Source organism: Adiantum capillus-veneris, chromosome 23, assembly GCF_014529385.1.
Source record: "Adiantum capillus-veneris isolate H3 chromosome 23, ASM1452938v2, whole genome shotgun sequence".
NCBI lineage: Eukaryota > Viridiplantae > Streptophyta > Polypodiopsida > Polypodiales > Pteridaceae > Adiantum > Adiantum capillus-veneris.
The window spans coordinates 28,921,053-28,988,975 of record NC_140953.1 but is presented as its reverse complement, the minus strand read 5'-3'; the positions used below and the strand labels follow the sequence as shown (position 1 = coordinate 28,988,975).

Here is a 67,923-nt window from a genome sequence, read left to right as displayed (position 1 = left end):
ATAATCTAATTTTCATTTGTGGATGGAATATCATGCAAGACCTATTCACTAAAGCAACATGCAAAATGTCTTTTTTGGGACTGCCTCAATGAAATGTTGGCCCAAACATAGTTGTGAGCCAACAGATGTTTTTGATTTGTCAGATGAAGCATAGGCAAACTAAAATGTAGTGCACCATGTGCTCAATGGCATCAAGGGCAATGTGATGGAGCATCCCTACCTTTTTCATTGAAGCATGTATCCATGGTCAAATATGTAGTCTCACCCTCGCAAAGCAACCCACAAAGATATACGTGAGAAGTGGAGACAAGCACGATCCAAGGAAGTAGTTGCTGCCAAGGCCTGATTGCTACAACAATGGTGGAGACTAGGTAATTGCATGGACAAAAACCTTGCATAAATGGATTCATGGCTAAGGTAGTGGAAGGTCCACATTGCCCATTGGGGTAGCATCATGACCTAGGTTGAAAACAACACGAACGGTCCCAACACCCTGTGCATAAACCGTGCCAAAAGTAAACACAAAAGCTCATGGGTAAGACGGGGATTCAAGAGGTAGATATCAATATACGATGTGTGTACCATTGACCTAGCAAATGCCCTTCTTCAAAGCACTAAGGCTATTTCTTACTTGCAAGGAAAGAATTTGGGGAAGGGCCCGTCCTTGCAACGACTTATCAAGCGCGTAAAAAGCAATTAACCAACTTATGTCATGCATAATTAATGAAGCCATTGAGGGAACCTCGTGCTACAAGGCACCCTCAACTCTAACAGACGACAAGGAAACTTTTCAACAAAAAAAAGGTGTTGCCAAGAGAGGTGATTAATGTAGAGGATGAGTCAACTCATTGACCGCAATACAATTCAATCACCAAGGATCAGAGGCCAAGTGGACGGCCAAGGAAGATAAACTTTGCAGGTGAAGGGTCCACAAACACAGGTGTTGGAAGGAATGAAGAGAGAGAACTTATAGTAAAGGAGAGAAAAATCACTAAAGCAATGTGGGTTATGTGACGCACCTGCACATGCAGCAAAGTTACTTGTATAGTGGGACGCCTAATGGAGGGTGAACATGTGGCAGTTTCATTGCAAGATCCAGTGTGGGAGTTTCAACTCTCTCTTTTGAAGAATATTGCAATCATCCAAGCGGAGTGGTCTACCAATGGTTTTGGTTCTATTCTTCTCACGTCTTACATTGCCATATTTTAGATAAAAATATTGACACACAACCTGGGATAGTACCAATCGTTTCGCCACTGCAAGTTGGAACAAGCGTTACTTCAGAGGAAATGGAGAACTTGTATGAAGGTGGTACCGAGTAAATAAGTTATAGGGAAGTATGCTTCTACAAATGTGGCAACTCTAGCTACCAAGGAGTACAAACAAAGGAATCACATATTAGCAGTCATTCCAACACATGAGATGGGGTATGAACAAAGTACCAGAGACTAACTTTAGTGGAGGCAACTAGCAAAATTTCTTCAGCTCTATCTTTGAAGGCAAGGGTGATTAAGGAGATTTGTCAAGCCAAAGGGATGGGGAAGTTTTCAAGGTGGAAACATGTGGAGAAGGAAACCATGGCAATGTGTGCGAGGTTCAAATTTGCAAGGGGCCAACTTGCACATGCCTTGATTTTCACGATTGTCTTGCACGCAAGTGACCCTATCTTGCGTGTATACATTTAATTTGTATTCTTGCATGCTTTAGGTTTAAGGAAAAAGGAGAATATGTTTATCCACTAGCCAATGATTGGTGATGTTCAAGTCTTCAATGCACTCCATAGGGAGCGTACTTATCCTACCATATACATTTAAGGGGTTTTAATTCGCTTTTCTCAACAACAAAACATGTTCTTGAATGTATATTTTACCGTTAACTCTCTCTCCTCTAAGCATTTCAAGTTTTGTAATCCCGATGATAAAGGATTATCGGTAGTTCCAATTTCTTGTTATGATTTGGAATGTATCTTTGTTGGCTTGCTGACATTACAATGCAATGTTTTGTGCTATATTACCTTGTGCCATAAGATATGATCTTGGTGGAATGTCACATTAGCCATCTATCCACATTAATATTATAGTAATAGCCTCTCAATTTCTACTAATAACTTATTGCTCTTGAAGACGACTTTATTCACTATCTTGATGATATTGCATCTGCAAAAAGAATGTGGGGCTACTTTAGAAACTATTTTTTGGTGTTTATTAATGCTTCCTAGTGAAAGTGTTGGCAATCTGGTAAACCATCTAAAAAGTATCAAGTCAAAGCTAGTTCAAGTTCAATCACTTGTTCATGATGACAATTTGTTTGTTTTTTTATTGAGGGGTTGACTAGCTCGTTTTAATCATTTTGTAATAGTTTGGAAAGAGAAGGATGTGGTTCCTACTCAAAAAAGTTCCTTGCAAATGATTTTCACATGGTGTTTAAGATGTGATTACAATTCGGACATGAGCTATTGTGTATATGTTGTTGTTACATGAGCTATGCCTACAAAGCAGCAATGTAAAGATGAACAAGCATATGGTATTATACTTACTGCTCTTGAAGATGATTTTATTCACTATCTTGATGATATTGCATCTACAAAGGAATCTGGGACTACTTCAGAAACTATTTTTTGGTGTTCATCAATGCTTCTTGATGAAAGCGTTAGCAATCTAGTAAACCATCTGAAAATTATCAAGTCAAAGCTAGTTCAAGTTCAAGCACTTGTTCGTGTTGATAATTTGATTGTTTTTTATTGAGGGGTTTACTAGCTTGTTTTTTTATATTGAGGGGTTTACTAGCTCGGTTTTTTATTGAGGGGTTTACTAGCTCGTTTTTATCAAATTGCAACAATTTGGAAAGAGAGGGATGGGGTTCCTACTCTGAAAAGTGTTATTAATTCCTTGCATATGACTTTCACGTGGTGTTTCAGATGTGATAACAATATGGACATGAGCTATGGTGTATCTATTGTTGTTACACGAGCTATGTCTACAGAGCAACAATGTAAAGCTGAACAAGCATATGGTATTATACTTATTGCTCTTGAAGATGACTTTATTCACTATATATCTTGATGATATTGCATCTGCAAAGGAATCTAAGATTGCTTTAGAAACTATTTTTGTGGTGTTTACCAACGCTTTTTGGTGAAAGCGTTGGCAATCTGGTAAACCATTTGAATAGTATAAAGTCAAAGTTAGTTCAAGTTCAAGTACTTGTTCGTGATGATGACAATTTGATTTTTTTTCTATTGAGGGGTTTACTAGCTCGTTTTAATCAACTTGTAACAGTTTGGAAAGAGAAGGATGTCGTTCCTACTTTGAAAAGCGTTGTTAATTCCTTGCAAATGACTTTCATGTGGTGTTTCAAATATGATAACAATTCGGACATATCCTGCTAAAGTTACTACAATCACATACTCTACTTCATCTTGTTGTATTTGTGGTCGAAATAATCACCAAACTAAGTATTGTGCTAGACAAGGGGAACTAGAACCTAGGAGTCCACCTCCCAACAACCCACTATATAGCATGGCTCCTAGCCCTTTGCCCTAGTTGGACTCCCTTTCCACACTGCCTAGCCCGCCGGCCTTGCCCTTGTCTAGTCCAGCCTTGCCGTTGTCCTGACATTACTCCCCCCTTAAAGAAGAGTTTTCGTCCTCGAAAACAAAAGTGGGGAACTTCTTGTTAAGAACATTAATGCTTTCCCAAGTAGCACCTTCCTCAGGTCGATCTTTCCACTTGATTAAGGCTTGTTGACATACATGATGACGCGTACGTAACTCATGATAGTCGAGAATATGTTCAGGTTCATGCGGTAAGGTAGGAGATTCAACGAAATCAACCAAAATCTGTTGGTCAATGATATTGTCGTCCCCATGTAACCGCTTACGTAAACGGCTTACATGAAACACCGGATGAATACGAGAATGTGGAGGTAGCAATAATTTGTAGGCACGATCACCTACTCGCTTGAGTATTTTGAAAGGCCCAAAATATCGGGGAGATAATTTAGGTGTTGGCCCAGTTTCCAGACTTTCTGAATGTTTTGGCACACGTAAAAATACTTCCTCCCCTTCCTCGAAGGTAATTTGCCGACGTCCTCATCAACATACTTCTTATACCAATCCTGCGCTTGTTGGACATTTTGACGAGCGAGTTTCAGCATATCCATGTGGTCTTGGAGAAAATCCTTAACATGTTGGAGCTTTTCGGTTGCCAATCCCACCATAAACAGGTGACCTAGGTTGAAACCCATACATGGGCATGAAAGGACTAAATCCAGTTGTGACATGCTTAGCACTATTGTAGGCAAACTCGAGGATAGGTAAGTATTCTTCCCAGTCTGACTGTTTTTTGCTGACGTATGCTCTTAGCATATCCTCTAGCACTTGGTTAACTCTATCAGTCTGACCATCTGTTTCTAGATGATCAACTGTACTGAGGTTTAGTTGTGTACCCAATCGTTTGAACACAGCCCTCCAAAAATGATTGTTAAACTTGGGATCACGATCAATTACAATGTTACTTGGCAAACCATACAAATTGTATAGATTGTCCACTAATAACTTGGCTATTTATGGAGTCTTAACCGTTGATTTGGTTGAAATAAACTTACATAGTTTAGTCAACAAGTCTACGACCACCCATACCGAGTCATGACCTTGTACAGTGGTTGGTAAACCCACAATAAAGTCCATAGAGATACTTTCCCATTTTCCATTGGGAATCTCCAAAGGATGTAAGAGTTCTCCTGCTTTCAAGGGCTCTGCTTTATTAACTTGACATTTTTGGCAATGCAAGACATAAGCTTGAACAAAGCCATGTATACCTGGCCAGTAAAATTGTCGTCGTACGAGAGCATAAGTTTTTCTAATATCGGGTGCCCTGCACTTGGACTATCATGACATTCATAAAGAATTTGACGTTGAATGTCTGTGTCTATCGGTACACAAACTCTCCCCTTATGGAGTAGGTACCCATTGTCGATGGTGAAATGCTTCCATCGTTGTAGTTCATCACTTGATAAAGGAGAACTATGTGTGGAGGTTAACGTTACACTACCATCATTGGAGTGAGAAGGATCCCTCAATTGTACATGGCTCCACCCTTTGGAATATGCTTCATCATGCTCATATTTGCCTTTGAGAGAATCCAAAAATTCACTACGAAGTTCCGTGAACAAGAGAGAATTGATCTCCGGCATACGACGTAGAGAGTCAGCCACCACATTGTATCGACCTTTACGATACCGAAGCTTGGCGTCATATTCCTGAAGAATCTCGGCCCACCTAGCTTTCCGACCCTTCAAATCCGTATGTTGTGTAAACCATTTGATGCTTTCATGGTCAAACACAATCTCAAACTGAGCACCATATAAATAATGCCGCCATGTTTTTAAGGCAGACACTATTGCATAGAGCTCGCGCTCATAAGCAGAGTAGTTCTGCTAAGCTGTATCAAGCTTCTTGCTTTCAAATGCAATTGGCCATCCGTCTTGTAACAGGACTGCTCCAATAGCACGGTCACTGGCATCCGTTTCCAAAACGAATGGTTTCAAAGGATCTACAATAGCTAGTATGGGAGCTGTAGCTAATTCATCCTTGAGCGTATCGAAACTGTGTTGTTGAGCGGGTCCCCACGAAAAAACTTTGCCTTTGCCTTTCAGTTGATCCGTCATGGGAACAGCAATATTAGCATAGTTTTTAACGAACCTTCAATAAAAACCTGCAAATCCTAAAAAAATATGTAACTCTTCCAGATTTTTAGGAGAAGGCCATTGCCTGACTGTATCCACTTTGAATTGATCCATATATAGCCCATTAGCTGAAATAACATGCCCTAGATAGTGAATTTCTTATTTCATAAAATCACACTTAGATTCCTTGGCATATAATTTATTTGTTCGTAACAATTCGAACACCTGCCTTAGATGTTGCAAGTGTTCTTCTTCAGAAGCATTGTAGACTAGAATGTCACCGAGAAAAATGATGACAAATTTGCCCAAGTACGGCTTCAAGACACTATCCATAAGTGTCATGAATGTTGCGGGCGCATTGGTTAACCCAAAGGGCATCACCAAAAACTCGTAGTGTCCAAACCTTGTTCGGAATGCAGTTTTGGGTATATCAGCAAGTCGAATACGGACTTGGTGATAACCTAACCGTGAGTCTATTTTCGTAAAAATACGAGCATGAGTGAGTTTGTTGAAAAACTCATCTACTCGTGGCAATGGGTACTTGTTCTTAACCGTAACCGCATTTAAGCCACGGTAATCTACGCACATGCGCATACTGCCGTCTTTTTTCTTCACTAACAGGATAGGAGAAGCCCATGGTGAAGAACTTGGTTGGATAAACCCTCTACTAAGGTAGTCAGCAAGCTAACGTTCCACCTCAGTAGCTTCAGAGTAACTCATATGGTAGGGCAGTTTACTAACAGGTTTACTGCCTGCAACCACATCGATGCTATGTTGTACCGATCGTGTTGGCGGTAATCCTGGTGGCAAATCATGATGAAAAACATCTTGAAATTCCTTTAATAATTTTTGTAACTCACTGGCAACGTTTGCTTGTTTGGAAGTAGCCATTGGTGAAAAAGATGAGAGAGAAGCATGCAACATTGATGAATGTTCAACAGATTCAATGTTAGAGAGAAAATGAGAGAATGAGTAACACAAGAAAACTTGATCTATTTTATTATCAGAAACGAGCTGCATAAGCTTAGCGTACATATCAATGGTGAAGAAGGTACATTCTTCTCTCCTAACAACAACACATGTGCGCCATGGGATTTGAACATCAAGTTGTTGTGCTCATAGCTATGCTTCAATGATGGTCCTAGGCTATGCAACCATTCCCTACCAAGGACCACGTCTGCCCTCTCCATGTTCATAACCTGAAAATCCAAGGATGTGGAGTAACCTTGTACTTCCAACGGAACAACTCGGAATTGAGTATCTCAGATTTCGGTATCATGTCCATTCATCATTGCTACCTTGTAGCGGTGGGTACTCAGAGGTTGAGGCAATTTGAGTTTTTTCACCAATCCATAATTGATACAATTGTGAGTAGCACCGTCATCTACCAAGATGCCCACCTTGTACCCTTGCAGAGATCCATGCATACGTACTAACTCATGTGGTCCGAAGGTCTGTTGCCACATGGAAGCTGTGAGACAGCATTCATGCACCACCTTCGTGTGTGTTACTTCCACTGTAGAGAATCGTGAGGAAGACTCAAGAGGTAGCAGTTGCACCGTGTGCATTGCTTTCTCCTTGCCATGAGCAGCAGATTTCCCCTTGGAATAATCCTTTTTGCCATGACTGCTTCCTAAACATTGAAAACATAATTTCTCTTTCTTAGCTTTATCAAAGTCCTTAGGAAAGAGAAGACCTCTGGACCCCTTGGGTTTTTTAGATGCTTCTGAATTGGCTACTATAAATTTCCTTTTATTGTGCCCATACTGTGTGCGTGTATTACCATGTGTATTAGCAGGCACGTGAGTATTATGTGCTTTCTTTTCATCTGGATCATCGTGAGAATGTGCTTTCACTATGGCTTCCTCAAGTGTTTTAGGGTCTTGGGTCTTGACGTCCTTCTTAAGTTCTGGTGTCAGACCACGTATAAATCCCCGTACTTGCTGAAAGTTATCTAAGCTTTCCAACTTGAGGATAACACCCTGATAGTGAAATATATATTCAAGTAATGATGGGTATTGGCGCATGGAACACGTGTCCCAAGCCATCCAATTCCGATCTGCCTCATTTGTAGGCAAAAATTCTTTGCGAAACTAGCTTCAAAAGCTGACAGTTTTACATGAAGCCAACAAGGCACTTTTTGGATCTCACGTTTGCAACCATCACTCTCGACGAGGGCTTATCAGTCTGCATGCAAGGCATGCTAGTTGGGTGGATTCAATTCTACCGCCTCATGAATTACGTTTCCGCTATCACGCTTGCAACTCTGTCAAGGACACGATAAGTGATGTATTGTTTAGCATGGTTTTTGGTTAGTGTAAAAACACAACAAAACACTAAACGGAACTTAAAAATACGACTTATTTCACAGGCAAAGTGCCCTATTTAAGTCATCCTCTTCTCGTCACGACCACTACAAGATCGATGGGGCAAGATGTGACTTGTGTTTTTTGTTACCTCTCTCGAGGAGAGCGTTATACAACCAGAATGTTGAATACTTATAGGATAAGTTGCACGCTACACATGAGATGCACACGAGCATGAACACAGTATATACAAGGTAATAACTTAAGGCAAGTTCCTCATCCTCTCATGGTCTCTCTCTTTCCGTCTCTTAATTCTCTCGAAGAATAATAAAAATTTTCTAAGACGCTCTTGCTACATGTTTTGCTTGTCCGTCAGTCGGAGCCAAGGTGCTCTAATCTTCATCGGTTCGTTGGTTGAACACTAATTGACATAAGGGCTATGAGCCACACAAGCTGACTGAGAGCCATTATCAGATCTAGGGTAAGACACAATTGTTGGCATTCCTTGGGTGATTTTTCTCTAGCTTGCACCAATCTACCCAGTGGAGTCCCCATCAATGTAAATGGCCAAGCAAGAGTCTTGCCATTCCAGATCTTTTCGATGTTCTGTAAGCACTACATGTTTTTAGTGCGACGCTCGAGTTGAGTTTCTGATAACCTTCAACTCACGTTAGTTGATCTCTACCACGGAGTATAGATGCAGCAATCAGTTGCAACAGCATGGTTGTCCATAACAGCTAGTCATCTCACTTGTGTGGATCTCTTGTTCTCTCTATAGCACTATGAGTGTCTATGGAAGCACAATTTTGGAGTAAGACCCAGCGGGTGATTACTAAGTCACTCCATAGGCATCAAGGATCACAGTTTGATCCATCACAGTTGTACTTTCAAGGAAAGAAGTCCGCGAACTACCAAGGGGTAATGGAAAAATTCAACTTTTCAAGTTGATTCTCATCATTTGTTGTTGGTTATCGTTACATGCTAGTTGAGCAGTTTCTACAAAGGGTCTGACCAAGTGGTTTGACTACGTAGATTCTACCCAACAGGTTTGGATTGCAAAGGAAACACCCAGAGTTCCCAGTGCAATGTTGCTTGGTTTTTTCAAAGGTAGGAGATGTACTCCCGTGCATTTGAATACGGGTAACTGAACTTTCAGTTCAATCCCCAGGGCCATGCCAAGGGCATGTCGAAACAAGTATTTTGGGCCGTAGTGTCCAATGTACATTATGCTGTTATGAATCCACTTGTAGGATTCGATTTGGCATATGGGATACAACATGGTCTAGGGACTCAAGGAGTTCGGTTTAGCCACTATGGAGCAATGAATGAGGGTCCCTCTCACTCTTGTCGCAGAGTGTTTAGAGTTACCTCCACACACAAGTACGTCTTGTACTTGTAGGATGTTCTTTTTTCAGACATCCTTATTTGAGACATATTCCACATGTGGAGAATACGAGTCTCTGGGGCAAACACCGGCGCCGCTATTTCAATTATGTGTCGCGACGATGTCCCTAGGTGCTGGTCCCATATGTTTTCTAGACCATTTTCAGCACGACGTATCAGGAGCAATTTCAGTGGTTAGAAATTGTCGGATACTTAGACTGACTTGTTAAGGTACAAGTGCTGCTAAACAACATTACAGATGGTTGTTTTACATATAGACAGGCTATGAATGAAAAAGTTTCATTGTTTGTACCTAGAAGTGATCACTATTTCACCTTCTATTATGGTTCAGATGTTTCAACAAGGCTTGCAAATGATTGCAACTAAAAGTATTTCGTTTCTTTTTTGAACTATTTACATTCCTCTTTAATGTGTGCTAGGCGCATCACATTTGCCATAAGTATTTTGGATGATCATCGATATACAGGTTCAAGTCTGTTTTTTGCTAAATGCATGCACACTAGGTGTTATGGCCCCTAGTGTTTAGCAAGCTGATTTGGAACGACATGCGTATTCATTAAGTTGTTGCTTATGAAGCATTTTGCACTCTATGTGCAGTATCTCAATGAGTTTACTTTTCGGTCTACCAATCACCAATAGAGGTCATGGCTCGGTTTGGGTGCTTGTGGATCTTTCAACTTAACCACGATGGTTATTCAGCCAACTGTTGATTCCTCAGCAATGTGGTACGATATTGTGATCCCTGTTTACCAGCCATCTGGAAAGACTGTCTATAAACCGTGGGGGAAACACACCTCAGTACTGTCAGTTATCCAAGGGGATATGCAGATTACAAAGTGTAATCTTGTGCTAAAGGATATGCAAGTGTGTACGTTAGCACCACGCGATCCAATTAGTAAGCATTTATTGCTCTACTTGGAGTTTGCTTACCATAAGTTAAAGCATGTTTGCGATTAGGTGTAGTCTCTTCATGTATAAATCAAGTTCTCAACCTTGAACACTAGTTATGGTGGGGTTGTTTATTGTTGAACTTGGAAAACAAGTCAAGGATTTAGACTTGGCTGATGAGTCATGTTAGCAAGTTACTTTCACGGAAAGTGAAAAGAGGTACTCTTTAGGGTACATCTTTGTGTGATAACTCGTTTTGCATACTCATGTGTTTTCTAAATGGAGTCTACACACTATGATTGGATAGGAATCGGTAACACAAGATGGTTGCAGATGGACAACAATGTGAAAAAATATGTTACTCTTGGTTTCATTGAACCTCCTGCTGAACCGTGTTCCGGTCAACCAAACAGCTGGATCCATGAAGGATGCCACTTGGAAAAACATTAGTGTTCTTAAGAAGAAGTTCCCCACTTTTGTTTTCGAGGACGAAAACTCTTCTTTAAGGGGGGAGTAATGTCAGGACAAGGGCAAGGCCAGCGGACTAGACAAGGGCAAGGCCGGACTAGGCAGTGTGGAAAGGGAGTCCAACTAGGGCAAAGGGCTAGGAGCCATGCTATATAGTGGGTGGCTGGGAGGTGGACTCCTATGTTCTAGTTCCCCTTGTCTTACACTATCGGTGGTTTGGTGTTTTTCAACAACTCATCCACCTCTTTTGCAGTGAGAGTGTGCAAAGTATCAGCAGTTGGACCTTGTCCCGGATTAGAAGGGCCTTGCCCCTGTGTAGCAACGTGCTCATGCATGTGCGTGTCAGTAGGACCCTTGGACTGTTGTTGCATTAATTGGATCACTAACGCGGATAATTTAGTGATGTTTTCATTTAAAGATTTAAAATTTCCTTCCATGACTGATATGCATGTCTGAAGTGCACAAAATTCTTGAACGTCGAGCAGTTCATAGGTGTCGTCACATGCCGTAGTGTCGCGGGCACTCTCCGTGAGAGCATCCGGCCACGAGCCATCATGGGCAGGATCATGCGTATTTTGCTCGAAATCAAAAGTCATATTGATATCTGAATCCATGGCGACACAGTGCAGTGCAAGGTATAGCAAGAAGAATACCTGATGTACCGCAACTAGTAAATATCGATAAAGAATCCCGTTGATACCGGTAATTAGCCTTGCTAATTTCATTCGTGCTCCAATTGCCGTTGAGGATGTAATCTTGCTCTGGCTTTCAAGAAAACAATTCAATAGTGTAGGTGTGTTTGCCTTGAGCACCCGTACTGCACTTGGTTTGTGTATTTTGAATAACTTGCCGATGACTTGAATGAAGGTACAAAACAAGACTATGCAGGATACGCAACAGAAAATAGCACCTTGCCTGTGTATTTCCCGGCCTTGCCCTTGTTTGGCTCTGTCGGTTTGCCTAGCTTCACCCGAAGCTTCACAAGAGGGAGGGGGGGGGTACCCCACTATGGGTACCGTCCCTTAGTTGGTGAAAAAATCGTGACCACTAACCCCCAATGGGTTGGGCGCCTACCGGGTGTGAAAAAAGAATTGCTCACCGGCTATGGCGGCCTGCAGACAACGCGAGGGGGGAGCCTTTGCTCACCCCGCCTTCGATGGTGGTCGAGAGCCTTTGTGTCAGGCACGAGAAACACTCAGTGTGCCCGCGCGATGCCGTCAAGCCCGAGAGCTTGCGATTTGGTGTAGGTCGCTTGTCGACCTCGTCCCCTCGCAAGCGGTGTGGCCCACGCCGTTCACTCTGTCATCCTCCTCACAGTGGGTGAGCTCCACAGCCTCCGTGACCCCGACATGCAAAAGCATGCAAGAAGTTGTGTGGCTCTCCAACACCATGACTGTGCCTTCCCAAAATTAGAAACCTTGCTCTTGATACCAATGTTAGACAAGGGGAACTAGAACCTAGGAGTCCACCTCCCAACCACCCACTATATAGCATGGCTCCTAGGCCTTTGCCCTAGTTGGACTCCCTTTCCACACTGCCTAGCCCGGCCTTGCTCTTGGCTAGTCCGGCCTTGCCGTTGTCCTGACATATTGTTTTTCCCAAAACCCTTGTATTTACCATAGTAAAACAAATCATTATTCCAATAAGTGTTTCAAGAAAACCAAAGACAAAGTACATCTTGTAGACGATGATGATGATCCAAAAGCACCTAATGATGTCACAAATTCTAATAGTTATGCATTATAGTTTATCGTCTTTGTCGTCACAAAAGTTGTAAGGGCATAAAAACTACCCATGCATGTGCATACGATAAGACCACCCTATCTATTTCTACGTATTGTCTATGGTTAAGTCTATGTCCATTGGCCATTTTGATTGTCTTCAAAGTCTGTACACACACACACACACACAATGTTGTCTAGAAAAGAGGGTTTTGGGGGGGGGGGGGGGGGGGGCTTTTGACTTTTGTTTCAGATGGCTTGTGAGACTCCTCTACACGTCCTTTGTTATTGTTAGTAGTCAGTCTTATTGGGGGGGGGGGGGGGGGATGTTGGAATTAGACCTCTTATGATAGTGAGATAAATCTCTTGTAGTAGAGCATGCACCATTATTTTAGTGGCTCAAGTTTGTTGCATGAGCCTCAAAAGATTTATATGGACAATGTATGTTCTTTGTTAAAAATGAAGAATTTTTGTTAGCACGTTGAATTCTTTTGCTCTCGCTCCTACTCATGCTTCCTCCATCTCTCCTCTATGGTTCCCTAACAATCCCTCACTATCCAAGCTACATTATTTATACCCGCTCACAATGACCATCTTGGCACCACCTTTTCTGTAAACTTTAAGGTCATGAATGCCTCCCTATGCTCTATGGATCCAAAAAAACAAGTGACCCTCCAACACTAGAGGAGATAACAAGTAAACAAGGGAAGCACATGTTTCCTACGATTTACAACAATTGGGTGAGGCCGATGCCACCTCCCCGCCATACCAACATATGTTTTTTTAAAGAAAAATGAGCACAACATGCAACCACATAATGCATTCCTCATTACCTTTTCAACACTATATCTGCAAATTATATTACTATCGACATTTGTTAACTCCCAATTTTTCAAATCTTTCGAGGTTTGGACAATCAACGAACTCTACGCAAGCTCTTCATACCAATCTACAACACAAAATCAAGATATGCTACTATCCTTTTATTGGAATAAAGTGCATTCAATCACAAATTGAAAGCACACCTACACTTGCATAACTTATAAACATATCATACCAATAATTTAAGTTGTCTACACTATTCTTACATTACAACCGATCAAAATTGATCTTTTGTCACCCGCAATCAACATTTACAAAATCAAGTGTTCTTCTCTCACAAGCCAATCAAAATTGGACGATGACATCTATGTGTAGTTATGCTATTACTTATACTCCATGCACGCATGTAAATTGTCTGCAAATTGAATTGAACAATTTCCTACCAAGTAATCATGGCCCACGAGTTTGCCACACTGTGTCTTCAACGCCCACTAAGGCAACAAAATGCTAACAAACTTCATTCACTTCTTTAACATCTCTACAGGGATGTGCGCCTACATGGCGTATAACTTTGCTAGTTGGTTGGCATAGCTCATGGTTGGGATTTTTGACGCATGGACGCTGTGGTTGCATTAATCACCTCTATGATTTCTAGCTGCGGAGATCATACGCCAATGTAGCTGATGCTCGAGATGAAGCCTTCATCTGACCAATGAAGCTGTTTGTTTCTTGGCGAACTATTTGTCACCACTCTCTTTGTACTAGATCTATCTCGTTGCGTAGAGTGCCCTTGAGCCTAGTGGGGTAGAGGTATTACCACTCCAAGTACGTGGATGATGGAAATGAGTTAACACATGGACAACTTGCTGAATATCTTGCATCCGCGTAGGATGTAGGTGGGTGCAATTTTAGAATCTGAAATTTGAATAAAAGCAACAGAATCTCAATCTCTTGAACATTTTTCATATGACATTTTATGGGAGCATATCCATTGGAAAGGAAGAGGGGGTTTTGTGGAGAGCAAAAGGCTTCGGGGTTTGAAGCGCGCGTGGCAAGGTAGGAGCCGTCAGATCTCCGATCGGACGGTCCACAAGCTGATGGAGAGCTGGCTTTTACTGAATTATGGTTGTTGAGCGGAGCGTGAAGTAGCAGAGGGCTATGGCGGGAGGGCAAGCAGACGTTTAGAACAGGCTCGACCCACTTCACGAAACGCAGCTCTGAGAGTTGGGTTTGCTCTCCCGTGGCTCATCACTCAAAGGTTGGACAAACTTGCTTTCCTCCAGCTTCTTTTGAGCGTTATTTCGCTCATTTCTTAGTCGGTTCAAAGCAAGGGTTGCTTCCACATTTTTCTAGAACTCACACGCACAGCAGATTATCATCATCATCACTCACAGGAAATACATTCTTTCGCACCCTCTGCTAGCTTTGCAAACGGTTGTGATTATATTTTGCGCCGTTTGCCTCGTCTACTATTTGCTTGAGGTGGACTTCCACCCATGGGATAATGGTGCCTGTTACGTTTCACCATTGCTCTTGTAATATTGTGCAAGGGCGGAACTTGGAGAACAGTGCTTCGTCTCTCGTCAAATGCCCCTCAGCAACAAGGTACTGAAGCTTGTCAAAAGACATTGCGATTTTGATGCTTTGTAAGTACTTTCTGATCACAATGATTGCAATCTGGAACAGGTTGACGTTGTCTTCAACGCAGCCTCGAGGACTTGGGAAATCTGGGCATGGCCTCTGGAGGCGTAGAAGAGCAGTTCGCAGCTTGAGGTGTGAAGCAATGTTAGTGGTTGAACCCAGAATAGGTACTGGTAATGAGGCTGCAGCGGCAGCTTCTGAGGCAGTAGCACGAGCAAGGGCAGCTGAAGCTGATGCTGCAGCTGCTGTAGCATTGGCTAGAGCTGCTGCCCAAGCTGCCAAAGATGCTGCAGCTCTCATAAGCGCAAATGGTTTGCAGAACTCTGCTGAGGATTACTCCTCAGAACTGCGTCTTCAACTAGAGAGATTGCGACTGCGCCTCATGGAGAATAACATTTTTGATACTGCAGAGGAGCGGTCTATTGGAGTCAGGAATCCGATGGAGGATAGGGATAGTTCTAGGTTGGGCACCCAGAATTTAGTGTCATTGCCGGAGGTGGACTCTGCTCATGCCATTCAAGGGGGCTCTCTGATCAATGAAAACAAGGGGCAGGTGAATGTGGGTTTAACAGTACCGGTTGTAGCCAAATCAAAGAAAAAATGTGAGAGGTTAGCAAAGCGGACACGTGCAAACACAAAGGCTAGTAACGCAGTGGCAGCAGTCTCTATGGCTGTGACAACTACACCCACAAGACCAAGCAGATCAAGGAAGAGCAGCCTTCAGAGTGTGTCAACAGATCCCATTAGATCTTTTTTGAATACAAATGGTTCGAGAAGGACTAAGCTGCTTACTGCAGAAGAGGAAGTCGAGTTGGCTCGCAAGATTCAGGTATGTTTTGGATATATCGCACTATGTGCTTGTGGTTTTGTATAAGGGGAATGCAGTTTTTTCATGGTTTACTTCTGTGTTTGCATGTTTTCAGGATCTCCTAGCGCTGGAGGCAATAAAGGTAAATTTGCAGGTACATCTTGGCAGGGAGCCAACATTGGCAGAATGGGCAAAAGCAGTAGACATGGAAGTTGGGCCTTTTTCATCACGTTATACTGATGGTCGGCAGGCAAAAGATAGAATGATAATGAGCAATCTCAGACTGGTGATATCTGTTGCTAAGAAGTACCAGAACAGAGGAATGAGCTTGCCAGACCTCATTCAGGTGTGGACATCTTTTTTTCTCAGGACTGCTGCTTGTTTTGTCAAAGAAACTTTACCAGGCTGAATATGACACTTCCAACTCTGACGGAAGCCAGTTTTTTTAATAAAAAAAATTACTGAAGAGGCTGCTAGGATTTGATTTTGTTTGGTTTGCCTATTACCAGTATGCAATCAAAGTGTAGAATTTCAAAAAACCTCCTAGTTGGTGACTCATTTGAGAGGTTATAGTTGCCTGCATTTGCAAGACTGTTCTTGATGCATTTCTCAGGATTATTGTGCCTTTTGTCGAAGTATCGGTTGTCCAAGATCATCCTTAAGCTTGAGTTGATTGCAAATAGGAAACTGCTTTAGTATGCTTTCTGGCTGGAAGATTGGATTGGTCGTTGATTTTCAAGAGACTTATCATTTCAAGGAAATACGTAGTAATACGTGAGAAGTCTTATTGGATATTGGGGAGATAGCCCATAGATTTAATTGATCCCTTGACCAGATATAGACGTGGTTGATGTTAGAACGGAGAGATTGGTCTAGTTGTTTTGTGAGAGAGATTGTGGAGTTATCATTAAGCCTAGAATTGAGGATTTTAGCTTGAGGAATTGTTTTATTTATGGTCCCTTGTATAGAAATCCAACTCAATATGCTTGCCTTTTAGCGCTGTAGCTAGTTCGTGCAGTCCTGTGATGTATTAGTATTTAGTTATTTTTACTGGTAGGGATGTGCTAGTTTTTAGTCGGTTTTATCGCAAGTATGGTTATCTCATTTTGTGGACGACTACCATGATTCTATCGTTGTATCACATACAGTTCCATTTGAAGGTAAATTTGGACTTTGTGTGGATTTGTCTAACATCAAATCTTGTTAAACATGCAAATTTCATGCTGTGAAGTTTTTGTCCAAGTTGATCCTATTAATAGTGTTTCGATTTCTTCTCATCCTTGCTGGAGCATTTATACTATCTTTTAACTTTTGTTGTATTAATTTTTTCTGGTAATTTTTGAAGCTCATAGTCCAAATGCATCTATGATTGATTATCCATGCTTCTCCACTTTGAATCTTGGCCCTTTGTTTGGGTGGTACCCTTTCATGTCGAGCTTTGCATGTTAAGCTGTTGTATGTATCTTTGCAGATTTAACCTTGCTTTCTGAATATGGTGTGTTTCTCCCTTTCATGTCACTGTCAAGGCATTTTATCTGTTATGTTGTTTATTTTTTTCTGTGTATTAGGAGCCCCCTGTAGGTCATTTTTCATGTTCACCTCGAGTAGTTCGAAACGCATACAGAGCTTGTCACCTCTTTGTACTCGTGCTGTCTTTGTTGTAGCTGTGGAGAGATATGTCATCACCAGATGGTGGCATTCTAGGTTGCACATCATGTTTTCTATGGCAATAGTGTTTCTTCTTAGGACAATAGTAACCAAGCAATCTCATATGGATGGTTCTCACCCAATGGTGGTGCAGTCCATTCAGAACAGAGACTTGTATGCGACTCTCTTCTCGATCTATCTAGCTGCAAGGAGGAGGTCCATCTTGTCCTGCCACAATGCTTGGGGTTGTTGCCGATTTTGAGGCCGAGTAAGATATGCAAGAGTAGATAGTAGTAGCAGTAGTAGTTGTGTGTACTAGGAATCTATCCATTTAGGGCAAGTCATATCTACGCTGGACCACCCTTGGTCATGTGCATGTGCAACTTTGTATCAGCAAGGAGAGCCTTTCCTAGATCTTTCTCTCTCTTTTTTTTGTCATGGAAAAGAAGTGAGGCTTGGTACTCTTTTGTATTATGTAAGCAAAATTATAGGTCCTCAGGCATAACATCTGCGGCTCCGCCCGTAGGCAAACTAGCATATCGGATCTGATAGTGAACCCCCCCCCCCCTCTCTCTCTCTCTCTTTCATTTTCATATGTTTGTCTCTTTCTACCTCATCGATCTCTCTTCTCCACAATTGCCTTGTATATGTATGTGGCATTGTAGGGGTTCTCTAGTGTTTGAGGATCTTGTCAGAGTCTAGCTAGAATGGAGCCGAGGTGTCCACCGGATCGGGGGTTAGTCTATCTCTTCATTACATCTTTTTTGAAGTTCCGTTACCTTTTGTGTCATATCTCCACTTAGATTTAGTGGCCCCTAGGGTAGGTGCCCCTTGGGGTGCTTCTGTATTATTGATCTTTGAACAGAATGAGACAGATCCAACTATTGGGGGTCGCTGTGCAATTTGCAACCATGCAATGTTTTACAGAGTGACCTCCTAGGCCACATATTTAAAGCATAGTTACCCGGAATGGGAAATCGGAACGGGGAACGGCAACATGCATGAAATGCCATTCCCTGCTTTGGATACTCACGTCCGAAACATGGAACCGGAAATTGGGATGGGAATGTGGAACGGAGACTTGAAAATGGCCATTCCCCGTAACTATGATTTAAAGGCATGCACGCAATAAAGCAATTGCTACAAATTGTGGGTGTCCCAAGAGCTCTGCAATCAAAAGCTGATGCCCTATAGTCAACCGCTTTCAGAACTGCACCAAAAGCATCTAGCGTCCATGTTTCCACGGCATCATGCACTATCAGATGCCATGTCAACAGTCCTGCAAAACGCACCACAAATCCCTTGCAAATCTTGTTGAGATTCTCGCATTGCTGGACTCAGATATGGGTCATGCTTGTGGATCCAGCTCTAGCTAGCCTCTTTCCCCTCGTCCAGTCGTGTCCGGTCATGCCCGACTTGCATTTCAGCACAGCTCACAAGACAATACAAAATCATAGCATGCAGTAGCCTGTAACAATCAACAATCACATTCATTTCCTGTCCCTGTGGAGACCATCTACACAACTTGTGATCCCAATGGACTAGTTAGTCATCACATCAAGGCCTCATAGACCTCTTAAGAGATATCGAGTTCATTTTATTGATCATCATTATCGCTCTTACTGATGAATAGAGACAAAATTCTCCAGACATCTCACCTCGCATACTCAAATAAACACACATTTGCAAGAGTATTAACTTTTGTTCAAAAATTTGGCACCTTCTTGGAATTTCAACCACATCATTACGTGTGGTAAACAATTGGTGTACATATCGCATAATAGTTAACATGTAAGGTATTGTCAGCACGTCGGTAGCCCCAAAATTTCAGAGACAAAATGGTTGACTCTACCTCAATTTGTTGCGAATCTCTAGACATAGAAGTGGAGTGGCGCCTCCTATGCAACACGCACTACACTAGACTCAAACCACTAATCGACATGCACTTTTAGAATAGTTACACCAAATCAAAAGCTGCAAGTTTCTGCCAAGTCCTCCTCCATCCACTTTGGAGCAAGAGCAAGGTAGTTTCTTAACTTGAACAAGGTTTTTTGGGCTAGGTTACCCTTCAATTTCCTTTCTCTGTGCGCTAGGATGTGCTTTGATATAAGAATCTCCTGTGTTTCTTCCAACGCAGGTTGGTTTTGTGGCTTCGTGTACTTTGGCTCCTCACCCTTGAAAGGTCGTAGTAGATTCACAAAATGCATTGTGAATCCTCCCAGGTATCTAAAAACTTCAATCTTAAAGATACCTCATTGTTCCTCTTGAAGACTTTGAAAGGGCCCATAGTTTTGGATATCTAGCTTTGGAAAAACCTTTTTTTACCCTTTATATTTCTTTATTGTGCCTTCTCAAACTTAAGAAGCATGCAATCATCTTCCTTCAAGTGCAAGTTGCATTGATGCTCGTTTGTGTAATGAGAGGGCACCACGTTAAAAAGAATAGACTTTTAGCACTTCAAAATGACTTGAAGAGAAAGAGAGAGAGAGAGAACCCACACAAGACAGGGAGTGGTGGAGTTCCACTCCCAAACAGCTCTGGCCCTAAAGCTTGGCGCCCCTTTCGGCATTTCTTTATATTGCTCGAACAAGGTACAACTTTGTGGCTCTGCTCTGCTTCTCTTGCGGATAGAATGCTAGAGAGGACCCACAACACTTATTTAAAGGCCCCAAGCCTCACCAAAAGTACTTACATGAAACGCACTTGACCCAAAAGCAAGCAGGTCCAAAATCTAGCATGAAACGTAGTTACACGAAAAGCACTTGACCCAAAAGCAAGCAGGTCTAGGGTCCATAGGATTGTAGCGTAAAAAGTGCCATGTCATCATGGTGTTTTCGCGAATTGTTAGCCGGTTGCCATGTCATCATGCTCCATGTAAATTGGTGTGTGTGTGTGTGTGTGTGGGATCTGCTTTAGTTGGGGTTTAGGCCCCTCGACTGTTTCTCGTAAGTTGGGCAAGGTTAGGATAAAATCCTAACCCTACTTGAGGCCTCGTTGCCATCTTCAATAAATTGGTCAGGTCTTCATCTTCTTCTTTTGTTGCTTCTTCTGTTAGGGTTTAGGCCCCTTCGCCGAGATCGGCAAGTTGGGTTTATCTATTACACACTTCCGCGCGAAGGTGCAGAGACGTGACGCCGGCGTTGTACTGAGTTGAAGCAATACAAAGAAATATCGAAAGGGGCGCAAGGGTCTGGGGCTAGTGCTCTCTTGGGGTGGAACTTCGCCACTCCCATGTGTCGTGTGTCGTGTCTCTCTCAGTTCAGTTATTGAAGCGTTTAAAAGCTTGTTCTGTCTATTCTTTTCCGTTGGAACGTGGTGCCCTCCCGTTACAGTTGTATTAGAGCTCCAGTTGTGTGCTTTTCTCAAGGCATACCGATCCTACCAAGAACAGATAGCACGATGGTGTCTATGGATTCTGCAGACCTGCCAAAGGATTTCAAAGATGGCGGCTCGACAACAAAAATTTTCAGCTATTTTGTTGAGCAGCAGGATTTCTTTAAAGATAATGCTTGGAGTTCAATCGCGAGACAATTGCATGCTCCAAGGACATGGAAAACTTTCAAGACAATTTTTTGCATGCAGTTATATGACTTCCCTATTTGAAGTCCATATCTTGTTCGAAAAGGGCAACTTGAAAATGCTTGCCAGTGAGACCATGGAAGACTATAATAAGAGGTTTCTAGACGTCTATTTTCCGGTGTGTTTCTTCAAGCTGATTCCCTTGGAGGACCAGTGTGGGCGATACACCATTGGACTTCCCTCACCATTACATGTCCATGCAGGTATCAACCATGCAAGAGCTTATGGGTCATGTAGCGGTCGGCTACAACCTTATGAAAGGGAAGCTAGAGTTTACCACTTAAGTAACTCGAACAAATAATCGGAACTCTCGACATCAGCGCACAAATCCTCAAGTATCCTGCGAAAGTCAACCTCAACGGCCTCGATTGACACAGGTCAATGAGAATCCGTGTTACAAGAAGGTCGATGCTTTGAATGTTTTTAAACTGGGCATACCTTGAATACATGTCCTCAAAGAGCCTTGATGTCCCTCGAGCTCCGACAGTAGATAGATCCCCAAGGCCACCTCTGGCTTAGAGAGCTAGACCTGCTATTGAATTAGTACCCCATTTTTATGGCATAAACCTTGAAAATACAAATGAATTTTGCAGAGCATATGGCAAAGTCAATGGCTTGAAAGCCGTGATTTTCTTTCATCGAGGAGCTATCGAAAATTTCATTCATTCAGAATTCCTAAAGCAGATGGACTTTGACTATGATTCACGAGGTGGCGAACTTGAGGCCGAGCTAGCTACCAGACAAATTGAGAAAGTGGTACTGGACATTGGGGCTCTTCTATTGACTAATCAAGGATACCATGGGAAAGCCAATTTCCACATCATGAAGTTAGGCAATTGCGACGTTCTCCTGGGCATGCCTTGGCACGACAAGAATGACGTGACACTTCAGATCGAGAACCGTACGATTACCTTGATGCAGAAGGACAAGCTAGTCATCCTCAGAATTCATTCGAACAAAAATGCGAATGAATTCTCTAGTTGCTTTGTATTTAGACACTTTTGAACTTTATTTTGTTTGACATTTTTTGGAAATGCATTGTATCTTTTTTACCTGTCTTGATGCGGATTTGAATTGTTTGACTCTGGTTTCAATGATTGGTTATTTACTCTTGGGTGGAGTTGTGAGAAATACTGTTTGATAAGGTCTTAGCCTCGGAACGACGTAGACGGGATGTCTGGGGAGCGTTTCGTCGTATGCTTGAAAACCTCAGAACAATGTAGACGGGATGTTTGGGGAGCGTTTTGTTGTACGTTAGAAAACCTTTGAATGACGCAAACCGGGTGTCTAGGGAGCGTTCAATTGTATGCTTGAAATCTCCAAGTGACGGAGGTTGCAGTCTGGGGAGTGTTTGGTTATATAAGTCCTTTGAGCTTATGGTCCGAACCTTTTTAGGTTGTTTGCGGGGGGAGTGACGAGGTAGTCGTTGAGTAGCTTCATGCCGCAAATCGATTGTCTTGAAGGAGTGCTCAGCGGTGCTGTTGGTTGTGTCTGTATTATGCATATGTGAGCATTTGTGCTGCATTGAGATGTGTGAACCATTGATTATTCCTAATTGGGTGAGATTGCTTAGGTATTTAATGTCACGTGCACATCTAGCCCTATGTGCATGTGGACAAGCTCTCTCACGTCTAGGGTTCAGGTCAGCCTAGGAAGTGTTCTGGCATCCTTGTGAGCCTGTGCGCAGGTCATGCATGTCCAGGCACTTAGATTAGTTGCACATCCTATGGTCGCACACATCATAATCATTAGCATGGCATTCAGTACCCATCATGAGCATTTTACAGAGCATAGAACCCTGTTTCCCAAAATATACATTTTTCACTTATTATTAATAAGCGACTTTTGTTGGAAAAGTAAGTAGGGCAATTTGCTAAGGAAATATAAAAGAAACCTGAGAGTCACTCAGCAGAAGCAGGAGAAACAAATAGAGCACATGCAATCTCTTGCAGCAGGCCCTCTAGCGCTTCTTCCTCAGCAAGCCCCCCCCCCCGCAAGACCTAGCGTTTTCAGCAAGCCTCATCAGCCATTCAACGCAAGCATTTCCAGCCATTCTGTACCAGCGTTTTCAGCCATTCAACGCCAGCGTTTCCAGCCATTCAGCCTCGGTGTTTTCAGCCTGACAGCCCCAACGTTTTCAGCCAGATAGCATCAGCGTTTCAACCAAGAGCACTAGCATTTCAGTCTCAGATTTCAGCCCTAGTCGTCACCGCCGTCAACATCGACTTAGCCTTCCCTTGCATCATAGCATCAAGTTCATTGCATCAACACCATTGTACCAAATTTGTGCAATTAATAGCATAGACCTCTCTCGCCATCGAGAGAGGGGCCCATGGAGGAGGTTTTGTGAACCGCCTGGTGTCATTCTTCCCTCTCTTCTCTCAGTCTCAGCACTTCCACTCACAGTAGCATTCATTTTGTTTGTGATCATTGCACTCTTTCTAAAAAACGGAAGGCGCTCCCTTCCGTAAGTAAAGGGAACCCTTGAGCACAGTTTGGAGCACTTATCTTGAGCAATATCAACATTCACTTCCGCTGCAACTTACATTGGTATCAGAGCTTTGGCATTGTTTTGTATCACTCAAGGAAAGAACCGTGATAAATTTTTTTGCTTGTTGCGGTCGCATGTAACCCAAGTCCACTTGAGCGTGTCGATTCCTAATCGTGTTTTTGAAGAGTGATAGGTAACCAAAGAAGGAAGGGCTTGTCTTGCCTCCCCTTGTTCCTCTTTTCACTCATTGAGAGCAGACCTTGCACTTAGCGGCCGGCCAATCGACGTGAGATGGGAAAAAGCAATTTTGGTGTGAGTGCAAGGCCGCCAAGGGATGCGCCCGCAAGGAAGAGTTGAGCTCGGGTAAGAGAAAAGCCTTCTCAAACACCGATTACAAGCTTGGAACTTAAGAACCTCAAGAACTCAAGAACCTCAAGAACCCAAGTTCCTTGAGAATTTAAGTACCCAAGATCTCAGTGTTTGGTCATCACCCGAAGCGGAATGGATACTTTGCGCGAAGATGATGAGAGTGGAGTTAGTGACGAAGAGTTTTCCCCACTAGGAGGATTTTTTTCCGATCCTCCCCCATCCCCATCTACGCCACAGGTTGCACCAAATCTTACGGAGGCTTTGGTCAAGTCGACGATGGACATGATGCTACAATAAGTGGCGCGTTGGGCGCAACATGCCACCATGGATCGCCGCCCAACGCGCCACCATGGATCGCGAGCGCGAAGAAAGAAGGGCAGCTATGGAGTTGAGCGTGAGCAAGCACGCGAAGCTCAACGCTTAGCGGCCGAAGAAAGGCGAGCGACCTTGGAGTTAGAGCGTGAGACTCAGGGAGACCAACGCATGCAAGAGTTGGTCCTACTAGTACTCACCTCGAAATCCGAGCCGGTCAAAGATGCGGGCAGTTCATCAGGTAGCACAAGGAGAGATGCTGACTCCAACAATCCAGTTAGTGAGAAGTTGATGTTTAGTAAGTATGACGGTAAGATGGATGCTAATGTTATTCATTCTTGGTTGCGTCAATTTAATGCTTATTTTGTGACAACTAATAAAACAGGGAATAGCAAAGTTTTGATGGTAGCATTGTATCTTGCCGGTGATGCCATTTATTGCTATGAAGCGTGGCAAGAGGCACAGTTGGCCGTGCACCTAGAGGAAGCCAAGGAAGGCGTGCCCTTTTCTTTCACTTCCAAGACAAGCTCAAGGCGCGGTTTATGTCACCTCAGTACGTGGCGCGGTTGAAAAAAGATTGACGCAGTCTCAAGCAAAATGGTATGCTAGTTATGTCTTTCTCTAACCGTGTTTTGCAGCTCGGCACCCAATTACGCAAATTGGATGATGAGCGCAAAGAGGCATTCTATTTTGGGTTGGACGAGTGTATCAAGTTTGATGTCGAAGTACTCGACCCCGTGGATCTCAACAAGGCGGTAGCGATTGCTCTCGCATAGGAGATAAAGCACAACAAAGGAAAACCTAAGGAGAACAAGTCTTCTCATAGTACCTCTCAGACTCCTCTGAACCCACAAAACGGTAAGAACGGTGAGAATGGTAAGAATGGTAACTGTTCTAGCCCATCTTTCTCTAATCCTTCGGAAAAGAACTCTCAAAATGAATCTAAGGGTAAAGCGAAAACACCTGCTAAACCTATAAGCTAACCCTATATGAAAAAGCTGCACAAGAAATTATAGGAGGGTACATAACGCCAGAAGAACAAGTCATTTATGCTAAGGAAGGTCGCTGTTATATTATAAAGGCTTGTCCTAAGACAACACCTGCTCTCAATGTTGCGGTGATAGAAGCGCCGTGTCTCATCCTTGCCTCTTCGGATTGACCCCTTCGAGGTATGGACGGATGCGAGCAATGTCGCCATAAGAGCTGTGCTTCAGCAGCATGGCCGTCTAGTTGCATTTCTTAGTCGGAAGTTAAATAGTGCAGAAAAGAACTATTCAGTTTATGACAAAGAACTTTTGTTTGTCATTCACTCTCTCAAGCATTGGAAGTATTTTTTGTATGGTAGAGAGTTCACAATTCGCTCAGATCATGAAGCCCTCAAGTGGTTCCAGTCTATTCCTAGTGCACATTGGAGTGAATCGCCAAGCACGGTGGTCATAATTTTTTGAGCAATTTGGTGGTTTGTTTGATTATGTGCCTGGTAAAGCTAACCTTGTTTCATATGCGTTAAGTCGCAAACGACAGATCCTGGCTCTTGATCAATGAGGTTTCTATGAAATTACATTTGCCTAACTCATGGTCAACGCACAACGTTTTCCATGTTTCTTGGTTGAAAGTGTTTCAGGATACCTCCAAAAGACATTTCCGAAGAAGAAGAGCCCGAGATCATCGATGAAGTTGAAGTCATGGAGCCGGAGTAAGTGTTGTTACATTGGTTTTGCCATGGCTCAAAGAAGCAAGTTCGACAGTACTTTTTGAAGTTCAAGGATCGAGGAACCCACGAGGCAGTGTGGATCCGTGAAGATTTTTTTCGAGATTATCTAGAGTTGTTGGCCGACTACAAGGAAGCCATGGAGCTCGGTACAAGTACCTCACTTTGAAAAGGAGGGGATGTCACGTGTATATCTAAACCGTATGTGCATGTGGACAAGCTATCTTAGGTCTAGGGTTCAGGTAAGCCTAGGAAGCGTTCTGGCATCCTTGTGAGCCTGTGCGTAGGCCATGCATGTCATGGCACTTAGATTAGTTGCATATCCTTTGGTTGCACACATCATAATCATTAGCATGGCACAATTTAACAGGGAACGGATGGAACACAGCCCAAACGATCCGAAACGGCGTTCCGGACGAGTTCCGTTCCCAAAACAGAGTCAGGAATGGAACGCCGTTCCGGAACAGAGTGAAACCAGAACAGTGTTTCGGAACGGGGGGAACATGAGGCGGAACGGCGAAACGCGGGGCGGAACGGGCAAAAGTAGGCATTTGGGGGCAAAAACGTAGGCTTTTGGGGGCAGATTGGGGCTGTTTGGGGAACATATTTGGTGTAGTTTGAGGGCAGGTTTGAAGGCAGATTTGGGGGCAGTTTTGAGTTGTTTAGGAGTTTATTTGAGACTAAGCTGAATGAAGGTAGTTCAAGCCTTACTTTGGTCGACCGTTACAGACCCGTTCCCGTTCCGGTCGCCCCTCCTCCTCCCCGTTCCCGTCCCATTCCTGACCCTCACGTTCCTGTTCCGGGTAACTATGGTGCCATGGCATTCAATACCCATTATGAGCATTTCACATAGCATAGAACCCTTTTTTCCAAAGTATACATTTTTCACTTTTTATTAATAAGTGACTTTTGTTGGAAAAGTAAGTAGGGCAATTCTCTGAGTAAATATAAAAGAAACGTGATTGTCACTTCAGTAGAAGCAAGAGAAACAAAGAGAGCACATGCAATCTCTTGCAGCAGGCCCTCTAGTGCTTCTTCCTCAGCAAGACCCCCCCCCCCCCTCCCGCGTCCTCAGCAAGACCTAGCGTTTCAGCAAGCCTCATCAGCCATTCAGTGCCAGCGTTTCCAGCCTGACGACCTTACCATTTTCAGCCTGACAGCCCTAGCGTTTTCAGCCAGATAGCATCATCAGCGCTTCAGTCAGGAGTACTAGCGTTTCAGTCTCAGATTTCAGCCCTAGTCGTCACCGCCGTCGTCGCCGTCAACATCGACTTGGCCTTCCCTTGCATCATAGCATCAAGTTCATTGCATCAACACCAATGTACCAGATTTGTGCAATCAAAAGCATAGACCTCTCTCGCCATCGAGAGAGTGGCCCTTGGAGGAGGGTTTGAGAACGGCTAGGTGTCGTATTCTTCTCTCTCCTCTTAGCATTCACTTTGTTTGTGATCATTGCACTCTCTCTCTAAAAAACGGAAGGCTCTCCCTTCTGTAAGTAAAAGGAACCCTTGAGCACAGTTTGGAGCACTTATCGTGAGCAATATCAACATTCACTTCCGCTGCACCTTACACTAAGTGCGCATCGAGACACCTATCCAAGATTAGCGTGGTCTGGGTGTGATGGCTAATTTTGTTACATATAAATATCAAGAGCTCCGACTTGGAATGATAAAACTGAATGTTCCTCGGAATGACCCTTGGAATGATGCTCAGATTTTTTTAAAGCTAACTTAGTTGTTTCGTAGATATACGGTAATCGAAACGATTACTCTTCTTTCAAGAAGGGGGGGTGTCACAAACTGCTTTTGTGTAAAGCCACTGAAGACCTGAGCCAACCTCTAGAGCCCCACCGAGGGGCCTAAACCCTGGTAGTAGTAAAAGAATTAGAAGTTCTCACCAACCAACATACTCTCACCAAGTGGGGCTAATTATTAAAAGGGTTTTTACCAACTTATGGGATCCCGTCTGATGGGGGCCCAATGTCACAAACGGGAGCGCATAGCAATATAAAATGCATTCGGATAAATAGGATTTATCACTTATTACTGAAGCCAGAGGATATAGAGAGAAATAGATAGAGAGAGAGAGAGATAGAGAGTGAGAAGATCAACACAGTACTGAGGACTTGAAGATGGGCTGCCCTCCCCCCCCGGGCGGTAATAGTATCTTTATTACTGAGGAGAAGTCTATACAAGCATTTGAACCGAACGTATTACCACGTTCCATCTAGAATAAGACTTGATGGTTCCTGGAAGCCTCGGCTTCCTATTCCTAGGGCAAAACCCTATTCTAAGGAACTTCCGTTCCTTATCCCAAATCCTCGAGAATCAAGGTTCTCACCTCTAGATCTCACCTTCCAGACTCAAGGCATGGCATCCCTGCAACTCTTTTCCAACTCTATTTCCAGAGTCCTCTTCTTGCAGAACAACTCTTGCTTTCTCGGACATAGATTCCTTACTTGGGAATCCCCACTTCCGGATCACAACTTGAGAGAGTACCTCTCTCTGATCAGTGGATCTACTTCCTAAACTTGGGTACGAAACCTTTGGGCTGATTTGGCTCTAGTTCCTCGGAGCGCTTTCTCCTGCTGAGGCTTATGCCTTTCTCTGCTCTTACTCCCTCACTTCAAAGTCTCGACGCTCGAAACGCAACTCAGTTCTCAAAAAGCAATTCCCCGGAAGAGATCTCTACATAGAAAATCCTCTCTTCCAATCCTACACACAAAAGAGGTGCGTTCTCGGGTTCCTTCTCGTAAATCAGCCTCGTCTACGACGTTTATGGGCTGAAAACAGAGAAAAACAGCAACTTGTCGTGATGGAAACACGCTTCGTAGGCACTTCTTCGCAAGGGAACTCGCGCACTGTGTCTTGGCAACATCTGGTACACTTGGGGCAGCCATGGGCGTCACCCCCAACGTCTTCTTTTTCTGCAGCAACATCTTCTTCTTGCAAAAACTAATCTTCTCCTTTGAGTGAGGGCTTGTGATGCTTATATAGCTCCTGGCCACGGCACGAATAGCTGCTCGCGTAGAGATTGGGGGTGTTCTTTTTTTTGGCACTGTTCTGCCAAAAAAAGAGAGAGAAAACGTTGGCTGATCTGTGCTGCCTTATTTATTAGATGTCTGCCCACTTATTAAGTGGGCGCTTGACGTATTTTAAAAATAGTCTGAATCTGCCCAAAAATTGAATAAAACCTTATAAGTTAAAAACAATGCTTTCACAACACTTCCCAGCGTCCCTTGATGCAATCACATGCACAGTTGTGATGCAGACATAGACGTCCTCACGGGAAAGCATCTGCAATGCTTTCACAGCACTTCCCAGGTGTCCCTTGATGCAATCACATGCACAGTTGTGATGCAGACATAGACTTCAAGCATCTGCTTTCTGGAAAAGCAATCCCGCTTTCTCAAAAAGCATCCATTTTTCCTTAAAGTTTTCTTTGAACCCATCTTTATTCAAGTGCTTGCTTTTTCTTTGCACAATTTAACACAGTTCGGAATTTCCTCTCGACTATGGATATTCCCTTTCCGATGCACCCGTCACCCACCTTGTGACGCATCAGGAATACCCATCACCTAGTCGTTTCCTACCGAACTTATGGTACAATCTCCTTCGCGATGCTCTATGTCACCCATCCTATGACGCATCATAGATGTCCATTCCTAGGATGGTCAGATACTTCTACCCGATGCTCCTTGTCACCCATCCGATGTGACACATCAAAAGTACCCGTTCCTGGTGGCCTTACAGATATTCCCGTTCAAAGTGCTCCCGTCATTACTGCGAACGATGCACTAGGAATACTCTGTACTTGGATGTCTCCAGTGAGAAAAACCCTCACTTAAAATTCCAATAATTCATTTAGGATTATTTTTCTTGGTGTCCCAAGCGAGAAAACCCTCTCACTTATAAATCCAACAATTCATTCAGAATTATTTTTATCTCAGATAGCCAATTTAGCAATACCCAAGTTTCTAGGGCATAAAGACTTTCAAATAAAGCAGGACACACCCACACAGAAGGCAGACAATGAGGTGGCACAACTGTACGAATCTTCCGCGTTTTGCGTTGGCAGCGTGACATGCCTCGTGGCACTAGGGCTCTCTTGGTACCTCCGTACGTTTCGTGCGGGACCCGTCCATCTGAAAAAAAGTGAATGTTGCAGGGATTTTTTGACCATTTGAACTCGGAGCGCCGAGCGGGTTGCAATTTATGAACGTTGGGGCCTTGGGGCATCATAGGTCCATAGTGCATTATGCAAATGTGAAGCCTCTCTCTCTCTCTCTCTCTCTTCCCCCCCCCCCCCCCCCCCCCCATGGTCCATTTCTTGTCATTAAAAAGATCAATGAGGTTTCTATGAAATTACAATTGCCTAACTCATGGTCAATGCACAACGTTTTCGATGTTTCTTGGTTGAAAGTGTTTCAGGGTGGTACACCTCCAAAGGACATTCCGACGACGAAGAGCCCGAGATCATCGATGAAGGTGAAGTCATGGAGCCGAAGTAAGTGTTGTTACATTGGTTTCGCCATGGCTTAAAGAAGCAAGTTCGACAGTACTTTTTGAAGTTCAAGGATTCGAGGAATCCACGAGGCAGTGTGGGTCCATGCAGAATTTTTCAGAGATTAGACGAGTTGTTGGCCGACTACAAGGAAGCCATGTAGCTCGGTACGAGTACCTCACTTTGAAAAGGAGGGGATGTCACGTGTATATCTAACTGTATGTGCATGTGGACAAGCTATCTCAGGTCTAGGGTTCAGGTCAGCCTAGGAAGTGTTCTGGCATCCTTGTGAGCCTGTGCGTAGGCCATGCATGTCAAGGCACTTAGATTAGTTGCATATCCTCTGGTTGCACACATCATAATCATTAACATGGCATTCAATATCCATTATGAGCATTTTACAGAGCATAGAACCCTTTTTCCCAAAATATACACTTTTCACTTTTTATCAATAAGTGACTTTCGTTGGAAAAGTAAGTAGGGCAATTTGCTAAGTAAATATAAAAGAAACGTGATTGTCACTCAGTAGAAGCAGGAGAAACAAAGAGAGCACATGCAATCTCAGGAGGCCCTCTAGCGCTTCTTCCTCAGCAAGATCCCCCCCCCCCCCCCCCCTTTCAGCAAGCCTCATCAGCCATTCAGCGCCAGTGTTCTCAGCCATTCTGTACCAGCGTTTTCAGCCATTCAGTGCCAGCGTTTCCAGCCATTCAGCCTCAACTTTTTCAGCCTGACGACATTAGCATTTTCAGCCTGACAGCCCCAATGTTTTCAGCCTGAGGACATCAGCGTTTTCAGCCTGACAGCCCCAGCGTTTTCAGCCAGATAGCATCAGCGTTTCAGCCAGGAGTACTAGTGTTTCATTCTCAGATTTCAGCCCTAGTCGTCACCGCCGTCGTCAGCGTCAACATCGACTTAGCCTTCCTTGCATCATAGCATCAAGTTCATTGCATCAACACCATTGTACCAGATTTGTGCAATCAATAGCATAGACCTCTCTCGCCATCGAGAGAGGGGCCCTTGGAGGAGGGTTTGAGAACCGCCCGGTGTCGTATTCTTCTCTCTCTCTTCTCTTAGTCTCAACACTTCCACTCATAGTAGCATTCGCTTTGTTTGTGTAGCAATATCAACATTCACTTCGGCTACACCTTACACTTAGTGCGCATCGAGACACCTGTCCAAGATTAGTGTAGTCTGGGTGTGATAGCTAATTTTGTTACATCTAAATATCAAGATCTCCGACCTGGAATGAGAAAACTGAATGTCCCTTGGAATGAACCTTGGAATGATGCTCAAATTTTTTTAAAGCTAACTTAAGTTGTTTTGTAGATATACGGTAATCGAAACGATTACTCTTCTTTCAAGAAGGGGTATGTCACAAACTGCTTTTGTGTCAAGCCATTGAAGACCTGAGCCAACCTGTAGAGCCCCACAGAGGGGCCTAAACCCTGGAAGTAGTAAAAGAGTTAGAAGTTCTCACCAACCAACGTACCCTCACCGAGTGGGGCTAATTATTAAAAGGGTTTTTACCAACTTATAGGATCCCGTCTGATGGGGGCCCAAGTTTCTAGGGTATAAAGACTTTCAAATAAAGCAGGACACACCCACACAGAATGCAGATAATGAGGTGGCACAACTGTACGAATCTACCGCGTTTTGCATTGACAGCTTGACATGCCACGTGGCACCAGGGTTGTCTTCGTACCACGCACGGAACGTTTCGTACGTTCCGTACTGTTGCGTGCTGGACCCGTCCTTCTGAAAAAAAATGATTGCTTCAGGGATTTTTTGACCGATTGAGCTTGGAGCGCCGAGCGGGTTGCAGTTTATGAACGTTGGGGCCGTGGGGCATCATAATTATGCATATGCCAAGCCTCTCTCTCTCTCTTCCCCCTTCCCCCCCTTGGAAGGTGCAACGGAAGTGAATGTTGAACTTTGCTCAAGGGTTCCTTTTACTTACGAAAGGGAGAGCCTTCCGTTCCTTTAGTGAGAGAGTGCAATGGACGCAAACAAAGTGGTGAACATTGTGAATGAAGGTACTGAGACTGAGAGATAGAGAGAGAAGAATACGACACTAGAATGTTGTCAAAACCTTCTTTGATGTCGCCTATGCGAGAGTGGTCTACTATTGATTGCACAAATCTCTACAATGCTTGGACTTGCCGACGATGTCGACGACAACGAGGACGACGAAGAGACGGGCTGAAATCTGTAAATGCTAATGGCTGAAATCTGCAAATCTTTATCTGCTGAATTCTGACTCTATGTCGATGAAGAGGGCGATGACGACGATGCTACGATGACGCGCTGAAAATGCAGACACTGAAATCTGCGTTTTCCGGGCTGAAATTGCAAATTGCACGGGATCTGACCGTGCGGCGAGGATCTGCTGCGGGAAGGTGAGATCTGCGAGGTTCAGGACTTCTTCTGCGATGTCTGACGGCTAAAACTGAAAACGTTGGTTTCTATTGTGTTTCTGTCGCAAAGATTTGCAAAAACACTAGGTCTCTAATTGATCCATAAACGCTAGGTTGATTGGGGTTCTGCGGTGGAAATCTGCTAACGCTAGGGCTGATCTGTATTCTGTTGCAAAAACGTTAAGGTTCATGCTGTCTTGCGGTAGCCGAGGTTGATTTGCTGAACAAAACGCCAGGGCTGATCTTGATCCAAAAAACGCTAGGTGTTGCAGTTTGCAAAACGCTAGGTCTTCTGATGGGATTCTGCTTAGAAGTTGTCTGTTGAACCTTGGTTCCTGTTGCCTCTTCTGCCAGAAAGTGCTAGCGCTAGGTTTCTATATATACAAACGTATGGAATTTGCCCTACCCAGTTTCAAACTAAAGTCACTTAAAATAATAAGTGAAAAATGTCAAAAATAGGGAAAATAGGTTTAATGCACTGGAAAATGCTCCTGATGGATTTTGATGGTACTATTGATGATCATGCTGCAAGGTTGGATCAAAACGTACGTATTGATCCGTTCCGTACTGTACGGACGTTATGTACGGATCAGTGCCGTACGGAACGATCCGTACGCCGTTTTTTTTTTTCCCCTTTTCTTTTGGAGGTGTGGGAAGCTCGTACAATGCTGATTTAAAATAAAAATCCAAATCTCTTGCAATAGTTACACAGTACATGGTTGTCTTGTAAAACGTGTCTGTGAATGTCTCTAAGTTGGCTTCTCTCTTGTTTTTTATTGGAAATGTCCTAGAAAGTTTAGTACTTTGCGGTTTTTTTACGAGAGTACGTATTTTTACGTACATAAATTTTTTGCCTGTACGGAACAACGTACAGTACGTACATATACGCCACGTACAGTACGTTTGGTACCACCTTGTCATGCTGTGTGCAACCAGAGGATATGCATCTAATCTAAGTGTCTGGACACAAACTCACAAAAGTGCCATATCACTTCCTATTCTAGACTGGCTTGACTGAACTGAACCCTTGTCATGAAGTAGCTTGTCCACGTGCACATAGGGTTAGATGTGTCGCATGACACCCCTCTCCACCCCCCCCCACCCCCCAAAACACACACACACACACAAAGCCACATGGCCATGGCACATGATCTCTCTCTCTCTCTCTCTCTCTCTCTCTCTCTCTCTCTCTCTCCACATGATATCTCTCTGTTTAACCCTCCTCTCTCTCTCTCTCTCTCTCTCTCTCTCTCTCTCTCTCTCTCTCTCTCTCTCTCTCTCCCCCTTGAAACCTATATAAGGTTGCCCACTCTCTCTTCTTCTCCATATCTCCCTCAAGCTCTCTCATTCATCAAGCCCCTTACTCGAGCTCTGTCAAATTCTCTCCATTCATCAAGGCTTCAAGCCCCACACTCCATCAAGGCTTCAAGCTCCTTTCATCTCCTTCAAGCTCTCCATTATTCCTTCAAGCTCCCTTCATCTCTATTCTCCATCACTCTACCTTCATCTCCTTCAAGCCCACCATCATTGTCACAAGACGGGCACCACGTGCGAATAGAAAAGAACAGACTGTACAGACTTTTAGCACTTCAATAACAACCGAATTGAAAGAGACGACACGCGACACGGAGTGGCGGAATTCCACCTCAAAGAGTATTGGACCCAAACCTTGGCGCCCCTTTCGGTATTTCTTTATATTTCATCAACACAGTACAAGCCGGTACTCCCGACTCTGCACTTTCTCCAGGAAGCATGCCAAAGAATGAGCCCTAACCTCATATTTAAAGGCTCTAGGCCCCAAAAGCAGTTTACATGAAAAGCCTTCAAAACTCAAAAGCTTCTGCCCAAAAGCAATGCCAAAAAGCTGCCAGCGTAATTTACGGAAATCCGTGCAGCTGCCACGTCATCAATCAACGCAAAACGCGGAAATCTGTACAGCCTGCCACGTCATCATGTCAAGGCAATTTTCAGAAATTTGCCGCAAGTCTCTTTTGTGTGTGTGTGTGTGTGTGTGTATGTGAGAGTCTTGCTTTATGTTAATCCTTTATGTCACTTGGGGCCCCATCGGACGGGGTCCCCATAAGTTGGTAGGACTTCTCCTTCTGTTACTTGTTCTTCTTAGGGTTTAGACCCCTCGGTCGGCATCTGTAAGTCGATTCCATCCTTTAAGGCTTTGACACGTCAGCAGTTTGTTACAATCATGATTCACTCTCCTCACTATCCATCTCCTTCAAGCTCTCCATTACTCTCAAGTTCCCTCATCATTCCCCATCCCCTTGAAGCTCTTCATTATTCTCAAGTTCTCTCCCCACTTCCTATCTCCTTCAGAGTTCAAACTCTCCATCACTCTCAACTTCTAAGCTCTCCATAATGCCTCCCGCTCTTCATGAAGCCTTCACGAAGCATTGCCACTACTTTGAAAGGGTGAAGCGTAAGCAAAATGTTTGCAAATGGTATTGCAAATATTGCTCCAATACCATGACTCAAGCGCCACCTGCCTTATCATCCACTTCACCAAGATGGGAGGGCAAGCGAGCCCTCGTCTGAATATCCCCGACGACATCTCCAGGAGTGCAAAGCAATGTATCTCCCATTGAAGACACGCAAGGGGGTTGCAAAGGCATCGAAGGAGGTGGTGCCGCCCAACCATGATGTCTCCGATTCGGAAAAGGATGCTTCTCCATTAATGCTCGTTGCATCCATGAGCTCCACCAATGGAGGTAGCGTCTCAAAGAAGAGCAAAAAAAGTCATGGTGGGTGGTTGCTCGTGGGAGTGGTAGAGCGTTGACACAAACACCTAAGACCTATGTGCGTCGAGGCTAGGGTAGCGGATCCACTATGGCGGACACCACTTTGGAGAATGTGGCCATTTCTAGGCCTGCGGATCCTAGAGAGCCAGAGTTTGATGATGAGGACAATCCTTAGTGAGGGAGATTATGGTCTTGCATCTAGTGGATCTGATTCAAGTAGTGATGAGGATGATGCAACTACCGCAAGCTCAAGCTCAGACTACAACTCCGGTGATGAGAGCGATATGAGCACTTAGGACTCTCTCTTTATGCTTTAAAGTTTGCTCCCATGGGCCATGAGACTATGAGTTGTGTCACTACTTTTTTGTACTACCTTTTGTCACTTGTATCTCTCGAGCCTCGACTCTCTACTTATGTAATGAAATCAAATGCAATCATGATCTTCTTTTTTCGAACATTGCCGTTTCCAATGTCCATGGCCAAATCTTTAATGTTCTAACTTGTAAGACTTAATTTTGAAGTTGTAAGTACTTAATACTAAGTACTAAGGTCTATGTCACAACTCGACTCATAATAGACTATAGGCTCTAAAGATATATGATTTATTTTTTTGCATCGTACATTACGTCAACGTACGCCTAAATTTTTTTAGTTCGATTAGTACTGCACGTCTTCGTATGTGTAATCATCGTACGTGACCGTACGTGTCAACTCTGCGTGGCACTGTACGACAGTCCGCGTTTTGCATTGTAGCTTGGCGATGTGGCAGCTGTATGGATTTCCGCGTTTTACGTGCTCACAACTTTTAGGCCAGAAGCTTTTGGATCAGATGCTTTTAGTTGAAGCTTGTCATCTGCTTTTAAGCCTAGGGTCTTTAAATATGTGGCAAGGACTCACTATTTGGCATGCTTCCACGTGAAGGTGCAGAGACTTGACACCGGCGTTGTAATGAGTTAAGGCACTATAAAGAAATGACCGAAAGGGGTGCCAGGGTTTGGGGCCAGTGCTCCCTTGGGATGGGAGTCCTCCACTCCATATCTCCTTTGTTGTGTCTCTCTCTCAGTTCAATTATTGAAGTGCTTAAAAGTTTATTCTGTCTGTTCTTTTGTGTTGACACGTGGTGCCCTCCCGTTACAACACCCCCCTTAAATTGTTAGACTTACACCACTCTGCTGCTTCACAAGTCTAGGGCATGCATGTACGGCTAGTGTGCCTCTGTGTTGGCCACCCTTTGCATATGCATTTAGACTACATCGCTGTCCGACTGCCCACTGTGGGTCGACCGCCCACTTTTGTGCGGGCGCCCACATATATTTCCATATATCATTTTCTTGTTGGGTTGTGGGGGATTTTTATCAGGCCTTGCCCTACCTCCCCTTGGGCACTTATTTATGGGGCCAGGGGGTACCCACTTCTACATGGGTCTTCTTCTCATGGTAGTCATGGGGTGCTGAGCACCCCCTCTTCACCATATCTTGCGTTTTGTGGTCTGTCTCTCTCTCTCTCTCTCTCTCTCTCTCTCTCTCTCTCTCTCTCTCTCTCTCTCTCTCTCTCTCTCTCTTTTTCGCACACGCGCACTCACATGGTATCAGAGCTTCAAGCTTTGCCAGGCTCTACTTGTTCCAAGGCGCTACATCGCATCATAAACTTCTCCGAAGGTCAGCAACAGCCAACTTTTCTGTAAAAGGAACACAGATCTACCAACGTTTTTGCATGCTCCAGGCAAGCGATGGAAATCTGCGTTTTTCTATCGCGGGGAAACCTCCTCAACTTGTGTTTTTGGCATTTACACGTGGCGTTTTTTGCTTCTAGCTGCCAACGCTATTGTTTTTGAGCAATTTCGTCGCAGAAAACCTCCTCCTTCCCTAAGCGTTTTTGGATGCCATGTGCGTTTTTGCAGTAGCAGGGGCAGCGCTCAGCATTGCCCACCTCGATCTTGCCTACGACACACGTTCTTGCATCCGGTGCATTGCCGGTCAGGTTCCTCCTTAGATCTATAGATTTCAGCCATACATACTTGCTTTTTTTCTCTGTTTTCAGCCCTTGACGGTTGTGCGCACAGAGATAAACTCTCCCCTTACACCCTCTACACCGCTCCAAACCCTGCCGGGAGCGTATGAGCATGCTGAAAATCGCTGGACAGTAGCGTTTTCATGACCTCACAATTGCATTTTTGGGTGGATAGCAGCCACATGGTTTGTGTTTTTCATAGAGGATGAAGTTACCTCTTGCCAGGACACCATCCGATGGTGGTCCGTGCGGTCTATCAGTGACTATTGCAGTACACGGTATCTTTGACATCGGCTTGATCATCTACGGGCGTACGATCCTTGGGAGATCCATTCATTCGAGCCATCATTCGGCGGTTGCGCACTCCAGAGCGGTGGTGACTTGTGGTTTGCTATGGACATACCTATGCACTCATTAGAGGAGTTCACACGAGATATGGCAATGCTCATGGCATAAGGGATCACGACATTCCTAGAGAAGACACCACCATCTTTAGTGGATAGACACTTGCGAGTTGACCTCGACACGTCATATCACTTGCTTACACATGAGCATCTACATGGACTTAGGGAGAGGATCTTGGATCGCTTCTTGGACAGGTTCATTGCTTGGATCTACAAATTGGAGTGGGACTTCAGCTCTTTAGACTCTCTTGGAGAGTTTACTCGCGAGATACGGAAGATCATGCATCATTCCGCGACTACATTCGGAGTCACCCGGAGCTTGGCTTGGCTGGTAGTGCAGTTGCTCTTCTACACTCCTGATCATTTGGATTGCTAGCGTCAGAGTTGCTTACACTCTCCCTCGGTAACCTTACATCAAACTTATCCCGCGACCTGGGCAATAGGCCACTCCCAACTCATTCACATTGAGAGCCACACCGAGATGCGGTTTGGTGGCATTGTTGGCGCGGATTTTGTTTTGGTTGACATCGGAGGATTGGAGGCAGATACAAGCAAGACGGCGCAGACAGACTCGTTTGGCCTTCCTCTTCTTAGAGATTATTCACAGCGCTGACTACTCAGTCTGGCTTCCCTTCTTCATACCGGATGATTACGGTGCAAACAACTTGGTCTGACCACACCTCTTCTGAGAGGCCCTTCACAGCGCAGACTGTTGAGTCTAACTTTCCTCTCATCTTGGATTACCCTACCTATTGACCATCCGGTGGTGGTCCGTGCAGCTTCCCCGTGACTGTTGCTGCAGCTTCCAGTGGCTTCTACAACGCAGACTGTGTAGTCTGGCTTTCCTTGTTTCGGAGGACGTTTATGGCGCAAATTGCTACATTTGGCCTTCCTAGAGTTTTACACAGCTTAGCCACCTGGCCACATAGGGTTGCAAGTTCATGCATTGACAGGCTTCCGGTCATTCTCATGACGGTTCCTGGGCTTTCCCATTTTTTCGAGATGGTTTGACTACGAACACTACAGATCCTATTGGGCAAGACACGTGCAGGTCTATTGTCACTTCTTCTACGACAAGGAGTTGTTTTCACACTCAGTTCGGGACCTTCACGCAGTACTTTCACACTGTATCGGCGGAGTACGATAGTTTGCTACATTGCTCTTGACGGCACTTTACCATTGAGATCTCTCTACGGTTGGGACACCCCAGATTGCTACTACACTCACGGGGATTGTTGAAGTATTGTCCTTCAATGGACATCGCATAAGCCATTCTTCATCATTTGCCTCACATCTTCGACTTCACGCGGTTTGTTCAACATGAGGTGCTGAGAGGGGGTGTTAGACTTACACCACCCTGTTGCTTCACAAGTCTAGGGCATGCGTGTACGGCTATTGTGCCTCCGGGCTGGCCACCCTTTGCATATGCATTTAGACAACATCATTGTCCGGGCGCTCACTCCGGGCTGTTTGTCCACATATATTTCCATATATCTTTTTTTTGTTGGGTTGTGGGGGATTTTTATGAGGCTTTGCTCTACCTCCCCTTGGGCACCTATTTATGGGGCCAGGGGAGTACCCACTTCCACATATATATCTGATATAGTTGACATTATTAAGCACAATTTTTCTCTTTAGCAGTCCTTCCGGAGTCCGAGCCATAGTAAAACACGACTTTTCAATCACAATCTTGAATACTCCTCTCAGGACAGCACGAACCATGAGTGATTCAAAGGTTTTCTCAAAGTTATTGAAACTAGCATGAAACCCAAAATCAAGCAATCTCAATCGGCACCAAAACAAGTTTAAAACATATAAAATCCATTCCAAACAAATTTCAAATATTATTCTCAAACAATTTTTCAAGCAAATGATTCTCCTCGGTGCAAAAGTGTGGATGTCTAGCTCCATGCTCCGAACTACTTCCAGTATGACTTGTTGTTTGCAAAAAAGCACCCAAAACATAATTTTGACCCGTGCTACAAAACCCTAACTTGCTGCTGAAAACCTAATTTTTCAAAAGTTTTGGAATCAAAATCCACACGTCAATGCGTAGGGCTCGTTGAGAGGATCAACTTTGACTTCTGTTGCACATCCGAATTCTCAACCGTCGAAGAGACTTTTAGAGGCCTTTGCAACATAGAAAAGCGTCAAAAAGCTTGTTTTCAGAGTTTTTTAGGGCAAAAACGAACTCTCTTGTCTCTTCATCTCCTCCTTGTCTTGTCGTTTCTTGTGTAGGTTGTTTGTAGGACCGGTTCTCTCCTGGAAAGGTTTTTTTTCTGGTAAAGAAGCCCCATCTTGATTTGTCTGTTCTTGGCGGGACCAATATGTTTTCAGAAAAGCGCACCCCTAAAGCTCTGATACCATTGTGATAGGAGGGCACCACATGCCTACTGAAAAGAACAGACTTTTGGCACTTCAGACAACTTGAACAGAAAGAGAGAGAGAGAGAATTCACACGAGACACGGAGTGGCGGAGTCTCACTCTCAGACGGCACTGGCCCCAAACCTTCACGTCCCTTTCGGTATATCTTTATATTGCTTGAACAGGTACATACAACTCTGTGACTCTGCTCTGCCTCTCTCGCGGGTAGAATGCCATAGAGAAAGTCCACGACACTTATTTAAAGGCCCCAAGCCTCACCAAAAGTAGCTACATGAAAAGCACTTGACCCAAAAACAAGCAGGTCAAAATATAGCACCCATAGGGTGTAGGGTAAGAAGTGCCACATCATCACGCTCTTTCTGCGAATTGCGGATTGGCTGCCGCTCATCATGCTCCACGCAAATTGGGGTGTGTGTGTGTGTGTGAGAGAGAGAGAGAGAGAGAGAGAGAGAGAGAGAGAGAGAGAGAGAGGTTTGCTTTAGTTGGGGTTTAGGTTCCTTGGCCCATGCTTGCAAGCTGGACAGGGTTAGAAAAAATCCTAACTCTACTTAAGTATTAGGTTCCTCGGCCATCTTCAATTAATTGGTCAGGTCTTCATCTTCTTCTTCTTCTATTTCTTCTCTTATAATTTGGGCCCCTCGACAGGATCTGCAAGTTGGGTTCATCTTCAGTGGTTGACACGTCGGCAGTTTGTGACAATCTGCTGCTTCCTTGTGCCGTTCTTAAGACTTCTACAAAGCCTCAACCTTTTCAAGAGCGGTTGCTAGATCCTCTACCAAATGAGTAGCCTGGAAGATCTTGTCATGATGTAACACTGATGTGACTGCGGATGTCGAAGGCTTGCGGAATAACGCATTTGCAACGATGCTCTTCTTGCCCTTCATTTAAAAGTGAAATTGAGGGAGGATATTCACCCATCTCGTCTGTTTCTCCAGAAACTTCTCTTGTGACAAGAAATCGTATACATTGTAAAGTTTGTACCATGCAAGTAATGCTACCACCGAGTCAAAGCATGAATGATTGTTATGAGTTCCTTCCGAGCAATCCTTTTTGCCTTCAAAGGCATCGGACTCTTAGAAAGCTACCACATGGCCGTCCTGCCTGAAGACCGCTTATAAACTGCTACCACAAGTGTTGTAGTAAATCTTGAAAGATTTTTGCAAGTCTAGTAGTATCAACACAGGTCTAGTGGTCAATTTCTTCTTGAATTGCTCAAATGCTGTACTTTGTGTATGTCCCCAAGTGAATGGTACATGTTTTTGAGTAAGGGCATGCTGGGAAGAAATCTCCACAAAATTTCAAATACAGCTGTGATAGTAAGAACACGAGCTCAAGGAGCTGTTCGGCAATAGTGGCCAATTGCGAATAGCTTCAACTTTAGTTGAATCCATGCTAACAACCTTGGGCGAAACATTATGCCCAAAAAAGCGTATAAGTCGCTTTTCTTTCCGCTGATCATCAATCTGTATCCCTGTATTGCTCTCAATTATCTTCTTTGGAGTTGGGGAAAGCAATGGTATCACCAAAAAATGTGGGTCCATCATTCGATGGAACGTTCATGAGCTTTAGGGATTACTGGCATGCTCTTGAAAAATTCGGTCCATTATTCTATGGAACGTGCATGAGCTTAAGGGATCTTAAACTAGTATTATTGATTCTGTGTATTGGAAACCTGTTCTTGAGTGTGATTTTGTTAAGAGCTCCGTCATCAATGAATTCCTCCAAGATTTGTCCGTCTTTTGCACGAGTAGCGTTGGTGAACATAAAGGTGAAGAACTTGGTTGGATCAGTCCCTTTTCCAATAATCCGTCTACTAGACTCACGATTTCTTTAGTTGAGCTCTACTTACTTTGTACGGGGTTTAGTCTTGATGGATATTCCTTTGTATCAAATCAATGGTGTGATCGTCTGCCCGCTTTAGATGTAACTTGCTAAGTAGCCCTCCATGAGACTTGAGGAAGTTTTGATGTTTCGACTCTTAACTTCCACAAATTTGAATCCTTACATAGTTTGACAGTGCAAACAAAGCTTGCCTATTAAGGGTGTCATTGCAACCTCACGCGCTGGGGCTACTGAAAATGTGTCCATCTGTGGCCCTATCTGCTCAAGCTTCACTGTGGATCGAGTCGGGCTGCCAAGGTGGCCTTGACTTTGTTATTAAAGATAATAAGAGCCGCTTGATCATGTATTTTGTTGGACGCTGGTCCTTTGGCATCCCCATGAAATTTGAGATTAGTCATGCCACTGTCTTCCCTTCATTAACTTGTTGCTCTTGAATTGCCTTGTAAGTTTTCTGGTTTGTCTTCGTGAATTTCCTCCTTCAGACACTTTTCTGTAATTGCCTTGGCGTTTCTGCAGCAGAAGCCCTAGCGTTAGCAGATTCGCAAGATCAGCCTGGCGTTTTTGCAACTTGCAGGTCAACAATCAGCGTTTGCAGATTCCCGGTGACAGAATCAGTCCTAGCATTAGCGTTTCCTATTTTCAGCACTTGGACTCCGCAGTAGCAACCCCAAACCTTGCAGATCACCTTCTTGCAATAGATCCTCGCCGCACGGTCAGATCAAACAGCATTTTCAGGTTCAGCCTGCTGTTCACATCTGCGTTTTCAGTGCATCGTCGTCGCTATTGCTGTCTTCACCGACACAGCTGCAGAATTCAGCAGATTTGCAGATTTCAGCCCCTAATGTTTTCAGTTTTCAGCCCGTCTCGTTGCCGTCATCATTGTCGTCGACATCGTCGGCAAGTCCATTGCATCTAGACCATTGTACCAGATTTGTGAAATCAATAGCATAGACCTCTCTCGCCATAGAGAGTGGGGCCCTTGGAGGAGGGTTTGTCAACATTCCGGTGTCGTATTCTTCTCTCTCTCTCTCTCTCTCTCTCTCTCTCTCTCTCTCAGAGTCTCAGCACCTTCATTCACAGTATCATTCACTTTGTTTGTGATCATTTGCAATCTCTCACTAAAGGAACGGGAGGCTCTCCCTTCCGTAAGTAAAAGGAACCCTTGAGCACAGTTCAGAGCACTCATCTTGAGCAAAGTTCAACATTCACTTCCGCTACACCTTACAGCCAGACTGCCAGTGCCTTGCTTGCAACCTCGAGGGCTTGAAAAAGTATCAAATCTGAAGTTTTTGTAAAGTCCTATGATGCCTCCATAGATGTCCAATGGCTGTACATCATCGGCCTAATGATGTGGTTTTGCATTGACTCAAATGACGTGCCAGAATCTCTAGGCATCTTATCCTCGCCCTCATTGACCTTTCTCTTGATTGGGTAGCAATATATCTTTGTATAACCCTAGGCAATACTCTCCGAGGCCGTGGCATCTCTTCTTCCAACATCTCAGAAATGTCAGGTCCACTGGCACGTGTGCCTCAACCATACGATCCTTAAGCACCTCGACCCGGACCATAAGATCCATTTGTCGGCATGTTCACCAAGAGCTGCTTTTGCTGCCGAGTCAGAAAAAGTAGATTTCCTGCTCAAACAGCATGGAAAAGGTGACGTCTCATGGGGCTTGCTTGGCAAATGCTTCAAGCTCAATAACTGCTGTTGGACTTGCTATTGTACCTCGTTCTGGATCAGATGCTGATCATCTTGAGAAGTGGATCCCTTCTTTGTGTTAAATGTCTTCGCTTTTATCTTCATGGGGGGATTGAACTCCACTATCGATAAACTGTATCCATCGGTGACGCCCTTATGTGCTTTGGTATAATGAGGACCCTGAGAATAGTCTAGTAGATGCTGCATAAGAAACTGAACCACTAAGTGCCGTAGGTGAACTTGAACTCTAAGTGATATTTGAAGCAACTCCATCGGAACTGAGCTAACTTCTGTTGGTCTTCTTTTGTTTAGAAGACCTACCGAGCAGATATCAACCCACCCTCGGTAGCATACAACTGACAAAAGATGCACGCATCAATTTGAAACACCATGGTGGTCTTCCAAATGTCATAGGGGCTGCTCTTACTGCTCCACCAAATGGAGATCCCATGGTCGTCTTCAAAAATTCATAGCGGCTGCTCTAACATCGACACCTTATGGTGGTCTTCCAAATACCATAGTGGCTGCTCTAATGCTCCACATAAGGGGACTGGAATCTTGTTAAGTAAGGCGTTAGGGTTACTCTCAATCAGTATCTATAATGTGGGTCCAAATAAATGCAGCCACTTAATTCATGTAGTCCTATTGTTTCTATCGCAAAAGCTCTCGCTGCTAACAGCCGCACACAACTTTAAACTTTACATGCTGTTGGCTGTTCGTGCACGGTGCACCTTGGTTTGAAAGGAAAACTTTTCACATTCAGAGATTGGGCTCCTGTAGAGCTGAACATCTTCGAGAGAGAAGGGTGGCAAGCAATGCCACTTAGAGGGTAAAATTACGAATGGAATTTGTTTGTGATGGTGTTTGGGACGCCCAAAGATAAACTTGGGTGCTACTTGAAATCCTTCGTTCCACTTTTTGTCTTGAGGGTAGTGTGATGTCAGATAAAATGTGTTGTAACGTGTGTGGCAATATGTGCAGGAGGGAAGCATGGGGCTGATTAAAGGCTGTGAGAAATTTGACCCAGAGAAGGGATTCAAGTTTTCCACATATGCTCACTGGTGGATTAGGCAGGCCTTGACAAGGGCAATAACTGAACAGTCTCGGACTGTCCGTCTACCTGTAAGACTTGTTTTGTGATCATGTGGTGTAATATGTGTACACAAGCAGATCTCAACAGTGCTTTGCTTTCCTCTCACCAAAACAGGCTCATCTGTATGAGGTAATGGCACGGATACGGAAAGCTAAGAGACTTCTTTCACAAGAATTTCGACGCCCCCCACGAGAGAGTGATGTGGCAGAGCTAATGGGGATGACTGTGGAAAAATTGAGGTCAATATCCAGGTCTACTAAGGTGTGCAAGTCTTTGGAGAAGCCAGTTGGCAAAGATCTGAACACCACCTTAGGGGTAAGTCTCACAAACTTCTTTTAATGGTACCATACTCTTCTGATTAATGATATCACCAATTAGATAATTAACTCATGGAGATTACCTTACACACTTCATGTGTTTACTGTTAACGTGGTTTTTCCTTTTCTCTGAAGAGAATGTCTTCAATTGTGGACAGCAAGGCTTAAGACGCGGGCATTTCATTCACAATGCTTGTACAAATCCCCTTTGAAGCTGTGAGGTTTTATTGTTTGTTTCGCGAGGCCTGACCTAAACCTGCTTTTGCAGGACTTCATAGCTGATGAGACACTTGAAGATCCAGAATCAAAAATCATGAAGCAGCTGTTAAAGCAGGATGTGAAAAAGGTCTTAAAAACTCTCACAGAAAGAGAAAAAACTGTGATGATATTGAGATATGGGCTTGAAGATGGAAAAATGAGGACCTTAGAAGAGATTGGCAAGTTTTTTGATGTGACCAGGGAGAGAGTCCGTCAGATAGAGGCGAAGGCAATGCGAAAGCTGAAGCAGCCGGAAAGGAACCAAGTACTGAAAGGGTATATGGGTGCTGATCTATGATGCACTTTGTGGAGAGTAACAATTTCCTTTTGTAAATTTGTAATAGCCTTGATAGATTGGATTTTATCCCCATGCTCTTCTACGTTACTCAACACAGTATACCTAAGCCAGATGCTTTTGTAGTGCTCTGTGGATGGCAAATTATTGCTGATTGGCCATCTTCACAAACACATTTACTAGTCAACTGCAGCATTGGCAGTTCAAGATGAATTATGGAAACGTTGCGCAAGCAAACATGTAATTTCTTCTACATCTTTCTTGGAGCTGCTAAATTTGTTTATTCTAGACTACGTGTGTGGGAGGCAATACTTTCAATTGGAGACGCTAAAGCTAGAAACACCGAGCTCTTATACATCAGCTTATTACTGACACTTCTTCTAAAGAATCATTTTACAACCAATAATTGCTGAGGCTTGTAAGTTTTGTGGTCTGTCTCATAAAGCTAGCTAAGGAGAGGAGGCTTATAGCTTCCATTAAGTCAGTGAGAGGGTTGTGCCAAGGAGGTTTAGTGTGAGTGAGGTTCTTTGGTCTATTGTTGATAGTTTGGATGGCTCCACACCCCTCCACAGTATCTCGGACGTGGTCGTTAATTAATGATGTTTCTGTCATGAGATCAACGATGATCAAATCACTGTATGAGTTTCGAGGTGGTGTTGCAGGCCATCTAGTGGGTGGTGTGCAAATTTGAACTCTTAAGGGATCACGTGGGGATGGTGCTTACAGCCTCGAGCACTCTTGTAGGCAATCCATTATCAATTGAAGTTACTCATTAGCTGTGGCTGGCAAGAAGACATTTCTCAGAAAATTACAGATGCATAGAAGCTCTGCCGGAGGGAAAGACCTCCACCGCTAGAGATGGAAAAAGGACGCTTGTTGAAGGCACTTCTTCATCCACATCACAATCCCTTTTTTCCTGAGAAATGTACCCCCTCATACTCTCCAGCATGGCCTCAATGTCAAAGATGAAAAGTAAGATCCTGAAGGCAATTGCACAGCTTTTGAAGTGCAGTGAGTAAAAGAAACTTGATGGTCCTTACAGGTTTTTGATACGATTGGGTAGTTTGCACAAGTAAGAGGACTTGCCCATAGGCTCTCTATCTGGATGGCCAGCCTTTTAAAAATAACACATTCACATAGGAAGCAAGTCATGTTTTGTGTTCAATTTAGGAAAAGGACAATGGGGGAATCTTGCTCAAGTGGTGTAGTCACATGCAAACCAAGTCATTCCTCGAAAAACAGGGCCCTTTTGTATCTAGAGGGTGGTTGAAAGACTCCCTAGCTTAGAGGCGCTTAGAAAAAGCCCCACTTTTCGGAAAAGATTAAGGGTGTATGGGGCTACCTTTCAGGATTTAAAGGGCCCTTCAAAAGCACCTATAGAGGGCCTATTTGTAATTACTAGGCTTCTCTTTATTCAAGCAAAGTTGTCAGGTTTCATGTGTCGGTCACATTTGTGAAACCGTGTACTCATCCTTCGCTACATTCCCATGAGGAAATCATCTCTCTTCTTTTAACGGTGTATGCCTACGTAGTAAATTTTTTATTGCTTGTATCCTTATACATCCCAGATTGCTATTGCACAGAGTGGAGCTTGTCATGGCAATTAAGGTTCCACACTTGGATGTTGTGTATGGTAGGAGCTACCACATGGTGCAAATCTATGAGGTTCAAAATGACACTTGTACATTTTCAGCTTTCAATAGGGTAAGTAGGATACTAAGCTGAAGGAGTGAACAAACTTGGTTACCCTACTCCTATGAAAGTTATAAAATGTACATAATCTCAAATCTCTCGTTTTTAAAATTTGACAAGAGTTCAAATGAGTGTGCCTTAAAGCTCGGTTGTCGCCTCCACATGGGATTGTAGCCTATTTCTCGCTCTTTGCATCCTTTAGAGTTGAATCCCACAATATCTTTAGGAAATCAATAGAATCAATAACTTGAAGTGCTTCCACTATAAATATAGATGTGTATTACTTTCTTTAGCTTGCTCGTCATATAAAGAAAATACCCTTTATTTGTAAATTGACTAGCTTTACAAAGCACGTCTCCTTCGTTTTTCCAATTTCATGTTAGGTCTTGACACTATACTGGTTTTTCTTTTAAAGAAGTTAGGAAAATATTTGCTTCTTCCACTGAATGAGGTATGCTCATTTTTTATGTATATAATTAATCATGTTTTTTCTATTTTGAGCAAGTAAATCTATTTAATGATGTTTTCTCATAAAGCACAAAGACTCAAATAATTTTAGTAGCATACAGCTTTTGAACATTTTCAACTATCAAGGCTCCATAAGCATGCGGATAAGTTGCCACCCAACGGTAAGAGACTATGTACGTATATACGTTGGTTAAAAAGAAAAAAAATTGATGACTTTTGCTAAGCACTAAATTGCAGCTAGATGATCCAACGAGCAATGCAGATGAATTGAAATATTCATATGAGTTGGACACCAAATAAAACATTGATGTAAAAATAGTTTCTGTAACATTTAATGCACTAGTAACTTGTGTGTAGCGGAAATTGATAACATAGTGAGCATTTCATTAAGAACAAGTTCCTTATGAGCATAGAGAGAGAATACTTAGTTTGAGAAAGCAACATAGCAATTTACACCTAGATAGTTTGGCATAGACAATACTTGAAAAGAGAGAGAAATAGAAAAATCGACAACACTTGAGGACCGGATTTACATGGAGCCGGTCCTCCCTCCAAAAAGGCTTTGTACTGTAGCTTCTCCCATCAAAGGAGACTTTTGCACAATACAACCTTTGCGTTCCTTGACAAAACTTGTTGGTGCAATGAAGATGGAAGATTCATGCACCAAATTATGCTTGAAAAACACTTCTAGTGTCCCTAGCCTCAGTCCTAAGACCTCACACACCTTCAAAAATGGTGAGAGCTAGCAAGAAATGAGGAAAGATTGAGAGGAAGAAGATGTATCTTATGAGAAAGAAGAATTCTCCTCACATAATCACTCTAATAGCATAGCTTAGCTTAGTAATTAGCATAGTAGAGGAGATGAGCATGCCATTGAAGCTTGGCTCTTGGTTGGATTTGCATTCCATAGCCAAGACTTGTTGGTGTAGGCCTCTACTTCTCAATGCTTGGAGAAGGAGATGGAGTTCTTGCTCAACACATAAGTTGTGTGTGTGTGTGTGTGTGTGTGTAGCAAGGTGAGTGAGACTAAAAATGCCAACTCTCTCTCTTCTTGGTCGACCCCTCTTCCCTTTTGCTCTTGCTGACTTCCCATTGGTTCCTGCATGCTTAGCGAATAACAATTAGTAAGCATAATTGATAGCCTTGTGACATGTGTCCCCCTTTCTCCTTTTGTGAGAGGTTTAGGTAATTAAATAATTTAATTATACTCTCATTGGACCTTTTAGTCTTCTGACCAATAGGAATCAAGCAAGCCACTGGGTTACTGGATGCTCATTGGACCCCTTCGTAAACTGTCCAATAGTCTTCTAGGGAGCTTAATTTCTATTGGTTCTTTTATCAAGAATTTTTTAAATTAATTAGACTAATTAGGATTTGAGGGAAGATTGGGGGCATGTGTCCATTTTTCCCTTTGGGGAGAGCTTGGAGTGTGTGTGTGTGTGTGTTTCTCTCTCTTCCCCTACCTTTAGGGCTCGCCCCCTCCTTCCTAGGGATGTGGGAAGACTTTGTAGTCTTCCCCATAACCATCCAATTTTCCCACCTTTGCCATTGGACTTTTTAAATAATTTTTGGAATCTTAGTCTATGGAAGTCTTAATGGAGCTGAACCTTACGTCTTTTAAGCTCCATTGATGCACATTGCTCTTTTGCAGACTACCCCCCTTTGGATCCCTATTTTCCCTCCCAGTGGATCTCTGCTGAGACCGGTTTGGCAGCCTTACCAATATTCTAGCTTTTACTACTCTGGTACTTCCCCATATTAAATGATCATTTTAACATGAGAAAATCATTTGGGAGAATTAGATATTAGTTTTTATGACATTATCTCTCTCTTGAAATCATAGTCGTCCTCAATTATGAGGTAGAGGATCCCTATTTTACCCTATGACACCGTTCCAGAATGGATGACTAGTCCATTTGGTGCTTGAGAGCCTTAGCTACCGCCGCAATCATGTTTGCACATTAGTCTGTATCAATCTTCTGTAGTAGAGTGACAAAGTCTACTTGCTGTTCGAGAGACGTCGTCTCCACAAACATGATCCTAAGCATGCATACTTAGTAATATTTGTGCACAATAAAGAAAAAAAGAGTCTTATAAGAAAAAACCTTTATTCATTTATACATATTCATCTGCAACGAAGATCTTCCCATGTACCTTGAGTAGCAGGGGACTTTTTCATCTTCCCTCTATCACCTCAAAAGGTGCTTTTCCCGTGGAAGTATGTACAGTGTTATTGTAAGCATTCTCCAATGAAGGTAAGTACTTCTCCCATTTGGACTTTTGATCTACTTCTGTGACATAAGCTTTTAGGAGATCAAGAATTGGTAGGTTAACTATTTCACTTTGGCCATCCATTTGCGGGTGATAGGCTGAAGAGAAGTTTAGCCTTGTACCTAAATTCTCAAAGAGACCCTTCCAAAAATTACTGGTCATTCTAGGATCTCTATCCGACACAATGGACATTAGCAAGCCGTGGTACTTGAAGATTTGTGATATAAAGAGGGTTGCCATTTGATGGGCCTTGATAGTCTTTTTGATGACAGGTATAAAATGTAATTGTTTGCTAAACCTGTCCACTATCATCCATATTCCTGTATTCCCATGGATAGACTTGGGCAATCCAAAGATAAAATCCATGGATATGCTCTCCCATGGTGAATTAGGGATTGGCAAAGGTTGAAGCAATCCAAGTTAAACTTTGTCTTTTGGCATACCACACATTTTGAAACATACTCTTGTATGTTTGCTTTCATGGCAGGCCAATAGAAGTATGTTTTGATCCCTTTTAGGGTAGACTGAATCCCTCTATGCCCCGCATAAGGAGGAGCATGGATTCATACATTACTTTCTCACGTAGCGAGTTAGTGACACATAGTCTGTTGCCATAGAGAAGATAACCATCTTGTAGGGTAAATGGTTCTTCCTTCTTCCCTAGTGCAAGGGCTGAAATCACATCTCTAAAATCGGGATCGATAGCATACTCATCTATCATAGAAGATAGATAATTGTGAGTATGGATTCACTCTCGGTTGTCTTGAGACTGCATTGGCTACCTGATTATGCTTGCCAGCAATGTAAGCAATATGAAAATGGAATTGCGAAAGAAAATTTGCCCACCTTATTTTTTTTGTCGGAGAGCTTGGTCTGTGTCATGAAGTACTTAAGGATTTGGTGATCCATTTGCAGAATGAAAGGAGTCTTCAATAAATAGTTCTTCCACAAGTCTAGAGCATGTAGAACGTCTAAGAGTTCCTTCTCATATATACCTAGAGCTTGCTCAACAGGGTCGAGCCTTCGACTTTCATTGTTCTCCTTGGTGGACCATATATACCTAACTTTTTTCTTTGTTATATCATGTAATCGTCCCGCGATTTGTGAGAACTTTTGTATGAAGCGTCCATAGTATGCACACATACCTATAAAGCTTCTTAGTTCATGCAGATGCTTTGGATTTAGGCCATCCTTTTATTACCTCTAACTTTGATGGGTCCAGTTGGATGCCATTTTGAGAGATAACGTGACCTAAATACTGAATCTCTTGTGAGAAAAAATTCACTTTTCTTGCAATTAATAGAAAGGTTATTCTCTCGTAAAACTTGAAATTTACCTAGAGGTGGTTCTTGTGTTCGTCTAATGAATTAGAGTAGATGATTATATCATTAAAGAAACTCCAGTAAAGCTTCGGTGAGGCTTGGATAGCTTCTCCATCAAGCGGTTAAATGTGGCTGGTGCATTGGCCAAGCTAAAAGGAGTGACAATGTACTCGTAAAGACCAAACATAGTGCAAAATGCGGTCTTTACAATGTCTTGATCAACTATCCTTATTTGGTGGTAGCCACTTTTTAGGTCAATCCTACTGAAGTAAGTCGACCCCTGTAGCTTATCATATAGGTAGTGTACCTGTGGAACGGGAAACCTATTCTTGATAGTGATCCTATTTAGTGCTCTATAGTCGACACACATACAATATGTGCCATCTTTCTTTTGCACTAATAACACTGGTGAACAAAATGGAGATGAGCTAGGCCTAACCATGCCTTTCTTAACCAACTCATGCACTTGCCACATAATCTCCTCTTGTTAACACTAGTTTGGTACCAAAACAAGACACTTTAAATGTCCCTTTTTAACAAATTTAAATTAAATGCTACTTGCATGAGACAGTTCATTTAAGATAACCCTCTTGATATGCTTAAATATGTTAGGTAGAGGGTCTTTTATGAAAAGGGTAAATGATTGGCTTATAGACTGAAGTTGTCACTTAGTTGACTGAAACTTATGCCTCTTAAGTAAGCCAATGATTTACTTTTATGAAGACACTTATTATTCATAGAATAAACATGATTAGCTTTTAAACATTTTCAACTATCAAGGCTCCATAAGTATGCGGATAAGTTGCCACCCAAAGGTAAGAGACTATGTACGTATATACATTGGTTAAAAAGAAGAAAAATTGATGACTTTTACTAAGCACTAAATTGCAGCTGGATGATCCAATAAGCAATGCAGATGAATTGAAATATTCATATGAGTTGGACACCAAATAAAAAATTGATGTAAAATTAGTTTCCATGAAGCAAAAAATAATTTTTTGCATGTAAGTAGACATGCTCGTGCTGGATTCATTAGGGAAAGTTGGATTCAAATTTGGTTTTCTTGACGCTAGAGATAGAATGCTGTTCAGCAAGCGGAGATCGGGCTAATGTACAATTGCTTCGATTTATCTCATTTATATCTCAAATTCTTACGTGTTTTAAAAATGGTGTTCAATTGCTTAAAAAACATGCAATTAAAGATACGCCGTGATTTGTGCAAATCATCTTTCTGCCAAGACCAAGAGAGAATGAATGTGGTGCAAATCACATGGAATGTAGGCTCACTTTTTGGCTTAGAGTTTTTATGGTTCTCCCCCTCATTCCCTCTACAATCATTTTCAATGTCGATTAAATTCTCATGCTTATCTCTCAGGTACACTATTGCTTACCTGTGATGGGATTGGGCTATTAACTTGAGAGTAGCGGAAATTAGAGAGAGTACTTTTGTGAAATTACTTTGTGAGCATAGTGGGTGAACATAATTGATGATAGAAACATAAACACATCATTTAATTAACTTGGCATGGACAATAATTTTGCAAGAGAGAGAGTTTAAAGAACATGACAATAGTTGAGGACCGGATTTATGTGGAGCCGGCGGTCCCCCCTCCAATAGGCATTTCTATTATAGTTTCTTCCATCAAGAGAGACTTGTTACAATACAATCTTTGTGTTCCTTGTGACCTAGGTGATGCAATGAAGATGGAAGCTTCATGCATCATGAGCATAACATAAACTTTGTGGAAAACATTAACTATCCCAAGCCTCAGTCCCAAGACCTCAAACACCTTTGAGGGTGGAGAGAGCTAGCAGGGAATGAGGGTAGGGAAGAGGAAGAAGAAACATTTCATAGGAGAAAGAACTAGTACCTGACTTATCATCACTCTTCTTGCTAGCATACATAATAGCATAGTATTGAAGATGGAGAAGATGACAAGCTTAAGCATTGAAGCATGGCTCTTCGTTGTATTTGCATTCCATAGCCAAGAGTGTTGGTGTAGGATCTCAACCTATCTACTTGCTTGGAGAAGGAGAGGGAGCTCTTACACTTTGCACTTCACACAATGAGTGTGTGTGTGTGTGTGTGTGTGTGTGTGTGTGTGTATGGGAGAGTATACCCCTCAAGAATTCCCCCTACTCTCTTTGGTTGACCCCTCCTTGTAGCTCATGCTTGAAGCTCATTGGACCCCTCAGGCCTAGCCAATCATAAGCAAGAGTCATACTGAGCAAGCATACTAGTCCTGGAACAAGTGTCCCCCTTTCCCCTTTGAGAGAGAGGACTTGATAAATGCTAAAACAATTAATTAAATTAACTAATTTATTATTGGACCCCTTGGGAGGCCAACCAATAAGCTTTAGGCACACCATGAGGGCAACATGAGGAGGAACTTGACAAGTGTCCCTTTTGATTTCTTTGTATTAAGCATGCTTTGTGTGAGTGTGTGTGTGTTCTCTCTCATCCCCCCTCTTGTAGGGCCCGCCCCCTCCTTGTAGGGATTGATGTTGACTTTTTCACACCTCCTTACCCTCAAGCACCTTAGTCAACAAGCATGACAAAGCACCTCAATCTTGGGTGGTTTTCCCACAAGCACCTCAAGCTCTCTAGAGTTGGCAAGCACGAGAAGCACCTCAAGCACCTTAGTCAACAAGCACAACAAGCACCTTAGTCATCAAGCATGACAAGCACCTTAAGCTTGGGCCGAGTTCCCACCTCAAACACATCCCTAGCTTACCTAAGGTCAAAGGACTTTTAACACTAACTATTGGAGGTCTTCAATGAAGCTAACCCTAAGGTCTTTATGCTCCATTGGTTAGCCTTTCTCTTTGACAAACCATCTCTCATTTGGGCCCCTTTCATATGTCTATATCCTAACCCTCGTTCCTGTTTATTCTCCCACATTAAATGATCAGTTTAATATGAAAAAATCATTTGGGTTGGTTAGATATTAGATTTTATGACATTACCTCTCTCTTGAAATCATAGTCGTCCTCGACTATGAGGTAGAAGAGATAAAGCCTTAGTCATTAGTCAATATTACTTAGCGGGTGGAGGATCCCTTTTTACCCTATGACATCATTCCAAGATGGATGACTAATCCATTTGGTGCTTGGGAGACATAGCTGCCGCGAGCATGTATGCTCTTTAGTCCATTTCATTCTCTCAAAGTAGAGTGACAAATTCTACTTGGTGTTTGAGAGACGTCTTCATCACAAACATGATTCTAAGCATGCATACTATTTAAATTTGTGTACAATGAAAAAGAGAACTAGTATTATAAGACAAAAACATGGGTCATTCGAAAGAAATTTGTACACTTGCTTACTCTAATGTAGCATTGTAAGCATTGACAAGGTTCATACTATCCTTAAGCTGTATTCCTTGCATCCATTTAGCATCTTCAAAACGATAAATTTTGAACTTAATAAGATACCGTCGGATAATCTTGTCTTCATGCCGAAGGATAGCTTCAGGTTGTAGCACCTCTTCTTGGTCTTCAACTTCGGGAGGGTCTTCAATAATTGGTTCACTTGGTGGCTTTCCTTTGTAGGGCTTAAGTAGGCTCACATGAAAAGCATTGTGTATGAGCCAATGGTTGGGAATCTTGAGTTGGTAAGACATATCATTGATGGGCTTCAAGATCTAGAAAGGACCATAGTATCTTTTTGCTAGCTTAGCATAATACTTTTGATGGCCCGTAGGATTTTTGCCCGTCGTTTGCTTCAATCGAGCCTTAGGAAACTTAAGTAAGACCCAATCATTTTCTTTAAACTTAAGGCCCTTTTGTGATTATTAGCAACATCTTTTTTCCTTTGCTGAGAGATGGATATAGCCTCCTTAATGTTTTGAAAAGATTCTTGTAGGTCACGGCTATACTCATTGGCAGTGAAGATCTTCCCATGTACTTTGAGTAGCAAGGGACTTTTAGGTCTTCCCTCAATGATCTCAAAAAGTGAATTTTCTGTAGAAGTATGTACATTATTATTATAGGCATACTCTACAAGAGGTAACTACTTTTCCCATTGTGAGCATTGATCTACTTCTTTAACATAAGTCTTTAGTAGATCGAGTATCGTAAGATTGGATGTCTCACTTTGGCCATCCGTTTGTGGGTGATAGGCCGAAGAAAAATTCAATCTTGTTCTTAGATTCTCCTTCCTAGATTTTTAAAGAGACCTTTCCACCAGAAATTTTTGGTCATTCTAGGATCTCTATCTTACACGATGGATGTTGGTAATCTATGGTGTTTGAAAATGTGTGATATGAAGAGAGTTGCCATTTGGTGTGCTTTAATAGTCTTTTTGATAGGAATAAAGTGTGCTTGCTTGCTAAACCTGTCGACTATTGTCCATATTCCCCTATTCCTATCGATAGACTTGGGTAATCCAAAGATAAAATCCATGGATATACTCTCCCATGGTGACTTTGGGATAGGCAATGGCTGGAGTAGTCAAGGTTGCTTCCCTCTATCATACTTGGTCTTTTGGCATACGACACGAAGTTTTGAAACATACTCTTGTATGTTTACTTTCATGGTAGGCCAACAGAAATACGTCTCTACTCCTCCAAGAGCAGGTTGAATGCCTATATGTCCCACATAGGGAGGAGCATGGGATTCATACATAACTTTCTCACGAAGGGAATGGGTAACACATAGTCTATTTCTGTGGAGAAGATAACCACCCTGTAAGGTGAATGGTTCCTCTTTCTTCCCCAAAAGCAAGGGCTGACATTATGTCTTTAAACTCAGGGTAAGTAGCATACTCATCTATCATAGAAGATAGATCATTGTGAGTAGCTATAGACATTGCATTAACTTTTGGTTATCATAAAAGTGCATCGGCCACTTGATTGTGATTACCAACAATGTGAGCAATATGGAAATTAAATTGCGAAATTTTTTTTGCCCACCTCATTTGTTTGTCGAAAAGCTTGGTTTTTGTCATGAAATACTTGAGACTTTGGTGGTCGGTTTGTAGAATAATTGGGGTCCCCAATAAATAATGCGTCCATGTGTCGAGGGCACGTAGAAAAACTAAACGCTCTTTCTCATAAACTTCTAAGACATGTTCATCGATATTGAGCCTTCGACTCTCATATGCTATGGCATGCCCTTCTTGAAGTAAGACTGATCCAAGGCATTCACCGCAAGCATCACATTGGACCTCAAATGGCTTTGAGAGATCTGGAAGCATGAGGACTCAATGGAAAGCAACTGAAGGTAGGTGGTCTTTTACATCCTTTAGAGATTTCACAAGGTAAGTGGGAGAGTATCTCTATGGAATTTGGAGTAGGACTACCTACTACAAATCATGGCCATGATGCCATATGGGTAATTGTAGACTGTCTCACAAAGATGGGTTGATTCATTTCCACTAATAATACGGTTAAGACATCAAAATTAGCACCATTATTTGTAGAGCATATATATAGACTCTATGGTCTTCCAGCTAGTATCGTTAGTGAGACAGAGATCGAAAGTTTGATAATCACTTCTGGAGAGCTATGTTTCAAAAGTTGGAAACTAAACTTAATCTAAGTACTACTAATCATCCAGAAACAGATGGTCAAACCGAAAGAGTTAATCAAATGCTAGAGGATATGCTACGAGCATATGTCAGCAAGAAGCAAACCAATTGCAAAGACTATTTACCTATATTGGAATTTTCTTTTAATAGTTCAAAACATGTGACTACAGGGTTTAGTCCATATCTATCAAGCAATTGGTTATTATTGAAGCACTCATTTGGATTATGACAAGAATTCAAATGCTTCAAGCGACTAGTGAAGTCTCTGACGAAATCTCCTTCTTCTCGTTGGGCTTTCTGGACCTGAGATGCTACACCCCAAAGGACTCCATCTCATATGTATTCTTTCAAGAACAGTCTCCTAAGAGTAGGATAAATCTTCTTTTCTTCCACCCTTAGGGTTCTATACCAATCCCCAGCCTTCCCACTTAAGGTTAGGCTCAAAGCATTACTCTTATGCATGTCATAGGGAATCACATATTTGTTCAAATACTTCGATATGCTTTCTCACATCCCCGTCTCCACTAAATTTTTGTGTGAGATTGGCTATTTGCACTGCCTTACTTCTAGGCTCTCTATCCGGTGTGTTACGCATATTTTCAACAATGGATTGACCAATGGCTTGAGCAAAGGTTGCCAAATCACCTAAGTGAGCAGGTATAGTGGGGATAGATGCTTTCATGACTACATGTGGAATGGGGGTTGGCATTGGGATTGGCGTATAGGAAGCCCTTGGGTTTTGTTTGGTACGGCGTTGTGCCATGTGGTGGCCCAAAGTTCATATGTGTGGCCCTAGGCATAGTAGACACTGGATGTGACATGCTAATGCTAGGTGGTATGGTCCCATTGAAATAAGAGCTTTGGTGTTGTGGTTGTGGAGCATAAGTTGTTGAAACAATGGGAGGGATAGGAGCTACAAGAGCATGAGGACCCATAGGTGCATATGATTGATACACTTGTAGGTACTGTTGTAGGCATTGGGCTACCATGTAGTGATGCTTTACTACCAAATGAGATCCATGGCGTGTTTTTTGTTATGCCCATCACTGGGGTAGACATGGTAGCCGTGGTGTCATCACGAGAAAGATGAGCTAGACTTGGAAAGGTAAAGCTATCACTTGTGGGCTCAGATTTTACTGTGACCCTAGCGAAACAACATATGGAGGATCCATCGGGCTTACCGAGGAAGTCTCCATTTGCAATAAAGCTGGTTGCTTAGCCTTCCGTGTATCCAAGAATCTCATGAGATCCGTTGAAGGCATGTGGATCCCTTTATTCTGTCTCTCTACCTCCTCTTCTACGTTAGTAGCACCTGATGTTGATTGTAGGACATCTAAACAACCCACGTATAGGTTGGTTAGAGTTTCTATTTGTAGTTGGTACTCCCAGTTCTCATTTAGAAACTCTCCATCTAGGATTGAGGTGCTAGGGGAGTCCTTTGAACTAGATGCAATGTGGCTCTCTATGGGTTGACCCTTAGTGGTCACTAATTTAGGAGCACTCGATTGCTCTCCTAGCATGGATGTTGACATAGGGGCTTTTGTTTTTAACTCTCTTCATTGCTCTGCCCTACATAAGCTCTCAATTTCCATTTCCCAAGCCGCAATGATATACCGCTCAACCTCTTGCACTTCGGCAAGGCTTCTACCCATCAGGTAATATAACCTCGGAGGGGAATAACTCTCAAGAGTTAGGGGGTGCAGTGAATGGAGTATTCACGTCACACTCTCCAGAAGCATGGGATCTATTTTGGTCATGAATGGTGAATTTACTTCTCCACGCCCCTCATTTACATCATTAGCTCCATGTTCGGAGCGAGTGGCTCTACTAAAAGTTTCTTCAAGCGGCTAAGCACGCTCGGCCCGGACCGTGGGCCCATGGCATGCATGTCTTGGCTTGAGTTAGGGGGTGCAGTGAATGGAGTATTCACGTTACACTCTCCAGAAGCATGGGGTCTATGTTGGTCATGAATGGTGAATTTACTTCTCCACGCCCCTCATTTACATCATTAGCTCCATGTTCAGAGCGAGTGGCTCTACTAAAATTTTCTTCAAGTGGCTAAGCACGCTCGGCCCGGACCGTGGGCCCATGGCATGCATGTCTTGGCTTGAGCTATTGAGATTAGGCATCGGGTAACCCTCCATGACATTGTAGTTAGAGGAAGAGTCACTAGACGCAATATATGGGTCCTAAGTGGTACTACCTTGGGTTCCCACTGAGGGCCTAGAGCCTAAGGTGGAGGAATAATGAGTGTCCGTGTAGACGGAGACACTCTCTATGTGCTCATCCTCTAGCACACGACCAGAGCGTAGGTGCATGTGACCTCAACACTCTAGAAGTGTTGGTGAGTGCCCGTGAAGGCCGCTCACCTAGGTTTTTGGGCATTTGCAACCCAAATTTACCCTCAATGTTTTTTATTTTTATGGTCCTTTTTTCAAACCAAGCCACATAATATTGCGTGTGATAGCTCAAAATGAGCATCTTGGTTAGAGGGACGTGCCGTGCTTCCCAGCCCCCGATTTGGTTATGTATAGTCATCGAAATACTAAAACTAGTCTTTTCCTAGGTGGGGAGAGGGCCAGATTTAGTAAGTCCAAAGGGTGAGTGTGAAGGGGATGGTGGAGGACTTGAGGAATGTGGCAGCGTAGACGCAGAGCTCCCACACACACATAGCCGCCCCAAGAGCTCTTTATAACCTCCTTGCAGCTAATTAATATCTAATTAACAACTAATCAACACTAACTACCTCTGCTAACACACTGTCTAACATAGTACACTGCACACTCACAGACAGTCAACTCTATTGCTCATTGTCTACTATACTTCTCACTATCTACACTCACTAACAGATCTACTAACACCTGCACCTTACAGATCTTGCAAAACTAACAAAAACAAGTACAATGCAACACTAACATAAGCTTACAACCACTAATCAAAGCTAACAAAAACCTGCTAATTTGCACATTGTAGCTGCTTAACAGTTCTCACACAACTAAAAAAAAAACAAAAAATAGATGGAAGAAAGGCTTCCAGAGGTAGCATTGAGTGCTCCTCAAGCTTAATGCAAGGCAATCCTCGACAACGGGGCCAAAAATGTGCGCTTTGCCGCACGTGTCGAAGGTTGGGAACTTGCCTGTACACTATGTGCAAGCCTCAAAAGGCTGCATGCACACAACTAGAGAGTCCTAGCAAGCTCAAAGAAAAAAGGGTGTGCCGCTCACCGCTCAATGCTTCTCTCGTGAAGGATCTTGTGGTGCAAAGAAGAGGGAGCCGCTGTCGATGCCGCGCTCAACCGCCTCGCCACCGCAGATGCTGCCGCAATGCTCGATTACACACACACACATACACACACACACACACTCTCTCTCTCTCTCTCTCTAGTATACACACACAAACATACACACGTGAGCACACAAAGGAGAAGGAGATAGAGATGGAGCAAGAACACTTCTTACCTTACACCTCCAAGAATAAGGATTTTTAGGTCAAATGGACCTTTTATAAGAGTTTGACCCATTCACACATGGATACCTACAGTGGCCGGTCGTTGCAAAACTACTGTAAAAATAAGATAAGTGGTGCGCCTCTCATCGACGATCAATCACCTACACACCTATTAGACCGACAAGCCCGGTCCATGACTCTCAATCAAATAAATAATATGCGTCTGTCGAAGGTGATAGGGTGTCCGTGAGGGTTAACATTTGGTTTCACGGGATATTGTGTTTGTGGAAGATTCTATTGAGCCCTTGCTGTCATGTACTAGAGATAGTAATGTAAGCTCACATAACATTTATGACCCTTTGTTGCCTCTTTTCAGTGGTGGAAGTTCGAATGTAAATTCCAATGAGGCAAATGTACAGTCTATGGGGGTTTTTGAAAATGTTAAAGATCAGCCTATTACTGATGCAGATGTACATGATGTACTTGATGAGGAAAGGACTGAAAATGAGTAGGCTAGAGGTACGTCAAAATGGCTGGTGCATACATTCTGTGACGGTAAATTGGGTGCACCTTTGTCTAGTTGCACTCATTCAGGCTCTTGCTATGCATCTTATGCATCAGATTGTTATGCTTTGGCTGTGTCTAGCTTACATGATGTTGAGGAACCTCTTTCTTTTGATGAAGCACATAATTCAAAAAAATTGGATGGATGCCATGCAATCAGAATATGATGCACTTATAGAAAATGACTCATGGACTTTATGTGATTTGCCTCCTGGCAAAAAGGCCATTGGTACGAAGTGGTTTTACAAGTTGAAATGCAAGCTCGATAGTGAGATTGATCGCTATAAGGCTCAACTTGTTGCAAAGGGTTATGCACAACAAATAAGGCATAGATTATGAAGAGACTTTTGCTCCCACTTGTCGTATGACTACTTTTCATTTTCTATGTGCATTGGCACCTAATTTTGGTTGGGATGTACATCAATTAGACATTGTTACTGCTTTCTTGAATGGTGACATATTTGAGGAAGTTTATGTAATGCAGCCTCTCGGTTTTGTCAAGAAAGGACAAGAGAATAAAGTGTGTAGATGTAAGAAAGCTTTGTATGGGTTGAAGCAATCTCATGATGCTTGGTATGAGAAGGCTGACACTCATTTGGTCAAACGAGGATTTTGTAACAGTCCAGCAGAAAGCGCATTGTATGTAAAGCGTGAGGGTGATGTACTTCTCATTGTGGTCCTTTATGTGGATGATTTGTTGATTGCTGGACCAAATGAGAGACATATTGCTGAATTTAAGGTTGATTTGAATGCTATTTTCAAGATGAAAGATTTGGGGCTGTTGCATCATTACTTGGGTATACAGTTTAAACATTGTGATGGTGGTATTGCCTTGTGTCAGAAAAGTTACATAGAGACATTGCTATGAAAGTTTGGACTTGTGATTTGCAAACATATTGCCACTCCCATGGAAATAGGTTTGAAATTGAGTTTTCATGATGTTGGTGATCCTGCAGATGTCACTCTTTACCAAACCGCTATTGGATGCCTCATTTATGTATGCAACACGAGGCCGGACATTCAATTTGCAGTCTCATAGGTCATCATATTTATGCATAGCCCAAGGTCTAAGTATTGGCAGGCTGTCAAGAGGATTTTTTGCTACTTGAGTGGCACTTTACATCTTGGCTTGTTTTATCCCAAGGGGGGATCATTGCTGCCAGACTTACATGCTAAGATTGGACTGATTGTTTTGATATGCGCATGTCCACAAGTGGTTTTTGTTTCATGCTTGGCAGTTCATGTATATCATGGTTGAGCAAGAAGCAAACTACTGTGGCCACTTCTAGTTGTGAGGCTGAGTACATGGCAGTTTTTTAGCTACGATTGAATGTGTATGGATCAGATGCCTTATGGATGGTTTGTGTGTTGGTCAAGACACTACCAACACTATCTACACTGACAGTCAAAGCGCATTGGTAGTTGTGAGGAGCCAATTTTTCATGCTCACAAAAATCACATTGAGGTACATTACCACTATGTTAGGGAGAGGCTCTTAGCAGGAGAGATCAACTTGGCTTATGTGCGAATACAAGACAACCTTGCATATCTTTTCACAAATGCATTGCCTCATGAGAAGTTTGAAGCTTTCCTCAAAGCTTTGGACTTACTCCCCTTTACGTACTGATCATTTCCTCAGGGCATGGCACTTCCCTTTATCTTTTGGAGCAATCCATGGTCGCTTTGATAGCTCATGTTCTCTTAATTTCTTTGCCTCCAAAATCACTTCAAAAGATTAAGTTGCATTATATACATAATTATTTTGGTTGGGATTCTGAGAATCATACCCCAATTAATAATGCCAATGCGAGGTTTGCTTGCATGGGTGAAATCTAACATTATGTTATATAGATATAGATCGCAATGTACAATGCTAGTTGAGTGAGCAGCTACTACGATGCTATCAACCAAAGCATGCAAAATGGATGGCACCATTTTTAGGTGTGCATGCTCTATCTTTGATGGTTGTTGATTTTTAATCGGAAATTCCATCCAACCATAATGGAGTTTGTGCATGCACATTGAAATACGCCTTGGGAGAAGGGTACTTGGCACATCAAGTCTCCCAATGAGCCCCCATTATAGTATAAAAAGAGAGTGATCCAAGGGGCCTCTGTAGTGAAATTGGTGCCTTTGACAATGGAGGGATCCAATGTTTGCATGCTTGATTTGTTTAGAGGCTGTTGAACTTTGATTTTGCCCCTCCCTTATAGAATTCACCCACATAATTGATGTGTTTTTGGAAAGAAAGATATGCTCTTAATGATATATAAGTTGCAAATACCAAAAAAACATGCTCCAATCGTGGCACCTTCTACTAAGGCTTCATAAGGAATTCCAATCAAATGTGCACACTTAGCATTCAATGTTGTATGCATGAATGGTGTTGTGCTGCTAGCATCCGATTGGACCATCTATGGCTCCCTGTGAATCTTGCACCATCTTAACTCGCTTGCGCAAAGTGGACTGATCCTAAACTTTTCTCTTTTCATCTTTACCTTTTGCTCCTCCCATTGTTTGTCCCATAGCTCTACCTTTCATATTGCAAGTGGGAGGAATGTATTCTTTTAAGTCTCTGCAACATACCTTCATGCTGCCAAGCACCGTTTTGATTTATGATGCGGGTTAAATTCTCTGATATCTGCTAACACTAATAACTCGTGGTGGCCTTCTTCACGTACTTGACAAACAATTCAACATATATTTGTCAAATAATTATGATTCTCTTTTAATTTTTATAGATGCGTTATGATTTGATACGAGATACTTTGATAAAAACAATCAACACAAACATTTATAGACATTATGAAAATTTGTATACAAAATACTCTTCACGGCTGTGTTACCGACCAAGTATTTTGTCTACGTAATACTGAAACAAACACTATATATGAAGGGAAGTTGACTCACCATAATGATACTAGTATCATCATTTTACTGATGTAGTATCCATACGATAAGACAATACTTACCACAAGGACACCATATTTCCTCCGTAACCGAGGTGATGCCCCCGTGATAAGCCCCATACCGTAGAATGACTAACACACACACAGACACACACACACACACACACACACACACACACACACACACACACACACACACACACACACACACACACACACACACACACACACACACACACACACACACACACACACACATTGTGTGGTTAGCTACCCTACTATTGTCCTGTAGAATGACATAGGGCACGCAACCACACAATGCTCACACAAAATACAAGCACACAAGTTGTGTGGTCTCATACTCTGCTATACTGCCGTACATTGTGATGTAGAGCACACTCCCACATGACCCCCGCACTCCCTCTCTCTTCTCAACATACCTACAAAGGTCATCGTTGATCTCTCTCTCTCTCTCTCTCTCTCTCTCTCTCTCTCTCTCTCTCTCTCTCTCTCTCTCTCTCTCTCTCTCTCTCTCTCTCTCTCTCTCTCTCTCTCTCTCTCTCTCTCTCGTTGTGTCTTTAAAAAAGATACCCCACTAGCCTGCCACACTTTACATTTTTCCTAGCGGGCCCCTCCAAAAAATAAAAAACCCGGGCGAACTTTTGGTAGGTTAACAGGTCAGTTGTCATCTGCTTAAATGTGATCATGCAAAGTGTGATTAGGTAAATGTGATAATAACACATTGTAATCACATAAAATTTAACGTGATCACGTAATTCTTAAATCTCTGGTTTGTGTTGGGATATAATTGCGATAAAGAAGGCGTAGATTTCTTGATGAATCAAACTCTATTTTGCAAGTCTATTCATTCATTTCTTTACTCTATTTGAATACTGTGTGTATCTTCTTACTCAGTCTAAAGTTCATTTTTGAGATGTATTATTGTGTTTGATATTTAATTTTGTGAGTTTTTCTCATGTGTTGTTGAACCTCAACACACACAAGCTAGCATGGATCCTATTAATTATTCCAATGCTCTACTCCTTGTGGAAACTTGCTTCTACACCGCTTTCCTAAACAACATGCTTCACATACTTTTCTAATCCTTTGTAAGGTTGAAACGCCCAAAACCATGCCTTAACTCTTTAGCATACACATGTGATTGAAGCTTGAATATTTATAGCTTTCATTTCATATAGAGCTCTATCATTGGTGCTTGGTGGCTTTGCTCTTCCTCCATCATGAATTGTCCTCATGGCTGCATGCCTTTGATCTTCATCTCTAAGAAATTATTCCATCTCATCAAGTGATGGTTTCTCCTTCAAGATAATGAGGGCCCTTGAACTAGGCCCTCATATCCATCTCTCAATCCATGAATGATGATTGTAGAGAGTTCGTTGTCTAACATTTTGTCTCCTACAACTACTAGTTGTTGATGTAGATACTTCACCCTCTTGATGAACCTTGTAGCACCTCTCCTTGAGTCCTCTTGGTGTTTGTAAGTTCAGATCTCAAATCCACTTGCCTTGAGGTTCTCTTGGACTCATAAATTTTCTCAAGGTGTCCAAGCCTTCTTGGGAGTCTTCACATCCATTAGATGACCGAGAATGTCATTTTTGACACTCAGCTTCATCTTGTGGATATAAAACACAGCCTTCTTGTCCCATTTATCCATATCCTCTTAAGTATGATGTTCTAATCTTCTCCTCTCCATAGGAAGAAAAGTAGGGACTTTATCTTCACCTCCCAAGTTTCATAGTTGTTGCTATTGAGCTCTTCAGCTCCCTCCAAGTGTAGGTTGTTTAGACTTGGCTCCATCTTCAACTTCTTACAAGTGATGTGATGAAGGGGAATTTCTACACTCACTCAAACTCCCTCTACGTAGGCACTACAACCTACTCTAATACCATGTGAAAATATGAGGGAAGAGAGGGAGAGGAGATTAATACAACTCAAATATGAGAGAGATAATGATATAATGTAATGGAAAGCTTTATGAATTAGAGAACTATTGTGTGATAAAATTGAAGTATTTAAAGTATACTAACAAGTAATTTTTACTTACAAGTACTTTTTACTATTTACAAAAGGTAGTCTGGAGTACCTTGATAGGTAATAAGTAAGTACTACTTATGATACACATTACAAGTACTTCTAAGAGACTCAATGGCTATTCCCAAACCCGCGCTCGAGAGGCTAAAGTCCCAAGTACGATGAGTGTGTTTTCCTAGTTGACGACACTCTATACAAGATGATCTAATGCCTCACAATGTCTCTCAACTCTCTAACTCTCTCTCTCTCTCTCTCTCTCGCTTGTTGCTATCTACACTCTGACTGTAGAACTAGTGTCCTGGCATATTTTTTAATACCTATATCTCTCAAGTTTGAGCATAATTTGTGTAATTTTTTGGTAGGTAGATGCATCGTGATGTGGGAAACATTTCTTTTTTACACTTCATGAAGAGATCATGGTTGCATCTCCTAGTAGGTAACTCCTGAGTCGGTGTGCTCACTCCTATGTGATGTCTCCAGCTTTGTAAGTAGCCAACTTGGTGCCTTCACAAAATTTGGTAGGAGCGGAATTAAGATAAATACTCTGACCAAATTATAGTTTGTATTGAGTGGATAAATTTCTCTTTGTATTGCACCACAAGGTCATTGCTATAGGTGGTTGATATCACTCCTACAATTTTGCCTACTGAACCTCCTAAAATTGCTCCTACCTTTTAGGTTCATTTCAGTAGTCTTCTAGGCGGTTATTGTAGATTCCTCCAACATGTATATAAGATGATATAAAGGTTCATGACCATCCAAAATGATTTCAAGGAACCCTATTAAGGTACCATGTCAACATGATTGACCCTTTGTTTCTACATTATTGAAGAAGAACCTTTAGCATTAAAAAATACTGCAAAGAGCTAGCTAGGTGCTCCTCCAAATTCTCCTTGGGGGAACACTGCGCATTGGAGAATGTCAAGAAGTTTTCCATGAAGATTCAAAGATGATCAATGAGCAAGGGACAAAATATAATGTAGACCACAAGATTGAATGAAAGTGTGGAATTATCCAGCCCAACATCCATCATCCTGTAGATGCCCCAAAGAGTCACAAAAGCAACCTTGATTTGGTCTTAAAGATGGATCCCTCACTAATTGTAGTAGCCATTGAAACCATCCATGTAAATGAAGATACCCCAAAAGTCACAAAAGCAACCTTGATCAGGTATTGAAGATGGATCCCCCATTGATTATAGTAGACACAAAAACCATTCATGAAACTATAGAGCACATGCATGGCCACATAGTCTAGTACTCTTTTAGGGGTTGGAAAGCCATCTGGTATTGTTATCTTGTTGAGACCTCCATAGTTGACACTAACGTTGATCTTATTAGATTGCTTCTTTGGAGCTATGACCATGGGTGATAGAGACTCTGAGTGCTCCACTAGCACAACAATACCTGCTTCTTAAATCTTATCTAACTCTAGTTTGAAAGCTTTTGCATACTTTGTATTGAGCTTGTAGGGTCTACCTCTAGCTAGTTTAGCCCCGTTGACAAGAGGGATGGCGTAGACTCCTAGCTTTGGAGGTATTCCTTCCAAATCTTGGTAGGACTAGATAAAAACATCCTTGAAAGAGTGCATAAAAGAAATTACCTCGTCTACAGCATAGGGTAATCCCATAGCCATGCAACCAAAATAATAGGTTGGGGGTTGTGAGAGTCACCTAGGTTGACTTCCTTCATTGGGTCTAGAGAGGGTACTTCTTAGGATGTCTCTATAGGTGGAGAGGAATCCACTTCTTGTAGAGATACATCATGATCCAGTGTTTGATCAACATTGACATCGGTGTAGGAGTTTTGTAACCAGCCTGGGGGAACTCATCAAAGACCAACTCA

General features: G+C 42.8%; 1 protein-coding gene across 1 annotated transcript; it reads left to right on the top strand.

Moving 5' to 3' along the window:
* The first annotated feature begins 14,278 nt into the window (after positions 1-14,278).
* Positions 14,279-46,113, top strand: LOC147427567 (uncharacterized). Its single transcript, XM_086497637.1, has 6 exons — positions 14,279-14,899; positions 14,981-15,764; positions 15,859-16,089; positions 44,844-44,984; positions 45,070-45,270; positions 45,541-46,113. The coding sequence occupies exons 1-6, from the start codon at positions 14,799-14,801 to the stop codon at positions 45,826-45,828; spliced, it is 1,746 nt and encodes a 581-aa protein (XP_086353763.1). The 5' UTR covers positions 14,279-14,798; the 3' UTR covers positions 45,829-46,113.
* Positions 46,114-67,923: the final 21,810 nt, after the last annotated feature.

What these genes read in the sequence shown, in the direction of transcription:
- LOC147427567 (XM_086497637.1), top strand. Translation starts at nt 14,799, where the DNA reads ATGGTGCCTGTTACGTTTCACCATTGCTCTTGTAATATTGTGCAAGGG. An exon ending in GCTTGCCAGACCTCATTCAG is followed by an intron (nt 16,090 to 44,843) that starts GTGTGGACATCT and finishes CAATATGTGCAG; the next exon opens with GAGGGAAGCATGGGGCTGAT. An exon ending in ATCTGAACACCACCTTAGGG is followed by an intron (nt 45,271 to 45,540) that starts GTAAGTCTCACA and finishes CTGCTTTTGCAG; the next exon opens with GACTTCATAGCTGATGAGAC.